This window comes from Barbus barbus (genome assembly GCF_936440315.1).
Source record: "Barbus barbus genome assembly, chromosome: 6".
Lineage (NCBI taxonomy): Eukaryota > Metazoa > Chordata > Actinopteri > Cypriniformes > Cyprinidae > Barbus > Barbus barbus.
This window is the reverse complement of record NC_136734.1, coordinates 32,477,075-32,549,163: the sequence shown is the minus strand read 5'-3', so window position 1 is coordinate 32,549,163 and position 72,089 is coordinate 32,477,075. Positions and strand designations below refer to the sequence as shown.

Here is a 72,089-nt window from a genome sequence, read left to right as displayed (position 1 = left end):
ACTAGCGGGATTCCAGCGAGCCGCTCCCCCTGTAAAAACCGAAGAACTAGTCATTTAACATTGTGAAGGGAAAGAAGTTATTCGCAGCAGATTTCAGTTTTGGACTTTTGTAAAAACTAGAGAGCCATGCAAACGCAGCTATTAAGTTGTATGCACGGCAGATTTCTCCATGTTATTTTAGAACACCTGGGTCCCCTGAGAGCCCATGGAGATTTGTGGAGCTTTGCTGCTGGAATTTTTTCAAGCTGTAATTGCACTTGCTTTATCCTTGGGGAGAACTTAAACACAAAGATGTGATTGGCACCTGAAGGTGACCTGAGATGCTTTTCTGTTCAAAGAAGCTAAAGAAAATTATAAAAAAATATAGTCTTTACCACAAAATTATGTGGACAGCTGAAGGAACAATATATGTGAGACATCTGGACTTAGCCAAGCAAACCTTTTATATTTCCTTGTGGCAGCAAATATGGTTTTGATGACAGTCCACAAAATTTGACAGTTTTAAAATATTTTCAGTTGCATTGTAACATCTGGGAGAAATGATTCTGTTGTACTCACTGACTTTTTGCTTTTAATTGCACATAAGTGTTTTCTCAGTTCTGGGCACAAAAATGTTTAAAGGGATTGTTCACTCAAAAATTAAATATTATCATAATTTACTCCCCTTGAGGTTGGTTCTAAATATATGACTTTCTTTTGTGGAACACAAAAAGTGAAAATTTGAATATTAAGCTGGTTGCTCTTTTCTACACATTTGATGAATGGTACTTAAAGCTTTACAAGCATAAAAAAGGAAAAAAAAAAATGTTTCATAAAAATGTTATAAAAGTGGTCAAATAAGACATTTGCTACATTCCAGATCTTCTGTAGCCATATGATAGATACAATGTATTAGTAATTATAGTATGTTAACCAGTGCGATCAGATTTGTGTAAGTGCTTAAAAACTGGATCACTCTGATTTTTAAAAACAAAAATTGTTTATTGAATAATTTGTTAATCTATCAAACATAACAAATTTTTTGATGGACCCGCCAAAGAGAGCTAGGATGTTTGTAGATGTTGTATTTTAGTGAATAACAATCAAAGTGTATTGTATGGCTTCAGAAAACTAGAGCACACAAGTTACAGTATATTGACCACTTTCGTGATACACGAGTAGTGCTTTTTTTAAGACATTTTTTTAAGCTTTTTGGGGTGAACTATTCCTTTTAAGCATTATATGTAAATCTTAGATCCATGGAAGAACAAGGCGATTTCTTAGAAGCATCAGCCTTGGCATTTGGTTTAAAATGTCATGTACATTTATATTTAAAGTCCGACTTCAAGTACATTTAAAATGTCATGTACTTTGAAAATCACATTACCCTAGACCTCTTCTGGCATTGATCTAATGGCACAGGCTTTTCATGGAAGCTGTCTCAATCCGCAATCACAGCATTATCTGTTACCCTCAGATCTCGACAAGGAAAACTGAAGTTGTTTGTTCAAAGCCTCAAAGCAATGAGCTTCACTCTTGATCCCCGATTTATTATGGCTTGAGGACAGTGTTCAATAACAAGCATAGCTCTGCCCTCAGTGTAGCTCTGAGTGTCCTTATGTTTGCTGCTGTGAGTGTCAAAAAGAGCTCCGTTGGGTGAGGTGTCGAAGGTCCAACTCAGGGTGAGAGGCCACATGCCGGGTCTCCTATCATGCTCACCCCACCAGCCCAATGACCTGTGAACACACAGCTGTCTGCTGAGACTGCTCATACGGAGTTATTTTTGTTATTAAACCACTGAAGCAGAACAAATAGGGAAAAAGACACAGATGTCCAGATATGATATGCAAAAAATAAATCTAGTTAGACACATTTAATACTTATGCATTTTATAACTACTGTATTGTGGTGTTCCATAGTTACATGTTTGAAAAATAACTTCATTCATAAGAGAATGAGAGAAAGAATATGGCTGATTCAAATAATCGAATCATAGTTTGAAGGACACTTTATATAGGAAGGTCATCTGTGTTCACATATTCCTCTCTGAATAGTTGAAGTTGTGGCAGTTAATTTTCTTTCTGTTTCAAAGCTAAAGATTCAAAGGTCCATAAAGCAATCTAACTCATGTAATATTATAGTTTGTACTTTAGCAGAATGTATCTGTCTGAGACAAACCTAGTTTGGTACGGTTGGTTTCTGATATACACAATGTTCAAGGCATCTTCAAAGTACAGACTTTGTTCTTTAAAGGGATATTTCACCCAGGACATGAAAATTCTTGCAACGACTACATTCTTGCATGACTTTCTTATGTTGAACACAAAAGGAGATATTTTGAAAAATAGTTTTAAATTAAACAAGTCAATGGAGTCCAGTGCTGTTTTGGACCCCACTGATTTTCATTGTATGTACCAAAGCCAAAGAAACATTCTTTAAAATATCTTCTTTTGTATTTCACAGAAGAAAGAAAGTCATAAAGGTTTGAAACGACATGAGGGTAAATTATGACAAAATTTTCATTTCCTTAAGGTTGATCCTTATAAACGATAAATCCCAATTAATTACTTATCGCCTAATTGAATAACTAAATGTCTGAACAGTCCTTCTGTCCACCATTAGAGTAAATCATTGTTTCACATTTTGGAATGAGGAAACATAGTCAAACATTAAAGCAGGTTTCAAGAAGAACATGCATAACATTTGTAGTATGCTATGCTATGTGATGCATATGCACTAATGTAAGTGCATGGATGTGTGAAAGCATATGGATGTGTCTCTGTGAGTGAGAGGGGGAGAGTTTGTTCCGAGGAGTTGACAGAACCGACTGACGTGCTGAGGCGTGACTTGTCCTCTATTTAGCACCCTGCAGGATTCCTCACACAAGGGATGTGGATATGCAGATGACAAAAAGAAGTGACAAGAAGCAGAGCGAAATAGAGAGCAGGAGAGAGAGAGAGAAGGACAGGATCTTGTAGAAGACGGACATCGTTTGGAGGTGGGATAAAGTAGAGGCTTTGCCAGGGATTGATATTTCAGAGGTCTTATGAGAAAGAACACGTTGGAAAAGCAGATACATAAAAGGCACGCTATCACAGTAAGAAAAAGTCAGTCTAGATAAAACAGAGGTGCATATACCTTACTGAGAAGAACATATTTGTAGATATCATTAGGTTTCTGCAGTATTTCATACTTAATTAAACATCTGGCTCCGTTCCAAAACTTAGTAAAGTGAACTGCCTCCTAAACTTCATAAAATCTTTTAAAAAGAGTAGTTCACCCATCACATAAATAAACTCGCAATTGATTTCAATGAAGTTTGCCATTAACAATGGTGCACAGTACTATAAAACTATAAAGTATGTAACATAGACTTGTATTTAGTAATATAATATATTTTATGAATTTATTTGATAAACAATAATAATCTGTTTTGAATCACAATGACATTTTAATCAGTACATTTAAGTATGCAATGAAATATGATATCATATTTTTCATTTGCGTTCATAATTTAGAGTATTTGTATTTAACATCCCGATACCCTATAGAAGAAAAGTGATTTGGAAGATGGATGGATGTATTGAACGTTTCTCATTTGATCTTGGAATTTTAAATTTTTTTTTCACGCTGAGCTTGTCTCAATGCATTCTGGAATTGCATACATGTGATGCTGTATTAGAGTTTGGTTAAAAAGTATTTTAGAAGATGGCATTATTAAATAATGTATTTTTTAGAACTTCTTTGCATCAGAGAACTCATCTATGATTACTTAAAATCATGTATACAGCTTTTTTAAAATGTATTTTATTTATTTAGTTATATATGTAATTATATATATTTAAGTCATAGCATAAAACAGCCTAATCAGCATTAAGGGAGCAGGCGTTTGGCTGAGACAGGTGCAGAAAGACAGATACAAATGAGGTGTGTGTACAGGCTACACACACACTTTGCAGAGGCGGACACTGTATGTAATACAGAGTTAACTGTGCAGTGCTGACAGAAGACTCTTCCAGACTGATCTGGGATCTGCTCCTCTGTCTCTCTCATAGTGGGTATTGTATACATTTTAGAAGAATGGAGCTGGTCTAAGATCAGCATAAGAAAGACATCCATCAGGAGCATTCCCAGCAGCTCTCCATAGAGATAGCTGCCATAACCTCAACTCAGCTCATCTGCCCAGTAAAATACCCCTTATCCTGCTCTTTGTTCCTTCCCCGCCCTCTCATTCATCTAAGCAGAGATGCCTGGCAGAAAAGAGACAAAGAGCCAGTGAGAGTGAAGACGATCCACAGTTCAGACTGATCACAAAGCCCGAATCTTAAAAGAGACTATCCAGGAAATCTCTTGTCATGCTTGCAGTGCAAAAAGCTCCACATCGCTTTTTCAATCCATTCAGCGGCTAGCTATTCTCATTGCGGCAAAAACACATTTTCAGAAATATATAAAAAAGAGACTCTTAATAGAGTATTAGACTGTTAGTTTAGGGTAGAGTTAGTGGAATAAGTTGACATGTTCTTAAAAAGCTACTTAGTGTTAGCAGATTTTAAGCAGATTTCAATCAGAATAAAGTGTTACCTTAGATCTTAACCATAGGCGGAGCATGTGTAAGGCTTCATTTTCATAAAATGAAAATTAAGTGTTAATTGCACCATTAAATTTAGATCTGCTCATGTTGCATAATCATTCTTTTTACGCATTTTTACAGAGTTGCACATTATAACCAATGACACATGAGTCTGTTGAGCTTATGAATGCAATGGCCAATCAGAGGCATTCAGATGAGTCATCGGTTCTCCCTCTGCCAATAATTTTACATGTATTTACATAAATTTATTTTTCGTAAGTTTTCATTGATTTGATGTTTAATTTAGTTAACATTTACTTGTATATTATACTCAAATATTATTTATTCTACATTTATTTTTTATATTATATATTTCTATATTATTTATTTTCAAAATATATATAAAAATGCGTTTTGTATTTGCCCAAAATGTATTTAAGAGATGTAAATGTTTTATTTGTTCCACTTGATGTGCATTTTGTAATGTATTTTGGCATTTGGTGGTGTGAAAAAAATAGTTTTTCATATTTTCAAATTTGAAAAATATAATTTCTTAACCCTCGTGGCCAACATATACACACATGTATACATGCATATGCCATATAAGATGAATAAAAAAAAAAACACTACGCTTACAAAATGTCAATTATAGACTCCTTTTTAGACAGTTATCAACTACAGATGAAATAGTTTCCTAAACTACAGGATTTGAAGTTCTTTGCTTGTGAAAAGACAACTTCGTAAAGCTTTGCTGAGTGTACCAAAGCTTAGTCTTGTCTGTGGCATGCAGTCAACATGTGTTATTGCGCTCCTAGCTTGTCGAACCGGAGACATAAACCTCTAGGACACCTTAATCGCTGCAGAAATACACCCTGACACACAGTTTTGCGGCTCTACCTGCTTCATATGAATAAATCATCTGTCCAAACTGGCGGTCTGTCTCTGTGCTCAGCACTGGCAGCGGTGCTTCATTCCCAGCACTGCCGGAGATATGGCTTTATACTCTGCGGGCCTCGATAGGCGCTCATATTGAGCTCAATATTTCTTCAGTCGATAGGGTGAAGAGAAAGACTGCACATTTGTGATAAAAGTGCCACAACATGCCTTAACTGATGTATTACCCCATTTATTTGGTGAAGGGAAGGAGAGGCAGGGGACACTGGATAAGAGTGTTGTCTTTTGTCACAACTGGTGAAAGTCAGAGGACGTACACACTTTTTCCTCAGAGTTGTACGTGATGATGGGTTTGGGATTGCGTGGTATCTGTGGGACGTTGTACAATGTCATCAGAGCTGTTTGCGGAAAGGCAGATGGAGGGGGACAGAGGGAGGGATGGGGTGTCTTGAAGAAAAGAAGGGGGGATGAAGAGAGGAGTGAAATATCAGACATTCAGGGAGAGTTGGACATCAATCACCAAAGCCTGTCAGAGAATAGGTCTGAATCAGATTCATTAAAGTCTTAACGTGTCTCTCCCCTCTGCATCTTGAAAATTTGTGTTGCATGAGGCGTTTAAAGAGGAACATATTAATGAAGTACCGAATACTAGAGCAAGAGTTTCTCAGTAGGGGAGTAGAAGAGACACATTATAAACCTTATCAGCCTAGCTCATGAATATTAATTAGATGACATGATGCTCACCCAGTAGTTCTAACTGATTTTCTGAAAGACAGGTAAGTGGGCACTAATTTTAGGTTTACTCTTCGAGTGTGACAATTATTTCCTAAAAGGAGAACAGGGAGACAAATATTGAAATTTGACATGTTACTACAGCCCTGATTATTGCATACTCTTAAAATATGTATGATATGACATAATTGGTTAATCTGTTGCTCTGACATTCCAGTAATATTCAGTTTGAGCTCATGCACTCATTAAAATTAATGTTTGACATATCTCATATTTGACCCCTGTCCGCTGTAAACATGTATTTCAGCTCTGGACAGTTTTAGAATGATTTGAAATAAAAGAATTATTAAAATAACACTGTCCCTTAACATTTTCTGTATTAAATCTGCTTGTATACCAATCCATCTCTGTGGTCCTCTTATCTATTGATACTATAGTTTCTCAAAAATAAGAGCTACACATGGCCGGTGTGCAGTGTCATTAGATTTTTAAAGCAATGGTTAATACCAGTTGGTGGGAATAAAATATTTTAGATTTTAAGTTTTTCACAAAATTGGAATGACTGTCATTCAAAAGTTTCATGCATCTTGTATTATTTATTTTTTTTTTTTAAATGAAATAGTTTTCAGCGACAAATAAGAGTGTACAATCTAGTATTAGCTTCTGTTTAACATATTTTTCCATCAGTTTTCTATAAAATCAGAGCAGAAAATATACAACATTCTGTAGATTCTGTATGGGTCTGCAGTAAATAAGTATATTCTCGAAAATATTGTGTCTTATATGAATTCTTTCGAGACAGTCATAGTTAATTATTTGTGAGTATGTATGTATGTATGTATAAGCATTAAACCTGCATTATGCAGAACATGAATATTCATTAGCAAGCCTGGTATTTGCATAAATGTTAATGATGTATGAATGTTTGTGCTGCTTGTGTCTCAGGAGCTATGGGAACTGAGAATTCGTCCATCTCTTATTCACTCTATAGAATCCTCTTTGAGCACTGATGTCTCTGTCAACCCCCAACCCACTGCTTTCACTGGACTCACAATGTCGTGAGCTGCTCTGAAGGATACGGCTTATTTGTTTTTCTATAATATGGTCAGTGCCGTTGGTGTTAAAGGAATGTGTAAGCATTTCCATTTCCCTGCTGAATAAAAAAAAAAAAACACCATGTCTTTGTAAAAACATACAGAACCAAAGAAGAATGAAAGATGCAGATTCTGCTCTCTAAATTACCCTAAACGATAGTAAATGTTCTTTGAGGCTTTGCCTCATTCTTTTCCATCTTCTCATCAAAACAGATGAAAGAACTTCAGTATGTGTGGTAAAAACAATAGATTACACAGTGTAGTGTGATCTTACATGGTATTTGTAGTGCGGTCTCTCAGAGAGCATGTTAATCTTTCATTTTTATGGATCTTCACATACCTCGCTGCCAGAAAGATGTTCACCACTGGCTAACAAAAGCAGCAGCAAAGTCTGACACAATTTCCATGGCTCCTGAGCTCTGAACCCTCAGAGGTTGTCGGGTCACCAGGGTCACCACAAAGCCTAATCTGCTGTGTTTGTCCTGACAAATTTACAGGCTTTTTATGTACGTGCACAGCGATGGTGACCTGTGTGTGGTCCAAAACATCACTCTCTCTCACTATATCACCAAATCACATGTGTCTGCAACAATTCTTTCATCCCCTCTCTTGTTTTGGTCTCTTTTTGTAAAAAGCTACCCTTGAGGGCCGTAATGGCTGTTTTTCATTTCCCAAACCCTAATGACCATAATTCACTGCATCACCTATGCTGGATTAATGCATAAATGTGGAGGGTATAAAATAGCCTTTCACCTCTTCCTGTGCCGTTCTTTATTCATGCCAATCCCTCTCTTTGCTTTATAAATTATGAATCAAGCCCAATTATGACCGCAGGCCCATTTCACTGATGGCCATTTCACTGGTTCTCCTTCCACTTAATCTATGCTTTTTACACTCACACAGGCCATTAGTGTTTTAATTTCCCAGACCTGGTGACTAAGTCTGGGTTGCAGCGCTCCAAGAGTAACTTCTACGAGCTGTCCAAATGACCTTCCCTCAGTTAACCTGTCCCGCACGGGCTCCCTCCTGCATAATAGATAAAGCTAAGACTTGGGAGGAGAGGGAGGGCATGGGACACGAGCCAGTATTACCTGTGAATTCATTTTTAATGAGGTAAACAGGTCTGTCCGGGTCATGAGGGTGACTGTGAGTTGTGAGTCCCGTCTCATCATTGCTACCTTCTCCTCTGACACTTTACCCAGCCACAGGCAGGGCTTCTCCACTCCTAATTAGATCCCACTTGTGCTGATAGAGAGTGCCCTGCTAGCCGTCAAGCCCTCGCTTCTTCTGCGAATGGACTGCCACCAATTACGTGGGTAAACGAACTGAATGCGAGCTGTGCTCTCAGCAACCTTTTCTTTAATTTGTAGAGCCCGTACCTCTGGGTAGATTCGGTTATTGCCAGCAAATGTGGAGTAATGTGGAAAAATATGTATAGAGACACTTGTAAGAAAAACTATATGTTTAGAATTATATGAAAGTATAGAGCAACTCCCTGTTGCTTTGTGTTTAAGAAATGGTTGAAAAATCTCTTTTGAAAGCTGTAAGCAGCAGACCAGCATTGGGAGCTACATTTTTCTGATGTTTGGCAGTAGTTTAAAAAAAAAAAAAAGTCGTGATGTATTGTCAAGTATGGTGACCCATACTCGAAATTGGTGCTCTGCGTTTAACCCATCCAAGTGCACACACACAGCAGTGAGTAGTGAACAAATACACACACACACACACACACCGTGAACACACACCCGGAGCAGTGGGCAGCCATGCTGCAGCGCCCGGGGAGCAATTGGGGGTTCGGTGCCTTGCTCAAGGGCACCTCAGTCGTGGTATTGAGGGTGGAGAGAGCGCTGTACATTCACACCCCCACCTACAATCCCTGCCGGCCGGGGACTCGAACCCGCAACCTTTCGATTACGAGTCCGGCTCTCTAACCATTAGGCCACGACTTTCACTGTTTTTAAACCAATAACGTTTCATTCCAGTCACAAGTTTCTCTTTCCAACAAGTAGCAAAGTAACAAGGCCAAATTGTTTTTCATGGCATATTGTATGCGTATACAGGTTCACTGCCAAGTGAGCTGAGATAACCAAAAATGCTTCTTCCTGTTTAGTGTGGGAAAGTCAAAAATTAATAATTGTTAATCAGTTAGGTTAGTTATGTCAGTACATTTTAAGTGAAGTGATAAAATCAAGGTTTCAATTATTTGAGTCCCTCATTTTGGATCCCAAAATATTTTGTTAAATGCTGCCATTCATTTAAGTGTCAATTAATTTGCTGAAGTTTGATGCGGATTTATTCATTCAAACACTTTTTTTGTGTTTTAGATTTTAGATATGAATCAGATTTTAATATATTTACACTCCAATAACTGACATCTTAAAGCTAGTGTTGAAACATTTTTGTTTTGCTGGTTGAAGTTTCATTCCATCCTGATAGCAATCAATAATTAAAGGGGTTTAAGTATAAAATATATAGATCTTCTGTGAAAGGCTCGTAAAATGTTTGTCCGATTATTGCATCCAATGTAGAATGTCTTGCCTGTCTGTTAACCTGTGTTTTTGCATACCTCTGCGCAGCCAATAGCGAGAGTTTGGGGTGTGGCTACTGTAGCTGAGCTAGAGAGTGTTTTGAAGGTTTGAAGACTTGCCAAAATACAAAAAGAGACATAACGGGGTAAAACAAGAAGACTTGCCAAAATACAAAAAGAGACATAACGGGGTAAAACAAGTGTAAACATCAGCATTGTTTTTACAAGATGGAAGAATGTGATGGATTGTTTGGATTTTAATCAATACGACAAACTTGCAGAGTTTGTTCTCGACAAGTGAGCTAAACTTCAAATATGTTGGACCTTTTATTAAAAGCAGTTTACATTTACCTGTTGACTCATGCCTTGACTTAGACCTGTAAGAGCTATGTTTGTGCTGTTTGAGGTGAGTAAGGCGCGACAAGAAAGGGGCGTTTGCAAAAGTTGTCAATTTCCACTAGGTGACACTGGGAACACAGAAACTTCATTCTCCAGCTTTAAAGTGTTTTAATCATTCTCACTTGTTTTCACACTAAAATATCTAAAAATCCTTAAAACATAATTAAATTGACAAAGAACACTTTTTTTTAGCTTAAAGAAATATAAGCCCTTTATAGCTTCAATGTACTTTTGTTAGTTGCTTGTAGTATAACTAACAAGTGTTGTGTTTGGGCATATATCTTACATTATTGTATATAGACAATGAAAAAATATAATAGTTCATTATATATATGCTTGATGTGGAGGTCTATGCCTATGCAGTATGTATGTTCACGCTGTTGCTGCTGTTTCAGAGAGCTTCATGCAGGTAACTTGACTGTAGTCTGAGTTATGAGTAGCTACTTCAGTTTCAAAGCAGATTCCCCAACAACCAGACACTGGTATTTGCCTGTTTTTCCCCTCTGACTCAGAGGATCTAAATGTGCCTCTTTTTAAACACTACAATGAGTCTAAACATCTTCTCACAAGCTGGGTTCCTGTAGCTTGTGTCTGGTTGCGGCTGGAAGAAATTGGCTGTTGGGGAACAATGTGCACACCATTGTCTTCTGGGAAATCAGTTGGTGGATGCATTTTCCCGTGGATGTCAACAACACAGGGACGCCTGACGAACCTGGAGTGCTCCCGCTCCCACTGCTATTCCCTGCGAAGCGCTGTGATTCGATGAAGGAAAGAGTGTGAGAGAAAGGTGCGAGTACGAACAGATGGAGAGGGGTGATGGTGTTCTCAGGAAGATAGAGACCCTGAGAAAAAAGATGTGTACACATACACACACTCACTCACTGATGTTCATGCACTTGAGTTATGTTATGTTCGGTGCATATCGGCAGACATAAATAGATAGACATACTGACTGGATATATGACATTATGGCGTTATATTAATGCACTTCCATAAAGTCTCTTATAAAGGATTGGGAGTTGACATCTCATTTTGGCTGCTTTTCCCTTCACCACCCACCACATATATATACTGTACATTTGCAGAAAAACACAAACATGCACACCATTACCAAGAGCATCTCTCTGTGGAGTTCACCTTGGGAAATATCCTATGCCTGTTCATCTCTGTTCCTCGCATTGTACTTTTCCATTCAAGGCTAACCTGAAGTTGATTTCATTTTTGCCTCGTGAGAGAAAAAAAAAAATAGCTTTTGAATTTGATCAGTGGCTGGGCCTGATTTGAAATGTAGTGATTCTCTCTCTGAAATGAGACCTAGATTAAAATCCCATGTCGACCGGGCATATCATCACTGATTCATGACTTATTGAGCACAGGCTGATCGGGGTTGATTTTCTCTCACCAGAAAAAAAACGTTCTTGATTCCTCTCTGGGGGTTCGAGCGCCCTGTCTCCACGGGTGCCTCCGTGTTGCCCCCCAAGAGGACTAAAGGTCAGTTTTTGACACGACGAGAGGCATCATCTCATCTCTAATGAAATATGTTTCTCGTTTGAAACGAGGAAGCCCAGAGTGAAAAATCCAATCTGCTGGCTCTTTGTTCCATGCTTATTTCAAGAAAAGCTCCTGTTTGCACAAAATGCCGGATGCCTTATAGTCCGGTAATTGCAGCTGGCTTGGTTGGATGTTCTTCTACCTGCAGTGCACGTGGGGGGAGGTGTTTGTTGGTAGTGCAGATGGAAAGGTGAATAATCTGACACTCTGAAAGGGAAGAGTATTTACAGAAGCGCAGGGGAGCACGAAAAGCCGAAGGTTGCGGCACAGAGATGGTTCCACTTAGGAGAGGTTTTTAAGGTTTAAAAAAAGGAGAACCAACCTTGACTAAAACGATTCTTTTTAGTTTTTTAGTTTTTTTTTCCATGGCGAGGTTGGATTTGGGGGATTAAAGGTTGATTATGCTGATCACCGTACATAATCCCATCATCCGCCGTGTCATGCTCGTCATCAAACACACAAGGTCCTTCCTCCTTTATCCTCCCTGTTAATTCTAATCTGAAATGTATGTTAATGCAGCTTGGGATATATCCCTTTCATCCAATCATTGGCTGCTCCAGTTTATAGTAAATGGTCTCTCTCTTTTTCTTTTTCTCCTCCTCTCTTCTCGGTGTGTGTATGAGTTTGCGACTCAGCCTTGAGGCATCCCGTTTCAGCTCCTCAGCTTTCAGTCAGAGGGAGAAAGGGGAGGGGGGTGTATATAAGAGAGTGGGGTCTGACCGCAAAGTGTCTACTGTTTAAAAGAAAGGGACTTCTCCCTCCCTCTCTCTCTCTCTCTCTCGCTCTCTCTCTCTTTCACTCATTCCCTCTCAGCATCAGCAGACATACACTGGCTGGATGGAACACTCTCACTGAGAGCAGAGAGACGGGAGGAAATGACAGGACTGTCATCTATCTAAAGAAAATTAAAAAGCACTTCAAGAGTTCCTGATGTTTTTAACCTTCCGTTTGGCAACACATCGCAGTTCCCTAGACAGAGGCACGTCTCTGAGCCTGTAGAGCAGGATTGATCTCACTAAGGTAAGCTGTGATGCTTCAAGTCACTTCCATCTACCTGTTAGTGTGACAGATTTGCATGTTAATTGACTCTGTGCTCTTTATGAGTGTTATTAAATGCTAAATCTGAATCATGGTTTAAAGGATGTTGTGGCACTTTGTAATACTGTTGTATAACAAGAGTCATGTTTTACACTGTGCAAAAATTTTACCTTTAGGTATACAACAGCTTGTCGCTGAGGCAGTTCCCTTAAAAGGACAACTTTGCACCTTATCTACCCCTAAAAGGTGCATATTTGTTCCTTAGAGTAGCAATATGCATCCTTAAGGTACTACCATGCACCTTTTAGGGGTAAATGTAGTACAAAGATGTACCTTTAAAGGTACTACCCCATTGACAAGCTATTGTACTCCTAAAGGTAGACTTTTTGCACATGTTTTCTGACAGTGTAATTGTTAGCAAGGGACTTCTAAGGCTGATGCATTGGCTTGCTTTAGGCTGCTCATTATTGTTTATAGGGGAAGTGGTCCACATTTGTTTTAAGCTCAGCAATTATTCCAGCTCCACTTGAGGGGGGAATACAGTAGCGTGTGCTCTGAGTGCTGATAGTTTGGCGTAACTTTACACGTGGTGGGCTTGTCTGCAGCTGTGAGTCAGCCGTGTCCGTTACCTGGCAGACAGTGTTATCCCTTTCCGGGATCTCTGTCCTCTCTCCAGCCAGGGAGAGCAGCAGCTGGTTTGTGTTAGTGCTTCTCCCTTTAGTCTGCTGCTCCTCGTGTAGCTCCGCTGTCAGCTGCCAGCTCTTTTCTCTCGCCTCATCCGCAGTGGGGGGGTTGAATGGTTCTCGGATCAGTGCGCTGTGCTTATTGATGGGTTGTATCCGTTTAGGAGAATGGAGAAACTGAGGTGATGAGAAGATGTGCGTGTGTGTGGCAGTAGGGGGAGGGGTCTAGGCTGGGAAACGCAGAGGCTGAGAGACGCCTTATGAGTGCGTATATTGAACGAGGTGGGGGTCAATGACAGAGACCCCTGGATCCAAGGGTCCTAAATGGGAGGGAGGTTCTTCTGTGAATGAGGGAAACTTAGTCGTTAGCATTGAGGGGCAAAACTCGTGACTGCATAAAGAATACTTGGTTATGTTTGCTTCTCTTCAAGTTTTTTTTTTGAGTGTTCTCAGAATACGACTGAACACATTAAACATTTCTATTTCATAATAGCCCTAATATTTGATCTTTTTTGTTGTGTGATGTCAGTGCCTCCTGGGTAGATAAAATCTCCTCAGCTCTCTATGCCATCATTATCTTGAAGACATTAGAAGTGCCAACCACACATGGTTGTTGCCTAGACGGCGTGTTTAAATGTTTTATGATGCTATGTGCAGTGTATTCATTGACAGTGCCACTCAGAACAAAGCTGAGTGGGAAACTAGCCTTTGTTTGAACAGCTGTCAGCTCTGCTCCTGGCCTGGCAATGCACTTGGAGCAGCTATTGGACCCTCTGTGTTCTCCTGTGGTTGTCTGTCTGTCAGTCTGTCTGTCTGTCTATCTCTGTATCAATTTGTTTGTCTATTATAGGTCTGTCAGTCAATTAAATATTTTAATTTAATTAATTGCATGAAATGCTGATTAATTAGTCACAAATAAAGTAATCACAATTAATCACATATATCAATATTTTGCTAAGGAAAACAACCAAATGAAGATAATTAAAATTAATCAAGTTATTTTGGCAGACAAATAAAGATAAATAAAATGAACAAAGTTTCTAAATATTTTTATGATGCTTTGTCAATTTAACTTTCAAAAAGTCTTTTTTCGTTCTTTTTTGAATTGCTTCATCTATCTATCTATCTATCTATCTATCTATCTATCTATCTATCTATCTATCTATCTATCTATCTATCTATCTATCTATCTATCTGTCTATCTGTCTATCTGTCTATCTATCTATCTATCTATCTATCTATCTATCTATCTATCTATCTATCTATCTATCTGTCTATCTGTCTATCTGTCTATATGTCTATCTGCCTCTCTGTCTCTCTGTCTGTCCGCCTGTCTGTCAGTCTCTTTGAAAAATGCTCTGTAAAGGATTCTTTTCTTCCACACTCAAAATTAGCCACAGAGGCATTCAGAATGATTTGTCGGCATCAGTGAACAAAGATTTCCTCGGTAGACTTCAGTGTGTTAAAGTGTCACAGTCCCAGATGGTTTTAATGGCTGTCTGATGCTAATGTAACATGGCTAGGAAACCATGAGCTCAAAGCACAGACAGTGTCCCTATCGGTGGCAGTCAAAAGATGAGCCCATGTGTCTTCTTCCTCAGAAGTGAGGAACTTGTGAGGGTTAGTGACCCTGCGTGCTAGAAGGCATTTGTCACTACAAACCCAGGATAATTAAAGTTTTAACTTAGCAGAAGAGTTTGGGATGCTGTAAAAGAGAACCACAGTATCTGAATTGATGACAAATCTGCCTCCAATGTGAACAGTGAAAATAGATGTCTTAATCTCCCAGTCAATATTCTTGTATTTCAGTGTGGGAAAACAGATTTTTCTTTCCAGAAGGAGGAAAAATGTTCAATAGGATCGATAAAGAGCTTGAAAGAGCTTTTTGCTCTGTCCTAGAAGATCATACTGTGATGAAGCTAATTACTATAGGTATGTAGTGTAAGTAATTGGATCTGGCAGCATGCAGTTTATAGGTCTTTTTTCAGACCGCAGCCATGCTAAATCACACTTGATCATGGCTCAATTCAGCAAGAGGAAAAACAAAATTTCTTGGTGTTGGAGAAAAAGCAATTTCCTGTTACACACAAACAAAAAAACATACTAGCTTTTATTTTTTCTATAACAGGAAAGAATGATCAATAGCTTTCCATTTTGGGAAGGGATTGCTTTGTGCCTATGAAAAAAATGACCTCCATGTTCAAATAAGTCTTTTTACTCTGTAGCAAATTGACTTCTGGGTTAAAATACAGTCTTTTATTCTTTGCAGTTCCTGCCAGACCACAATATATCCTTTAGAAAACAAAAAAAAAATTGTAAAAAGAATTTATCTTTCTAAGACCAATATGTGAGGCACTGTCTGCATGGTGCTTAAATAGTGTTTGAACTTTGTTGCGACAAACGGGAGTCAGAAATAGCAGGAGTTTGTGCTTTTAAGGTCTGAACATATGAGGCTGCTTTTCTGGCTGTAACAGGGGTTAAGCTAATAAACACGGGGTCACCAGTGCTGGAGATGTAAAATGAGACGGCAAGTAGCAAATGTTCCTCCTTCATTCCTTCCATCTGGACTTTAAGAGAAAGCACACATAGAAGCTATAAAGACAGGAATTATTCGACTTCATTCCCGGTAGACTTCTCTAGTGTCTCTGGTCTCAGATGTTGACTCGCATGTCCTAAACTTTCCATTTCTCCTTAATCAGCATGATGGAGTTCACCTTTGGCAATGTCATCCTAGCTGTATCGTGTCCGCTTTGAATGCTTCTTTGGTGAAAGTGCAGCTATGTCAGTGAACCACAGGTCCATTCAGAGCAGTGCAAACACCTCTATCTCTGGCCATACATCAGCCCGGCTTATCGCTCACTTACACACACACACACACACACACGCACACACACACCTCCTATCAGTGCAATCAGATCTCCCAGCATCATTAGAGCTCTGTAAATGGGGCTCGACTGTCATGAAACCCAGCTTTTTCATTGTGAAAACCTGCATTGCCTTTCACTTATCAGTCTGCGTGTAATCTTATGCCTCTACTATATATAGATAAAAATAGCCCACAGGAATGGAATGATCAGTAATAAAAACAGAACATTTCAGTATGCTGGTTTCAGTTTAAAATTGAATTAAAGAAGAAATACCTTTAAACTCTGGCAATGAAATCAGATGCAAGATTAATAATTACTTAATCTCATTATTATGAGAGTGGCATAGCTGGGAATATAATACACAGTGGTGTATGTTCTTAGGTTCTGGTTTCACACCTTGCTGTCAATCCACCGATGGGAGAAATGCCAAGAGAATGCGTTGGGTGAGAGATCACTTTATGTGGCATTTGAGAGACCTTTAAGCACACATTGTACATATAGTGGTGAGACAGCACGTATGTGTGTTTATGATTGCCAGACATATTCATTTGTTTCAATCTGGTCAGTGAACCCACTGCAAGCCATGACTGACTTCCTTTTGAAGCACAGACAAGCCAAAGAATATAGAGTAGCGAGGCATAGACAATCATCAGCTCGTTTGAGGCCAGTGGACAGTCACAATTCACATTCTGCATTCACATCACAGCTTAAAAGTAACAGGATGTCAGACAGATGAAAAATATCACTAAGAGAGAAGAAGAACTGCAGAACTATAGAAAGAAAGAACCAAATAAAATGGAAGGTCTAATGGTCAACTGAGCCACTCCTCCTAAATGAGCATTCCTCAGGAAGGCGATGACTTTACAAATCCATTTATGAAACAATAACAGTGGCTATATGCCTTGCCATCGATCTGAGAGCACACACCATTGAGCGGCGTTATGAGCTGGTCTGGAAATCCATCTCTGTGTTGGATGATTATGAGCTGCTTCGTGGTGCTGGTTTCAGCAGACCTCTGTCTGATTATGACCTTGGAAAACCATGCCATCGATAAACATCCTCTTCGCAATGACAGCATACTCATATTTATAATGTTTTTAATAATGATTTATCAGCATTTTTCAGGTCTTCACCACAGATCAGACACTCATTTCAGCAGATTTACTGCTTTGCTGACTGGATTAAGAAGTATTTACTCAATTTCATCGTATTGATTTTTAATGAAGTTTGACTTGCACCGGTGGAGGAATGATACAGTGTTTATGGCATACCTCTGGGAGAAATATTTTTTTCATCATTGACTCCTTCCCAGTATTAAACAGACTGTCAGAGCATTTTATGACATCTATTAAGGTGAATAGAGTCTAGACAATACCAATTCATTCACTACTGCGGGTGACCCATATTAAGGCTGCGTCTCAGTGAAGGCAAGTGCTTTCTGTCATGTGTGACCTACAAAGCGGAGTCTGCTTGATGATTTCATAGGAATAAACTGTGGAAGAGTTGTGCTTCCCCTGTGTTCAACAGACTGTGGATGAAAGTCATCTCTAATCACTGAATATGAAACTGAACGATGAACTGTTAAAGCAACCCCAGCAGTTTTTACCGTTCAATAACCAGCTATTTAACAGATAATTTACCACCTCATCAATCCTCTAAAGTCAGGAAAAAAAGCCTAGATTTTATTTTATTTTATTTTATTTCAAACACATTACCAGCTTCTGCCACATCAACAGTTGTCATCTCAATCAAATGTTACTAATTCCCATCCACTTTACAATAATAATGTTTTGTACTTTGTGATCTGGATTTTGGCATATTCCTTTTATGTTTTATGTCTTTGTAGTATACATCAGATCACAGCTAATTACGCCACGGTCCCAAACCGCTAACTTGCTAATTACTCAATTATGTGAGGAGCTGCAAACTTCTAATTTAACAAATAGCAAGTAAGCTAATTTGTTTGTAGCACATTGGTGTGGTCGAAGAAACGTTTCAACTGTCACTATAATTTATGGCTTACAAAAGTATTCATCTGGTCTCTGTGTGAGGTATTCTGCCTTTCAAACGCTCTAGTCAGCATTCAGCACTTAGCACAACGCAGGACCAATTTAGATCAGTGGCACTAAATATGTGTGCCAGCAGGTTCACCCCCCATTGAAATTCCTCTCACATTAGACACACGGAAGCCAACTGGCCCAGCCAGAGTCTGAGAAAGTAACAATGTATAAAAACTAGACCTGGCATGAGAAAGCAGCAGTCACATTGTGTCTGGTTTATCTGAAAGTGCCAGTAAGCAGCAGCATTAGCATACTGCTCTGAGCTCAGCACTGTATTGATGGAGCTCTAATAAAAGAGACTGGCTTTGTCTATTTCTCGCTGTTCAAAATGCGAAAAAATGAAATATTTTCTAATCTAATGTTAATAACTGCTGATTCTTTCATAGCCAAGCATATCCATCATTGCTGCCATGAAGCCAAGCTGTCCTCATTATATTTCTTATTTGATTGTTCATTCATTTACAGTCAACCTTAGCCAGGGGTTAAGGGCAAATGCTCACACAAAGACCAGCTTGGTCCTTCAAATTCATTTTCTTTCTTTGATTCTTGTGGCGACAAGCCAGGTTTCAAAGTGAAAAAGCCAGCTACCCATCCAGAACTAAAACCGCAAAGCGACTCGAAGCAATTTTCTGCCTATTTTGCTGATTTAATCCCAGGGTATAGATGTGAGGAACAAGAAGTGGAGTAGGTCCCCTTCACCCCCGAGGGTCCAGATCGGGAGTCTCCCATCATCGAACCCCCCTTAAGCGCTCCATCACAGAAGCGCTCATCCTTGTCTGTCTAATCACGGATGGGCGGCAGCAGCGTGGGATCCCTCTCGCTGGAGCTCATCTGTCAGTCCCGCTAATCACATGTCAAAGTGAGCTCTCCACTTACTAAACCGATCCTAAAAAGATATTACCTGCTGTTGACCTTGCAAGCTGTGGCTTTGGGTCATCCCCCTGCAGCCATGACAAAATTATGATCTGTGTAACCACTTTGTATTGCTCTTTTGTTACTGAAGGACTGTGGAGGGTTTACCTTAAAGGGATATTTCACCCAAAAAATTTTAATTCTGTCATCATTTAGATGCCCTCATTCCAAACCTGTATAAGAAGATACACACAAAGATATTTTGCAGTATTTTTTTATTTTTTATTAATTCATTCATTTTTTTCCAGTCGACTTTCATTTAATGCACAAAAGCATTCTTAAAAATATTTTCAAATGAAAGAATTGTAAATTTTGAGTGATCTCTTATGTCAAAATCAGTACTGTAAAATATAAAGAATCTTTTAAAAAATCTAATGAAAATAATACATTTTAAGAGGTTAAATGTGTTTGAATGGCTAGGCAAGGTGCAGGCTGAAAAATGCACACACAAATGTACTTAATTTGCTATAAATATTGGGTGTTTTATGGTATTGAAAAGTCAGTGTGTCAGCACTTTGAGAAGTTGGTTATTTCCATCTTAAATGGGTCCCATTTGGTTTTCATAACATTCAGGAAAACAGCTATACGGAAAACTAAATCTACAATCCTGTAGTTGCCAAGTATGTGACCATATGACATGCGCATCAGGACTCTTTAAACACATACATCCTCAATCTCCCTGTTACACCCCATAATATAGCACAGTAATATCCTTGAAAAATATTACAGGCATTTTATTTTAATTAAATTTGTAACAGACCATTGCACTTAGTGAGGTGACAAACCTCATGAGCTCTGCAAAAACTACACTTCTAACTTCTTTTAATGAGGAAAGTGTTGTGTTTTAATGCAGAACTCTGCTGCTGTCTGGAGAATGGTCAAAGAATGCTAACTTTTATGAGAAGCGTGAACTCTGAACACCCACGCTAGCGGAAGCGCTGCAGATGGTCTCCTCTGCACGAGTATTAATCTGTCAGCATGGGCTGTGGGCAGAGCGTCAGAGAGGAGAGTATACTCCTCAGATTCAGGTGTCGCCTGCTGCGTGTCATGGCAGCCTGTCATAGGAAACGCTGCTGGAGCCCTTGCTCCTGAGCTGAAGTTTGCCTTGCTTTCATTGGCCTGAGCTGATCTTTGTGGAAGCCAAGGCAACCATAACCTGAGTTGTACTTAATATCTGTCTATATCCTGCAGTGTTGCTGACTGGCATGTATGCGTAATTGTTGTTTTTGGGTTTTTTTTTTTTTTGCTGGACATTTTATTCTGAATATGAATAGTGTGATATAGTGTGATATGGTTTGCTTTAGTTTAGAATATAATTCATTCTGGTTGGAAAAGAAACCCGAGTCAAGGATTAAAACATTTTTGTTTTTCTTATGTCTACACTACACTACATACCTTTAATTCATATAAATGACTTATTTTCATATTATGTTATTTTCAATATTGATTTAAAATGTATATTTAAGATGGAATGATTTATTTAAATTAACATTCATTTTATATGTTTTTTTTTAAATTGTGCTTTAGAAATATGAATGTTTTTGGAAATTCATTAAATGACTTTTACATTATGTAGTGTGTATGTTTCATTTTCCATTTTGCAAGTGCAATTTAACACTGGATTCACACTGGACATGCATTAGAATGAAATGTGTAAAAGCAACCGGAGTAACTGTTCTAATTAAATTTTTGCAGGATTAAACCCACGTCTCCAGAATCTTAAAACAGTTTGAACAATCACGCCAGTAAGAAGAGTCAAGGAGCAAATCATGGGGATGCGAGGCCTGCTACTGGCCTGTCTGGCAGTAGCCATGTTAGTTCATCTCTCTAGTGCTGGCCTGGTGAAAAGAGTAATTAGACACAGAAGAGAATCACTGTCACCGACCACTGAGAACTTGACCCTCCCAAGTCCTGATCAGCCTGTGGTTTTTAACCATGTATACAACATCAACGTTCCCTCTGTATCCCTGTGCTCTGTGGACTTGGATTCACCTGGAACAACACAAGTGAAGCCAAAACCGGCCAATCTGCAGTCTGACCAACACATAGAACACACCATGGACGGAGAGAATCAGATTGTTTTTACGCATAGGATTAACATTCCCAAGCAAGCTTGCGGTTGTGATAACCACATGCCTGACCTGAAGGATCTTCTGAACAGGCTGGAAATGCTGGAGGCAGAGGTATCCAGTCTTAGAGAGCAGTGCACCAGTGGAACGGGCTGCTGTAGTTCTCAGGTTACAGGTAAGGACAAATATCACATACTGTAGATACTTTGATAGTCCATTAAGAGGCTGAGCTTTATTAAAAAAATGTATTCAAAAGAATGCTGACTAAATTCAAATTATAGTTCATCTAAAATGGAAAAACTCTCACCCCAAAATGGAAATTCTTTACTCATCCTCATGTTGTTCCAAACCTGCATACATTTCTTTCTTCTGTAATACACAAAGGAAGATATGTTTAAACGATATAGTTAACTAAATATTTGGGCCTTTGACATCCATTTTATAATGGACAAAAAATAAATAATAAAATTAAACACTGAGACATTTTTCAGAATGTCATCTTTTATGTTCTACAGAAGAAAGAAAGTCAAACCGTTTTGGAACAAAGTGAGGGTGAGTAAATGGTGACAATTTAAATTTTTGGGTGAACTATCTCTTTTTTCATTTTCATTTCATTTATTTAATCAGGGACAATGCACATTAATAATACATACAATATGTAAAATGCACCAGATTTAGCCAACACTGGCTAATTTTCATCTGTAGTCAACTTTAACTTTTGTTTTTTTATCCACTAACGCTCATAACACAGATGCATATAAATATCTATATTTTTCTTTTTCTTTTTGCAAGTAGTAGCTCAGAGATTAATCGCTACATAAATATTAGAGGCAGCTGATAGCGTAAAGGCATAAACAGACCAATCAGAATAGATATCCAAATGACACAAAGCCATTTGCTTCCATTCAAATTGTGGCAGAAAAAAAGGAGAAAGGCATCAGCTAAAGTCATTATCAGAGATACTGTAACCATTCAAGCCACCTGGTTTTTAGTATCGTCATCAAGCCTTCTTGTGGTTAGGGCAAAAGGTGTCACTTAAAATAAACTCTAATCTGCTGCAAAGTGTCGTTGGTTTGAACAATATGAATTTGCATGTTAGCCTCCCTAAAAATTCCCTCTCTGACTGTCGTTGCATTGATAGATATTTTAATTAATTTCATCCTCACAAACAACTCGGGTGATTACTTAGATTTTCATTGTGATTTCAAAACAAACCTGTCAAAATCGGTTTTGCTTATTATTTAGAAGTAGTATCATTTAAAAAAGTAGTGTATCATTGTTTATCATAAACATGCAGCACAACCAGTGTGCTCCAATTGGCTGGAATGACTGGTTCTTTTTAGTGACTCAAACATACAGCTTTCAGTTAACTGTGACACTTCAATCAGTGTAGTTTTTACAGACTGGTTATATGACAACATGTAGTTACAAACATGTTTTGTCTGTAGTGTTGTGTTGTTTTGTCTGTAAATCTAAATGAATTGCCATATTTTTGTTTGTGTAGTACTGCTAGGGATGTTAAAGTCAAATGGCAGTTATTGGATTGCATTTATTTACACAGACCTTTTCTATTGTTATTGAAATTGGTAAGAAAATATCTGCTTTTTAGTATTTATTCTTTAAAAGTACTAAAAGAAACGTTAATGGAGCCATTAAGGAATCGTTAAATTCTGTACAATTCCCATTCCTGTCTAAACCAGCATGAAAGTGTTTCTCAGCATAAGCCAAAAATGACTAAAAACCTCTTTAGCAGGTGAAGTCACAACCAAACCCTACTGCAGTGGCCGCGGAAACTACAGCGCTGAGACCTGCAGCTGTGTGTGTGAGCCCGGTTGGAAGGGAGTCAACTGCTCCGAGCCAGAATGCCCCAACTTTTGCCAGGATCAAGGCCGCTGTGAAGATGGCAAGTGCGTCTGCTTCGAGGGTTTTGGAAGTGAGGACTGCAGCATCGAGCTGTGTCCTGTGGATTGCGGTGAGAATGGAGAGTGCATTGATGGGGCTTGCATCTGCACTGAGGGCTTCATCGGTGAGGACTGCAGTTTGACCAACTGCCTAAACAACTGCCTCGGCAGGGGGCGTTGTGTGGATGACGAATGTTTATGCGACGAGCCTTGGACGGGCTTTGACTGCTCCGAGCTCATCTGTCCCAATGACTGCTATGACCGTGGCCGATGTGACAACGGAACCTGCTATTGTGAAGAGGGCTTTACTGGGGAGGACTGTGGGGAGCTTACCTGCCCAAAAAACTGCAATCACCGAGGCCGGTGTGTCAATGGGCAATGCATCTGCAACATTGGCTACAGCGGAGATGACTGCTCCAAGTTATCCTGCCTCAATGACTGCAATCAGAAAGGGCACTGCTTCAATGGGAAGTGCATATGTGATCCTGGGTTTGAGGGTGAGGACTGCAGCATTCTTTCCTGTCCTGACAACTGCAATGACAGGGGACAGTGCGTCAACGGTGAGTGTATTTGTGATGATGGATATGAAGGTGACGACTGCTCTGAGCTTTCCTGCCCCAATAACTGTCACGATCATGGCCGTTGTGTCAACGGGAAGTGCATTTGCAAAGTTGGCTTTGCTGGAGAAGACTGCAGCATCAAGACCTGTCTCCATGACTGCCATGGACGTGGGCAATGTGTGGACGGCAAATGCATTTGCCATGATGGCTTTGCTGGAGAACACTGTGGCATCAAGTCCTGTCCCCATCACTGCCATGGACGTGGGCAATGTGTGGACGGCAAGTGCATTTGCCACCATGGCTTTTCTGGAGAAGATTGCAGCATCAAAACCTGTCCCAGTCACTGCCATGGACGTGGACAATGTGTGGACGGCAAGTGCATTTGCCATGATGGTTTTGCTGGAGAAGATTGCAGTATCAAAACCTGTCCCAATCATTGCCAGGGACACGGACAGTGTGTAGATGGCAAGTGTGTTTGCAATGAAGGTTTTGCTGGAGAAGATTGCAGCATCAAAACCTGTCCCAATGACTGTCATGAGCGTGGAAAGTGTGCGGATGGCAAGTGTGTTTGCCATGATGGTTTTGCTGGAGAAGATTGCAGCATCAAAACCTGTCCCAATGACTGTCATGAGCGTGGAAAGTGTGCGGATGGCAAGTGTGTTTGCCATGATGGTTTTGCTGGAGAAGATTGCAGCATCAAAACCTGTCCCAATGACTGTCATGAGCGTGGAAAGTGTGTGGATGGCAAGTGTGTTTGCCATGATGGTTTTGCTGGAGAAGACTGCAGCATCAAAACCTGTCCCAATGACTGTCATGAGCGTGGAAAGTGTGTGGATGGCAAGTGTGTTTGCCATGATGGTTTTGCTGGAGAAGATTGCAGCATCAAAACCTGTCCCAATGACTGTCATGAGCGTGGAAAGTGTGTGGATGGCAAGTGTGTTTGCCATGATGGTTTTGCTGGAGAAGATTGCAGCATCAAAACCTGTCCCAATGACTGTCATGAGCGTGGAAAGTGTGTGTATGGCAAGTGTGTTTGCCATGATGGTTTTGCTGGAGAAGACTGCAGCATCAAAACCTGTCCCAATGACTGTCATGAGCATGGTCAGTGTGTGGATGGCAAGTGCATTTGTCATGCTGGTTTTACAGGCCAAGACTGCAGCGAGTTGACTTGCCCCAATGACTGCCATAACCGAGGACGTTGTGTAAATGGCCAATGTGTGTGTAACAGTGGGTTCACAGGGGAGGACTGTGGTACAAAGACATGTCCCAACAACTGCCAAGACCGTGGCTACTGTGAAGATGGAAAGTGTGTCTGCTCTGAGGGCTATACCGGTGAGGACTGCTCTGTTCTGACCTGCCCAGCAAACTGCAATGATCAAGGCCAATGTCTGAATGGAATGTGCATATGTGATTTAGGCTTCACTGGCGACGACTGCTCTGAAAGTAAGTCACTATATTTTACACTGGAATATGTAACACTGCATATGTATAGGTTATACTTACACACTTTTGTCTATTATACTTTCTCAAAGGAAAAGCAGGTCTGTTCTGATTTTTACAGAACCCCAATATGAGCTAATCGAGTAATAATAAGCGGATTTAGACATAAAATTTGCACTTTTTTGTGAGCACTTTAAATTGTCTTTAAAAACTCCATATATTACATTACTATTATATTATTACATTACATTATACTATATTATTATTAATATGTATTATATTATTGCGTATAAATGCACACACACATACAGTATATATGTTAAACATATTTACATGTAATTACATGTATATATTTATATTCATATAATTTGTTATATATAAACACATTTAATATACAAACATAACATATTTTTCCTAAATATATACATGCATTTCTATGTATTTATATAAATATAAATATATATAACATCAGAAATGTCATAAAATAAAACTGCATGTCAAAAAATTGCATTGAAACAACAGTTAATAGCACTATAGAGCTACATTGTTTTAGGAAATCAATCTATGAATGGTTTATGTAGTTGTCTCTGCACATTCAGCTGGCATTCAGCTTTTTTATTCAGAGGTTGTTCTAAGATTAAGTGAATACTTTGGCATGTTTCAATCCACAGTCTCCCCACCCAGAGACCTGACTGTGACTGAGGTCGATCCAGAAACAGTGGACGTTGCCTGGGTCAATGAGATGTTTGTGACGGAATATCTTATCACCTATGTGCCTACGGCTCCTGGTGGTTTGGAGATGGAAATGAAAGTTTCTGGTGAAAAGAAGACAGCCACTATTAGGGAGCTCGAGCCTGGCATAGAGTACCTAATCAGTGTCTTTGCTGTCCTGAACAGCAAGATGAGTGTCCCTGTCAGTGCCAGAATAGCCACACGTAAGTCACCCATCATCATGCTTAGGAAAATTATTTGTTATATGTTATATGTTATATTTTGTTATATGTTATTTTGTCCTGAGTATATTCTGCAAAACTGATTTATACCCTACAATTAGATCTTCCTGAACCTGAGGGTCTGAAATTCAAATCGGTTAGAGAGACCGCAGTGGAGGTTGAGTGGGACCCCTTGAACATCCCCTTTGATGGCTGGAACCTCATCTTCAGAAACACAGTGAGTGCCCTGGCATGCTCCGTAAGTCTCTAGGGTAGCTATGGTCCAAAAGAGTTTTGTTGCCCTCATATTTTCTCCTAAAAGATGTGATATAAAAGAACCGTTCTGTTTGCAAGTAATAGTTTAAAATGAGTAGCTCAAAAGGCGCCCAGTGGAAAATAGCTGAGTGGTGCCACTAAGCAAAAAGCTACTGTCGAGAAGTCTGCGGTTTTGCAAGACAAAACCCTCTAAGAAGCTCCTGGCAACAGCATGCGTGACCATGTGCCACAGAACTCTTATTGTCTCTGTAATGCTTTATTTTCTTTCTCAAGGGCTTATGCAAACTCCAAAAAACACCACCATTAGAACATGCAAACCTCCCTTACATCCCTCTTTCAAAACACAGCTTGGCAGTTTCATTCACGCGTCAAGTTTAGGGATGTCAATGCCAAAATAATTCTTGCTGTGAATTAAAACACTCATCCAAGTAGAATCAGCTAATAGACCAAAGTGTTTACTCTCAGGACACCCTCTCATTACCCCGTAGTTCATGGGAGATTGATTTTGCTTTCCTTCTTTGATGCTTTGTGGTGCTCTTTTATTAACCAGCAGAACCTTTGACCAGCGATCTGTTATTAGATTTAATATATTCATCAATTCAGTTCACCAAAAAAAATTTAAATCTGTTTTTGAATGGCAGAAAGAAGAGGATGGAGAGATTTTGAACTCTCTCACCCCTCCTGAGACCACCTTTGAGCAGTCTGGTCTTGGACCTGGACAAGAGTATGAAGTCAAGCTTGAGGTCGTAAAGAACAACACCCGTGGACCCCCAGCCAGCAAGAACGTTGTCATAAGTAAGCAGCTGTCGACAGCATTTAACTGGTGGCCATGACCAGTCTGCAAATTTTCAGGACTGTTTTTTTTTTTTTTTAAAGCGACAGGAGGTCTTACCTGAAATTAGAAAGAGCAGTCAATGTTAATTGGCAGTTATTTGCAATGCAGTTGCTGAGCATTTCAAATTATTATTTTGAGTTAGAATAACTGAATATGTAAGTGTTGGTTTCTCAAGAACTTATTTTGCAAGACTTTAACACTTGAACACTTTCCATGTGCCTTTCTACACCAGTCCAGCTAAAATACATACACTACTATTCTAAAGTTTGGGGTCACTAAGGTTTTTTTTTTTTTAAAGAAAGAAAGACTATTATTCAGCAAGAATACATTAAATTGATCAAAAGTGACAGTAAGGATTTTTACTTTGTTACAAATTATTTATTTTCAATAAAATGCTGTTCTTTTGAACTTTCTATTCATCCAAGAATCCCAAAGCAGCAAATCAGCATATTAGAATGATCTCTGACAGATCAAGTGATCAGATTGGGGAAATGGATGCTTGAAAATTCAGCTTCGCCATAACAGAGATAAATTGCATTTTAAAATACATTAAAAACAGAAAACAGTTATAATAATAACATTTCACAATATTACTTTAACACGTCTAGTTAGTCTTTATACAATTTAAGGTCTTAGTAAAGATATTGAATAACATACTGTATGTTTATTTGATAATTTGATTAAAGTGACATACTGCCAAGTATGGTGACCCATACTCGGAATTCGTGCTCTGCATTTAACCCATCCAACGAAGTTAGGGGTTCGGTGATTTGATCAAGGGCACCTCAGTCGTGGTATTGAGGGCGGAGAGAGCGCTGGACATTCACTCCCCCACCTACAATCCCTGCCGGCCCGAGACTCGAACCCGCAACCTTTGGATTACGAGGCCGACTCTAACCATTAGGCCACGACTTCCCGATTGGGATATATTGCTCATATGGGTCTGTCACCTTCCTATATCATTATGAAACAAAAGTGACATTCTAAATATTATTAACATTTTTGTATTATCCCACATATTCTGAGTAAGAGCTACAGAACAGAGAATTTCTAGCACATCATCTTTCAAATACAATTTTATACTTCAAAAATAGCTTTTGGTTTGCTGAAAAACCTTTTACCATTGTGACATTTCCCAAAATCTTTTCACTTTTATCACTACCTTCTATTAGAACACACTAAAGATTATATTGGAAAGAGATGTGCCATTATAACATTGGCCTCTTATGCTGTCAGTACAAGTAACCAGTTTTCCTTCATGACAGGCTGTTTTTGCTGTCGTACAAATGTCTAAAAAAATCTCCCAGCATGCCTCTAACGCTCCATCTACTCCATTTCTTCAACTTGGGCCACATAGGATTTGCATTAAAGGGGGACTAATTGCTCAAAGCGAGTTCTCTCCCTCACTCTCTGTGTGTGGGAGGCACCACTCAGCAACATGAGAGGCTGTCCTCCCGTGAGATAACTAGCGCATTGGAGCATCTCACATGCACAAATCTGCTCTAAGCTGCATGCAGTTCCTCTATATTATCTTACGCTCACATGAGTATGAGATCTCAGTACAGTTCCTAATCTAACAAACTGATTTAACCATGAAAATAAGTACTTAAGTACTTGTACTCTTTTTAGTCTTGGAGAAGCAGGTGTGCAGATACAATTCTTTGGTCTTATTGTCAAATGTAGTGATAGTGCTTTTTTCCCCAAAGTGGAGTCTTCAAGTGTTGCGATTCTATTTCAGGAAAAAAAATTTACTTTTACCAAATTTTCAATGTTACTTCTTGATTGAATTAGAACTATTTTATTTATGATATTTGCAATGTTTGTTTTATTTTATGCACTATTTACTAGTTTAATCATTTATTTTTTATTAAGCATAGTGACAATATGAAAAATACATAGTATAATGGGTCTTTTTAAATAAAAATGTATTGCTACCATTTAATTTTAGGAGAGCAATCATCATATTTTTAGGTTCTTGATGTCAAAAACTTTATAGCAGCTGTTTTTAACTCATCTGCTTGCATAAATATTCCCATTTTGTTGCTTTTTTCCCAGCTGTCACAAACCTCTCCTATTTTCCACAGTGATTGATGCTCCCAGCCAGCTGGATGTGCGTGATGTGACAGACACTACAGCCCTTATCACCTGGTTTCAGCCTGTTGCCCAGGTGGACGGGATCTCTGTGTCCTATGGCCCAATCACAGATATCGACAGGAACACAATCGAGCTTTCCGCCATGGATACCCAGTACCATCTGGCTGAGCTGTACCCTGACACCGAGTATGAGGTTTCTCTCATGGCCCGCAGGGGAGAGATGACCAGCTTTCCGGTATATGGGAGCTTCACAACAGGTACAAACTCTCTAGAAATCATTTCAGAACTTAAAGCGAAAATTCATTCTGCTTTAGCAGGTCTACTGATAATTGTGTTGTACTTAGACCTGCATTTTGAAGCAATTTTCTTTGTCTTGCCCTGGAGGATAACCATACGTCTACAGGAAGTATTTTCTTTTATCCACATGTTGGCATTTTTCAGACCTTGATGCCCCCAAGCACCTCAAGGCAGTTGAACAGACAGATGAGAGCATAACTTTGGAGTGGAAAAACAGCATATCCGATGTCCTCAATTACCGTGTCAAATACGGCCCACTTTCTGGAGGGGAGCATGGAGAACTGGTCTTCCCCAGCAGCCCACAAGATACCACTCAGGCTAAAATCACTGGTGAGAGGCCAATTTGAATTGCACAATAATTCCTCTCCAGAGATTACAAACCACATCAATTAAAAAACAGATCATACAGATCAGAAACTGTGTTTGAAAACTGGAATAAAATTAGGCCATGCTGCAATGCAGTCCAACCACTAGGGTAGTTTTCCGTCCATCTGCAAATCCAAGCTATTTGTACCCTCTTGAAATTAGAAATGTAGTTCTCAGGTGTTGAAGTGTGAAGTCATTTTCGGAAAACATCCTCAAAAATTATTTAAAACAATTGGAATCCCATTACAGGTCTGAACAGAAGTAGGCTAATTCAAAAAATTCCTGCATTTTTAAGCTTCAAAGTGGCTTTTTTCGTACTTAAATACGAAAATACGTACTTATTAGCACTTTATTTCTAAATGAGCACCTTTGTTTTAGTAAGGTGAAGTGTTTACATGACTAAAAGCGAATGAGATGCTATCCCTTTTGTTGGTAATGCCTTATTCATGTCTTAAATTAAGTAACACTGGTGCTTCAATGTGAAACTCCCAGTCAAAAAGGGAAAGTGAGGCTTTCTTTGTCGCAGCAGCACTCCTGTTATACACTTGTGCTTTGAGGCAATCTCCTGCGCTAATTCTTATTCTCTACAACCATGTGTTACCGCAAGCAGGGATTATCATGGCTGTGAGAAAAATATATTCAAAATGGATAATAGATTCTTTGTCTGGTTTGCTCCTTTGTCCTTGGGAGGCCTGTTCCCTGTAAATAAGGCGGACGATCTGTTTGGCTAATAACGCAGAGTCTCTCTCTCTGTCACACACATATCTCACTAGTTGTCTCTTTCACACAGTTATTATCTGTAATTGCCGTAACGCCTGTGATTTTATTGATAATGAGCTTCCTCTGCATTAGGCGTAATTTCATGCTGGAGGACTCCTGCACAGTGACCTCTGCAGGAGCCAATACAGGCATTAAGAGGGGTAAAGTGTGGGATTTGGGCTAAGGGCTCTTTTGAATGGGGGCTGTGGGGATCTGAGAATCTCTTGTATGATGGTAAATATTGTTTCTGGCCTGTGGAGAAGCTCTTTGATGCGGCCACTGAAAGGCATTAGATTGATATGGCGTGCAGATGAAATCGAAACCGCGCTGTGGCAAGAACGAAAACAATTGCCTACCACGGAGGCTCCAAAAGCAACTAATGTGAGAGATTAATGGTTTCGTTGTGTCTGATGATTTGAGAGGACTGAATTTGCTGGGCTCTTTCTTAGGCCTTAGGCCTGGGACGGAGTATGGAATGGGAGTGACGTCAATCAAGGAAGAGCGTGAGAGTTTGCCTGCGACGACCAATGCTGTGACTGGTAAGACTTAACCAAATGATCAGTAACTTACCTGTATTTTATTTTATTTTTTTACTTAATTTAATGTGCTTGTCTTCCCCATTTTCTCCTGTTATTAGCGGAGTTAAAAGTGCATGTGAGTTCAATTGTCATAATAAACCCACTTGTAGGTATTGAATGCTAATTCTGAAAGGAATAGTTAAGGAAAAACTATTAATTCACACTTATGTCAAAAGTGAATGATGACTGGGGCTGTCAAGTACCAAAATGACAAAAAAGCAGCATATTAAATTGCTCATGTTTCTTAAAAATAGTCCATATGACTCCTGTGCCATAATCCAAATCATCTAAAGCCTTTGTGTGACAAACAGACTAATAATGTAAATAATGATTTACTGAAAATAGTGACATCCACCATAGCTCTTTTTGGTTTGTTCATGTTGGATTCTTTTTAGTTGAATCATTTTAATGAATCATTTGATCCAGTTCACCAAACAGGTCTAAATGATTTGTTCAGTTTTCAAGTTCAGATCACTGACTCAGTGATTTGGTTGCAATGATTAACAGCCCTCTGGATTATCAAAAGGAGCTTGAATATAACAAATGAGTCATTTTTATGATGTCTGTAGTGCTTCTTGCGGCTTAAAAGCTCCAATTCCCATTCATTGTAATTGCATGGAAAAAAAGCATCCAGTCTCTGCTGTTTTATTGACAGAGTTATCTTTTTTTTTAATTAACTAATTCTTTAATGTAACGTCCCTGTCCTCTTAGATATTGATGCTCCCAAAGATCTTGAAGTAAGTGAGACCACGGAGACCACATTGGCACTGGTTTGGAGAAGAGCAGTCGCCAAAATCGACACCTATGTGCTAGTGTTTACATCTGCGGATGGCACAGAAACCGAATTGGAGGTACCTGGTGCTGCCAATACCTACATCCTGACTAACCTGAGTCCCGGCATGCTGTACACCATCAGCCTGACTGCCAAGAGAGGAAGAAAGATGAGTGCGCCAGCCACTCTGTCAGCATCCACAGGTTAGTATGCATCATTACATTTTCATTTATATATTAAAAATGCATCTTCATATGCCCGTTTCTCTTACCTCTGGAGTGACAAAAGCAATATTGGTTTGGATCATAAAAAAAACCTTTCAAAAAATATGATTTGAATATTTTTTTCACCCCATAATCATATTTATTCAGCAGGCCACTGAGGATCTGAAAGCAACTCTGGAATTTATTATCTTGACTATTTTCCTCCCTTAAGTGCAAATATTTATTTTGGAGTTTGAAGATACTGCAGTCCTTGTTCTATGAATTTGAATTAAACATTTTGTAGCTCCTTATCAGGAGAAAACTTCCATAAAGATCTCAAAATGCTACCATGTACTGGAAACTGGAGCTTAATATCCCTATTCTCTGCCCTCATTAATGGCATGTGGGTTTATTTTTCTTTTTAAAGAAAAGCCAATGAAAGCCCAAATCTCTGCGGACAGGATGCCACTTAACATCCAGAATTCTTTTACCAAAATGTTTTTGCTTTTATAACAGAATAGTCATTAACTAATACCAAGGAGCGACAGAATATAACATCAGTTGTTTTCTTTGGTCGCCAAGGCAAGACAACAGATATTGTGTTTCTCAAGATCCCAAACACACACTCACACATGCACAGAAAGCTCATTCATGTGATAATCGTCAGAGTGAGCCCACTCCCCTTTTGGATTTGCGTGATTTGACCACAATGAACTGTGGGGCGGACTGATAAATAGGACACATGCTGAGCCGCCTGTTAAAATGTTGTCTCTGAAATCACCAGCACTATAATCCCAATGCATTTATTTCAGCAGCCATTATCGGCCTTAGACACGGCACACAAACATGGGCATACACTTCCCTCAGACCTGATGGAAATGGGAAGGTGGGGGGAAGGGAGACCTTTAGGTCTGGGCTTTCTTCTGCTCACTGAATGCTTCTCTGCCATAATTATGAGAGTTTCAGCTTGTAACATGGAGACCGGATGACCATCTCAAAGGAAACATATGAGGACACAATTAGGCCAAAAAGGAGAGAGCAAACAGTCACACATGCATGCACAAAGTTATGCTATGTTGTGTTAAGGTATGGTTACATGCGTGAATTTTCAGCTAAATTTTGTGTACAAAAAAGCTCTATTGTCAATAGTATAGCTATTTATGAAGCAAAGCCTACACAGAAGTCACTTTCAAACCAAGAAGCTTTCTGTTGGGCCAATTGTGACCAACTTGAACCAGTTTCGAAATTGCTGTGGGGAAATCATTCAGCCTTACACAAAATTCCCACATGGATACCTATTAAAATGACTAAAATTTGCCTGCAAAAATTCACGAGAAATGATAAATGTGACCACATCTTTATTGCTCGTGCAAGCACACGACAAAGGCTTTATCCAAACACCCTCAAGGTGTGTGTTGCCTGAGGATCTCACAACGATAAAGCCATTCTTTTATTCTATTCCCATCTGCATGCAGTGAAGGCCATTCCTCAGACATACACGGGCCGCTTTCAGTGCCGGGTACTCTATTGGATAAGTGTGCAAAATTAATGAATTTTACCAAATTTCAGTTCCCATGAATGGCACGAGATGATCAATGAGTTGTTTTGCTGTTTGACAGCTTCGTATTGTTTCATCTCCAGGTTTCAAAAGCGACAACCGGCCCTTATGCCTGGGAAGGTCATTCACTTCATCCCCATTGTCTCTCACCCTATTTGCACGCCACATTTCTGCCCTCTTGAATGTGACAGGATAATGGTTAGCCCACCGTGCATCTCTTAGCTATCTGCCCCCTCTTTGCCTGTGAATGCTGACAATGCACAATGATGTTCAATTATAGGTTGCAATGCACCACGCTGCATGGCTGCCTCCCATATTTGAAGTGTTCAGCGTACCTCTGCTCAGGCAGGCTTGGCAGAACCTTCAAAAATTAATGGCTTTTATCAAGGCCATTAATACTAAAGCTGTCTCAGCAAGCTGGTGCTTGGATGTTAATAGGTTTCAAGAGAAAAGATTGCAAATTAGTTTGTCACTACAACTTTTTGAAAGTTATTATTCAGTTATTACTGTTGTTGTTTTTTTCACTGCATGGGCAGATGTTCCTGTTCTGTTTGGAACAGATGGAGATGAATTTGTTAGGAGTAAAACATTAAAAGGTTTATTGTTGCTCATAACTTGGATTTTCCGTCTAATATTTAAAATGCTTTGCATTGTTTTGAATAAAGTGAAACTTGTTTGTTTTTTGGTTTTTTTGTTTGTACTTCAATTCATTCGACTCCAAGCAATAAAAAAACCCACCATCATCTCAAAGAGAGAAAGCCTTGAGAAATCAGCCAAACCTGTTCAGTCACCGTTACCTATGATGTTCTTCTCCTGTATGCACCTTTTCTTGCCAAATTAATTATCTTCTGATTTGTTTGTCATCCAGATGAAGAGAAGCCTCAGGTGAGCAACATCACCATCTCTGATGTGTCCTGGGACAGCTTCAGTGTGTACTGGGAGCTGGAGAGAGGAGAGGTTGAAGGCTTTCTGGTTGAAGTATCTGACCCAGATGGCTTATCTGATGGCCAGAACCATACTCTATCCAGCCAGGAGTTCAGCCTGGCTGTCACTGACCTCTCTCCTAGTACTTTCTACAGGGTTACACTGTATGGGCTGTACAAGGGAGAGCTCTTAGATCCTGTCTTTGCTGAAGTCATCACAGGTATCGATTTTTGCCCAATCTTGGACCAGCTTGGTCTTCTTTCCCAGTTTTCTTTGGATCAAATGCTGCATCTCTAGCAGCAAAACCGACTAACCTCTTTTCTCTTCTGATGTGTAGTTCATCACATCACATGGTGAAATAAAACTAACACATTTTTATTATTATTTTAACCAGTTTTTGTAGTCCTCATAGTGTATTAATTTCTTCATCTACTATCATCTAGTACTGAAACTAGTTTCCATCTAATATTTTTTGTATTTTCCACTATTGATATAGAAGGTAAAGTACATATTTGGGTTTTTTCAACAAAATAATGAATATAATGCAGCCACATCCAATATGACTGATTTCAGGAGAATTCTCAAATAATTTATACTTTTATTCAGCATGGATGCATTAATCAAATGTGCTTTGATGCACTGATCAATATTACTGTTTTTACGGTAATTAAGACAGCCATGGTGTTAAGAGAGTTCAAAAATATTTGTATAAATCCATCATCCATCCATCCAGTCAGAATAAACAGTTTTCATAATCAAATTTATACTAAAACATGCATACTTCTAGAACAAAGAGAACTTCATTAATCCCTGACAAGTGAGTTCATAATCAAATGCAGTAATACTCTGACAGTACATGATTTCAGACGCAGATAAACTCTCAAACGTGCAAAGAACTAACAAACCAAGCCCCTTTCAAGTCAGCGACAGATTCTGTCGTCTGCTGAATTGTATGTTGAAGTAACACTGACATTCAGAGCACACCTGCACTGCATTATAATGCCTCCCCACACATTCACGTCTGCATAATCACCAGCACAGCCTCCAGCTGCAGTAAATGACCTCTGCCTGTCATCGCTGGTACATTTGTGTTTACAGGCAAAACAAAGTTAGACTAATGATGCCTTTTTCATTCTAATTGACTGCGGCATTCAACTCACATTGTTGGTGAGTCAATTTAAATCATTTAGTTTGTGGCATTTATAGTCTACCAGCAAACCAGACAAGTTGTATTGTAGCAAACATACATTTATTAGGCGCATACCAATGTTTTGCCCCTCCTCAGAGAGTCAGCGAATAGAGCGGGTGACTGGGCTGGGGTGTACTGCCATGGAAGTGATCCTGAGGAGTTTTTGTCGCTTCTTGTGAAGGATCTTTTCAGTATGCACGCCCATCTTTCTGACCCTGCGCTACATCTCATTCTTATGCCTCACTTTCACACATTTTCTTGCCGTTTATCAGCCAGTGGCTGCAGGGGCCACAGTTGTAGCAGTCTCTCAAGACTGCATGCAAATAGGAGAGGAGAAGGGGAACTGATTGGATTTCTGTTAACCTCCTCTCTATTCATGTCACATGACCCATGAACTCTTGCCTCTCTCTGGCCTGAGTAATACAAGCTTTTAAAACCAGAATTTGTACAATGTTTACAGAAACCTCGGCAGTTTTCTTGCTCTGGTTGGTTTGTGTATCCCTGCTGCAACATTTAGCTGTGTCAACACAGATATCCCCCTCAGAGATTTTAGCTGCCTGCTGTAGAATTACTGCTTCCAGACCTAGTTTCTGTAGGTTAGCTGGCGCCTTTTCCACCTCCACAAACAGATGCCTCTTTGTCAAACCAGAGAGACTTAGAAGCCAGTCAGATGAAAGTGATCCTTGGAGAGCACATGTTAGTACTCTTGAAATGCCTCAAACACTGCTGACACTCTTAAACAAGTGAACAGTGCTAATGAAGAAGGACAGCTCCACAGGATTTGTCCTCGCTGGTTTTCATTTCCAACACTTTTCCACATTCAACAAATGTCTTTTCTGTTTCACATCATCCAGAGCTTTAGAGGATGAAGAGGTTCAGTCTGGTCAAGGGCCTTTTTTTCCCTTTTCTTTTAAAAGTTTAGTTTAGGACAACAAGGCTCTATTTAGGCATTGTCAGTTTGGAACAATACTACATTGTTTTTTGAATATTTCACAAATTTGTTGATAGCCTTCTGTGTATATCCAGTATCCAAATATTCTTATTTTATTCTTAATTAACAAGATGAATCCCAAATTTAAATTCTAAATATAAACTATATATTTTTTATATATAAAATGGTATTTTTTTAATTTGCATTTAGAATTAATTCATACATTTAGAATCTGGCTGCTGGATTGTTAAACATCTCTGGTTTTGAATTTTCTGACAAGCCTTTAGAAATTAGACTGAGCAGAAATAAAAATGTACAAGATCCGATTAAGTCACTTTATTATAATTCAACATGATCTTAATACTTCATATACCTCCAAAGTAAAGGAAAGTAAAACTAATGTAAAATGTGTGTAAGGCAGGAACTGGTTCTTGGTACATGAAGATGAACAGCAAACCACAGCATATTGAGACTGGACCACATTCTGGCACATACAAGGCTATTATTAAAAATACAATGCATTGCTCATGTGGTGAAGACATCCCTGAGGCATTAGGTTTTCAGTTTTACATATCCTTACCACAACGATTGCTACTCGAGAGACAACCTTCTCAGAATTCATATATTTCATTGTCATTGGCCTTCTTGCAAGATCAGCTAAAACGAGACATAAATGCATTTCCAGGATGAGCCCAACTGTCATTATGATTATTATGGATATGTCATTGTCCTAGAACAGCTCTGTCTTGAACCCTGCACAACTGCTATTATATGACGATATAATTATGATGGTGGAACCTAATATAATGGTGGAAAATTCATCAATGTCATTTTTTTTTTTCTACTAACCAACAGATCTCATTCCATATTCTAATCCAAATATGTAAATTAAATTTACTGGCTCACTGATTTCAGCATCACCTGCCACTGATATAGGAACAACTGATAGATGACTGAACAATTGATTTTAAAAAAGCCTATTTTCATGAATGAGTAACATAATCGCTGAACTGTCTCTCATACAGCAGCGTCTTCCTCTTCTCAAATTTATATAACTTTAACAAACACCACAAATAGGGGAAAAATGGCTTCGGGAACCACATTCGCTATTCTTGGCCATTTAACCTCTTCTAAGTACATTCCACAGAGTTTTCAGAGGAAGAACAACTTTATCATTTTGTCAACCAGAAACTGAACCTGAAGTGGAGGATCTTTCGGTCACGGACATCACCCCGCACAGCTTTAAACTGACATGGACCGCACCAGAGGGCATCTTTGATACATTCACTCTCAAAGTGGTCGATTCTAACGGCCTGGGCCAACCTCTCCAGATCAGTGTGTCAGGAGACAAGCGAACAGAAGCGGTGACAGGTCTCGATGAAGATAAGGAGTATGAAATCGAGCTCTTTGGGATCATTTTGGGACGGAAATTCCAGCCCGTTTTGGCTGTAGCTCGAACAGGTATTTTGATTTTTAAGAGAAGCCTGTGGAGGAACTACTAACACTTTTTAAGTTTTAATGTTTCTGTCAGCTAGGAGGTTTGGTCAAAACTCATACCCATGAAAAATTAAGTCTTTTTCATTAATCCATTAACTCCTTTCCCATTGTTTTAAACAGTATTACAACATCACTCATTGTATTCTTTTTCCTTATTGTGTCTGCAGAGTAACTCAAGAGTCTCTCATTAACAACAATGGTTGCATCCATGTCTTCTCTCACCAGTTTTACTTTCTCCGTCTCTATCTGCTGTGTGATTGAAGGTTTTATTTACAAAGCAGGACCAACTATTTTGTGTATTTATCCTGATTGCGTGCTTGTCTCTAGCAATCTTCCTTTATATTAGTGAGCTTCACTTTCCACTTGTGTCTGATGTTGGCATGTCACACTATTGTGCCTCTGTACTGGGGGGGCAAGTTAATCTTCTTGCATCTGTCACGCGAGATTCTGAGGTCCAGCACTGAGAAATAGCTTTAAGGCCAGGGCCTTTGTCTGCGTGTCCTTTCTCTGTAGTCGCACAGTTGGTCATCCTCATGTCCTGAATGTTTCCTTTGATGCATCTATTTGTTGCAGCACAATAAATGGGGTATTTCAAGAAGTTTCTTTACACCAACTGTATTTTGTTTCTCTTACAGTCTGAAATTACTTGTTTCTGGGAAAGGGTTTTTAGCTCCTATTTGTCAAATGTTAGAACATAGAATGTTAGATTTTTAACAGTATATTTCCTTTCTGTGTGTCATTCTTACCAAGGTCTGGGAACACCCAAGGGGATACGCTTTTCTGATGTAACAGATACATCGGCTACTGTTCACTGGACTTTGCCCCATACCCATGTAGACAGCTACAGGATCACCTTTGTGCCCATTCAGGGTGGTAAGTGACGCGGTCAAGGTTTTAGCAGTTACTTTTTAAATACATTACAATTCAAAAGTTTGTATTTTATTATATATTAAGACAAATTAAAATTACTTGATTTTTTTTTATATTTTAAAATGTAATTTACTCTTAGCATCCTTTACTCTTAGCAACTCCAGTCTTCAGTTTCATATGATTCTTCAGAAATCAGACTAATATGATGAACAGGAGCTCAAGAATTTATTTATTTATTGGATGAATAGAAAGCTCAAACAACAGCATTTATATGAAATAGAACCATACTAAATGTCTTTACTACTTGATCAATTTAATGTGTCCTTTCTGAATAATAGTATTCATTTCTTACCCCAAATGTTTGAACGGAAGTGTACACATATATTAGTACTATTTATAGCACATTTGGATCTTTTGTTCTGGAAATGAAAGCAAAGCCTTCTTCCCTCCAAGTTGGCACACAGTCCATCTTAAGAAAGTGAGACTTTACCGTGTGGCTTTCTACGCATTTGGATGGTTGCCTGTTGGAAAATCATAGTATTATTTGTACTTCCTCGGTTTATGATTTGTCATAAATTATATCTTATGTAATATATTACATAAGTTGCGGAGGAAATTCTAGACTGCCGTCTTGGTATAATAAGTTGATTGAAATCAAGAGATGTCCCCCTAAAGTCTCATAGTGTCCTTTTGGCCTCTCTGTGATCAGTGCAGGTTTTTAGATCAGGCCTATCTTCAGTTATGTGAATCTATCAGTGCATATCATAAATCAAACCACACTGTTTTATCCATCAGCACAGCATTTTTGCATATCATCATCCCAATTAATCACAGAGAGTGCTACCCTCTAGTGATAAACACTAGTTCTAGTTTATCTCAGTGTTCTGTCTACCCCTGCAGGCAGCCCTATGACACTGACAGTAGATGGACGAGAGTCTCAAGCCATGCTGCCTAATCTGACCCCTGGAGTGACCTACCAGGTTACTGTCATTGCTGTGAAGGGCTTGGAAGAGAGCGAACCAGGATCTGATAGAGTCACGACAGGTAAGACTAGAGTATTATTCTAGAAAATAATCAGTGCTGGGTGTAATGTAAGTACAAGGTAATTAGCTAATGTAAAACAATTACTTTTCAGTCAAAAATTTGTGTAATTTGATGACATTTTAGATTTTGTATACTCATTACTATTTAATGACCTTAAGTTACTTGAGTTACATTTTAGTTACTTTTTAGCATTTTAAATAAATTTAATTAAGGTACTTTTAAAGCATGAATTATACACCCGTTATGAGCGAGATCTATAATATAATGTATAATCTGAGAGAGAAATAAGAGGTGCTGAATGCATGATTTATACACCATAATGAACCAGCAGGACACAGAAACACTCATTTCAGTTTTAAAAAAGCAACATAAAAATCAATTAGTAATGCAATTGCTTTTTCAATTGTGTAATTAATAAATTAATGTAATTAAAACATTTTAAAAAGTAATAAGTCATTTGTAGTGCATTACTATTTTTGAGTAAGTTACACAACGTTGATTATAATCTCACAAATCTCAGTTTATGAAATAGGAAAGTTCTAACCAAAATCAACCAGAGTGAATAGTTATTATTAAATAATTAAACAATAATATAAAAATATGTATTATTATTATTATTATGTATTAATAAAGTTTAATGAATATTATATTATAAAATAATAAATAACTTTTTTTTTTCGCACCTCATATTCTAGATTCTGTATTATTCAGTACAGTATGACTTTTTTGCTTTCCTGTCTCGCAGAAGCCTAGTAATCGACTCCAAGCTGTCTCTCAGTGATTTTGCTTCTCTTTTGTCTCTCTGTTTGTATCTGTTGGCCCTCAGCCCTGGATAAGCCACGAGGTCTGACAGCAGTCAACATCACTGACACTGAAGCTCTGCTGCTGTGGCAGCCGTCCATTGCTACTGTGGATGGATATGTCATCACTTACAGCGCAGACAGTGGTAACAACACAGATTGTCCTTAATTATTCTTGAAGGAAGGCTGTTTCAGGTGCTACAGACTAAAACAATAAAGCAGTGAGTCTCAGTTGTGTGTTTTGTTCTTTTGTTAGTGGCTCCAGTGATGGAACGAGTGTCTGGGAACACTGTGGAGTTTGAGATGAGCTCCCTTACACCTGCCACCCTATACACTGTTAAAGTCTATGCTGTCAGAGAGGCAGCCAAGAGCGCTGCAACCACCACAGAGTTCACCACAGGTAAGGTGAACACTCATCACCCTTACACACAAACAACACAAGACATCTGGACGCTCATTCAAGAGAAATATTTATTGGTGTAGAGAAAAATAGTAGCCTTCTGACATCTTTTTCTACTGGGCAAAAATACATGGGTGCCTTTGACCTAAAAATAAAATGTTTTCACACTTTCACACTAGGTTAGTTTGTCCACTACTAAATTGTCAGTGGTCCTTCATGCATCACAGATAAAATTGGGCTTTTTGGGGGGAAATCATGAAGAATGTTTTAATAATCATTCAATGAAATATTTTTCACACTTTTTGCAGAATAAACTAATAGGAATACACAACCTCTTTATATGAATATTTCCCATTTCTCATATTTCAAACTTGGACATTTTTGACTCAATAACTACTGATTTTTGTTTCTTATCAATCATATTTTTAAATGTAATAATTCATATTTCTATGATTTGTTTTTTATAGTTTAGTTATGAAATTATGGGTCTGAGAAAAGGATAAAACAACAAAATAACTAATGCATAATGTGACCTGCAACAAAATAATAATAATAAAAAAATCTGTTCCTGTTAATAATCAGCTCCTGGGACAAAAAAAGTGCACATAAAAGTTAAAGAAACACCCACACACTTTTCACAGCATCAAGATCATGCTGTATAATCTTGAAATGAAACTTGAGGATACTTTCTTGCAATTTGAGCAGTGACAATTATAAGTGCATAAAAAATTAACTTGAGAACAAAAATCTGAACATTAGATAAAGCCAGGTTGAAAATTCTGGTTTCATTTCATTTACATATTAGACTCAAAAGGTTTTTACAGAGGGAATTTTGGATATCTCTTTTTATCACTTTGTAAATCAGAAAATACTATCAACAGCCAGAACCAAAAAAAATCCCCTCAGTAAAAACCTTCAGAATACAGATAGAAATAAAACTTTAAAGATTGAGATATATATATAGTATGTATGTATTACTGAAGATATTTGACTCCGTGCAGGAGAAAAATCTAATTTTGAGAAAATGGCCTTTAAAGATATGTATTATGATTTAAAATCTATAGATGCAAAAAGATAAAGTGCTAAGAAACACTTAAAAGTGTATTTTGGGTGTTTTCCTTCCACTAGTTTAAAAAAATACTTTATGAAAAGCCCCAAAAAACAGTGCATAAAGAAACATAAAGAGTGTTTTTGCCTGTAATGTCTCATCTTAAGAATTCTGAATGCAAAGTTTATAACAGAATACCCTATGCTGCAGATGTTGATGCCCCTCAGAATCTGGCTGCCAGTAATATTCAAACAGAAAGTGCCATGTTGACATGGAAGCCACCAAGAGCAGACATCAGTGGGTATATCCTCAGCTTTGAGTCCGCTGATGGCATTGTCAAGGTGAGTGGACCACCAGAACGAACAACCCAACTTTAAACATGATTTACAGCCTTAAAACTGAAGCATGGTCATTTTTCTGGTCTGCAGTGATTATTAAGTGCATGGTGCAATGCCGATTCTGTGCTGTACTGAAATGTTCCTGGTTTTCTTCTCTTGGCTCAGGAGGTTATCCTTAGCCCCACTGCAACATTTTACAGCATGTCTCAGCTGACTTCCTCCACAGAGTACACAGTCAGACTGCAGGCCATCGCTGGGCCAAAGAGAACCAGAATCATCTCCACAGTCTTCACCACCAGTGAGTCAATAACCTGAAAGCATAACTTCATCACATGATCACAAACTCTGAACAAAATAAACTAGCCTCTGGTCAAACTCTTTTCTCTTTCTTTATCACAGTTGGAGTGTTGTACAAGCATCCCAAAGACTGCTCTCAGACTCTGTTAAATGGAGAAACAACCTCAGGCCTGTACACTATTTACCTGCGTGGAGATGAGACTCAGCCTCTGCAGGTCTACTGTGATATGACCACCGATGGAGGCGGCTGGATTGTGAGTAATTCTTCCTCAAATAACAGGCAGGATAGAAAGATTGACTGTTCTGATCCTACAGGAGGTATTTAAAGTGATAGTTCACACAAAAATTAAAACCTGTATCTGTAAATGCTGTAAAGTGTCAGGCTTTACAGGGTTACATGAAAGTCGCATAATACACAGAGCAAACACACAGGCCATTGTAATAATGTGGTACCTCCATACAGGTGTTTGTGAGACGCCAGAGTGGTAAAGTGGAGTTTTTCAGAAACTGGAAGAACTACACTGCAGGCTTCGGTGACCTTAATGATGAATTCTGGTTGGGTATGTTTACATCGGTGCACACATATCAAATTACTAATATTGCCCTAGGAACCCCTAAGGTATTATGATATGGAGCAATTTTGAGCATGTTGTTCTACAAATCTCATTCTGTGTGTCTGCAGGTCTTTCTAACCTCCATAAGATCACCTCCTCTGGGCAGTATGAGCTGCGTGTGGACCTCAGAGATAAGGGCGAGTCTGCATATGCGCAGTATGACAAGTTTTCAGTCTCAGAACCACGCAGTCGCTACAAAGTACATGTTGGAGGATTCAGCGGCACAGCAGGTCTGCAAGATCTCTCTAATTCCTCAACATATAGTTGTCATATTGTTTATATATATATATATGTGTGTGTGTGTGTGTGTGTGTGTGTATATATATATATATATGTGTGTGTGTATATACACATACACACATTTTATTATATTGTTGTTTTATGTATAGTTTAATATTAATATTTTATAAGTATATTTTATTTAATTTTTATTTATATATATATTTTTTTTTCAGATTTCCTTGATAAATAGGAGGTTCAAAGGAATAGTATTTGTTTGAGATAGATAATTTTTTTTGCTGAATAAAAGTATTAATTTCTTTGAAAAAAATCGTACTGAGCCCAAACTTTTGAAAAGTAGTGTATATGACTTTGTAATAATTTTGTAATGCTCTTTTAAAGGTGACTCAATGACGTATCACCACGGCCGTCCATTCTCGACCTACGACAATGACCACGATATAGCTGTCACCAACTGTGCTCTGTCTTACAAGGGAGCTTTCTGGTACAAAAACTGCCATCGAGTGAATATAATGGGAAGATATGGAGACAACAGTCATAGCAAGGTACAAATTTCATATGTGCTTTCTCACCTGTCTAATAATAAGCAGTAGAGACAGATTTAGATTGTTTTAAACTGTTTTATCTCCAGGGTGTAAACTGGTTCCACTGGAAGGGTCATGAGCACTCCATCGAGTTTGCAGAGATGAAGATGAGGCCCACCAACTTCAGGAATTTTGAGGGGAGAAGAAAGCGATCGTAAACCAGTGCGCTCCAGCTCGAACCAAGCAACCCTCCACTGCTGACCATTCACCCCTTGTTTCCCTTGCATCATCTCATCCCCTTCATCTACCAAAGTCACTGCCAAGAGCCCAGCCTGCTCTTCACACTCTCCTATTCATGGAGATCAAGCACAACTAAAGTTTTCACCCCCCCCATTCAAAGCTACAGTCCATACACAGTTGTGTGTGTACCACTTCTGTGCATGTCAATCTGACAGTAAATCAATAGACTCATAGTGAAGTGTTTAACATTACACACTGTGCCTGTACATCATAAGCACACCAAAGACAGACACTCCAGTAACATCTATATGATACAATGCCTATGGAGAGGAGATTTTGAGTTTGGCTTGGTGCTTTCCAGTTTAAAAAACATTGATATTATTCTTTCTGTATATCCCATACAGTTACGGTGGGAAGAGTTGAATGTTTGTGTGTGATATTTTTGCTTCAGAGCCTCTTCCCTAGGCTGTGAATTAACCTCAATAATTATCTCTCCTCAAACTTCTCAATTAGGGCGAGAAGGTTAATGGCACACGATAAAAACTCAGCATTTAATATGCAGGACTGCATAACAAATATCTAGTGGGGAGGCTCAGAGATTTTTTCATCTCTTTCGTCTGTCTGTGACATCTAAGTACCCATGTTCTCTGTTTTCTCTCTCCCACAACTCATGCATTCATCAGTTCTGAAGTGGCACATTTCTGGAAGCGGTACATACACAGTACTGCTAAGTGTTCATTTATATGCACCTTTCGTCGTGTTTCCTGTACCCTATAACTATATTGGCATTCAGTCACAGAGCATAAGAATCTTGATTTGTTGATAGTTATCCTCTAAAAAATGTTTAAATGAAACAAAAGTTAAGGCAAGACCTATGTTCAGTCTTTTAAGTGATACTGTGTTCGCCAGTTATGAGCTTGTATAATGTTCAGGATTCAGGAAAAGTAATGGCCAGGTGATTGGAATTATTGTAAACATAGCCTCATATGAAAGTTCTGTTTGCAAAAAAAGGAATTAATATACAGAATAAGTCTTCGTGTTCGCCCGTACCCTGCTATCGACTAAACCACTGACCCTATACAATACCTGTGTAAATTATGTTTTGTTTTGGTATTTGAATATTTTTGTTTGTTTGTTTATTAAATGGGTGTACAACAGGTGTTTCTTTGTAACCCCTCTTACAATAAAACAGATTTTGTTTAATAAATCACGTTTGCAGAGTGCGCTTATTTAGACACTCAAAACGGGCCTAATGCAACACAACTTTCACATGTTATTCAAATCCGGAATGTACTGCAAAATGTGCTTAAGTCTTTACTTCCTAAACGGATGTGATCATCTGAGGGTTTACAACCAAAACGCAACAGATATGTTTTCCTAGTAACATCATGTGTTGCCAGTTTGCGCGATGAAAATACGCATAAATGGTGACTATTCGGACATTTGTGTTGATTTATGTGGGTTTCTTTACCATTTTAAATGAATAAATTCAATTATTTAATCATGAAGCTCAAATCTGGCTAATATTTCTCCTCACTCAATCATTAAATCACTCATTCAAGTTTTGTAACTTTAGGCTACCTACGTTTGTGATGCAGTTTTTAAATATTCTAAAAAGATCACGATATAAACTTTTGAAATACTTTGCTGTAGCTGGATTAATAACACTTGCAGTTATCCTCGTTTTTAGCAGCACAATGCGGCCTTCTCCACCGAAGAAGACTCCAGCACCTAAAGAGCTCTATGAAGTGATCTCACCATCAACATACAAATTCCTTCTGAACCAACCAGAACTGTGCGAGAAGAAGAGTCCTTTCCTGGTTCTTATGATCCCAGTGACTCTCAAAGACACAGAGGCGAGGACTGCTATTAGAAGGACATGGGGTCAAGATGGCTTGATTCCTAGTGTGACCGTTTTGCATTTGTATGTCGTTGGTCAGCCAGCACAAAGTGACCCAGTACTGCTGGAGCACCTTGAGAGGGAGAGCAAGGAATATGGGGGCATCATTCAAATGGACTTTGTGGACAGCTACCATAATCTCACCATCAAGACGATGATGATTATGAACTGGATAGCCACTTACTGCCAGGGTGCCTGGTATGCCATGAAGATCGATGCAGATATTTTTCTTAATGTGTGTTACCTGGTGGACTACTTGCATGACCAGGGGAAGTCCTCAAGGAAAGACTACATTACTGGATCAGTCATCTCGGATGCTGTTCCTCACAGGGACAGCTTCAACAAATGATTCATCTCAGAGGATCTTTACCCAGACTCATGGTATCCTCCATACGTGTGTGGAGCTGCATATGTCTTTTCTACTGACTTGGCCAGAAAAATATCCTGGGCCTCTAGATTTGTGCGACCGATTCCACTCGAAGATGTCTATGTGGGGTTGTGCCTACACGTCCTGGGTGTAAAACCAGTTTATGCAACAATTTAGGAATCTTTTTGAAGTGCGCAGAATGAAGTATGAAAGGTGCACTTTTGCCAAGCGCATTATAATGAATGGCTTTAACCCACAGAATATTCTCCGCATTTGGCATGACTTTCCGAAGTCTCATTTTACATGTTGATACAATTGAAATAACTAAAATTGTATTTGAAGTACCTTGAAGCTGCTAAGCTTATGTGTAGTATTCGCTAGTACTATTCCTTTAACAAAGTTCACATCATTGAGATCCAGCACTGTAACATATGCGAGGGAGAACAAAATATTGTTTTACTGAAAGGCCAAGAACACTTACAAAAAAGGGGGAATAGACATCGGTTGAGGTGTGGTATGTAGAAAATAATAAATATAAGAGAAAAAATCTATATAGAGGGGGAGGAAGGTAAATAAATAAATAAATAGGACATGTGGAAGTGGAAGAGGTTATGTAAAACATTTTCTTAGATAAACTATTTCAAAGACTATTTCTTAATGCTGACTTTGGGCTACAGACCTCAGGTATTAAGTGATCCTTCACCTATTTCATAGTGTTTTTATTCTTCTGCCTTCTGGATTTTTCTTTATAGTGTGAGTAGGTAGCTTATTGGCTCTTTTATTTGTCCTTTTGTAATTACTTGTTCAATTTAGAAATCATAGCTGCCCATATCTGCAATTTATTTTATTAAGCAGAATGCACTATTTGAACAAAGCATTTCATTCTGTACTGAAGTTGCACATATCATTATAAAAGAGTTATTTACCACCCACGTATGAACTTTAAACAATAAAAATATTTATTTTTGATGGCGAAAAATACTCGTTTCTTCTATTACATTTTGAGATGCTGGTGCGTGATTTAAACAGAAGGGGGCGCAGTTTCCCTAAAAATAACGAGTGGATATTTAGGTTATGGTCTGGTAAGAAAATATTTATTTAAAGATGAAGTGGCTAATATTTATGAATTTACAATTCAACTATACTTGCTATATGATCATGCCCAATAAATTTACTGCTCAGAGCACAGAACTATTTGTGAGTTTGTTTGTATAATGAAGCCGAAATGATTAGCGCTGTCATCACTTTCTTTTGCCTTTACTGCCTGTTTGTGCAGTTTGTGCCTGGAAATCAGCTGCTCAAACATAATAATAAACAAAGCATTTAACGCATAACTGGATGATAATTAAGCCCTGGATTGTGTTTGTAGCTGTTATGATATTGTGTAACAGTAGATTGGCAGAGTTACAAAGTTGCAGTGTGCTTCCTAGCCTCTGAGAGGTGTTTCGTTCGTTTTGAACGAATCATTTGAGTGAACAAATTCAACTGATTCATATTTGTATTATTTGAACGAATCTCTGAGCAAATCGGAGCGGCACTGAACGATGTTGAGCGGTGACCAATTTAAATGAGCATAAAGACTTTTAAAATTTTAAATGTATGCTATTTTATGAGTTGGCATTTTGTTGCTTAAACTTTCAGTACATTTGCATACACGCAAATGGCCACTAAATGACTCGATTTGATCAAAGATTCAAAAGAATCGAATCACTGAATCAAAATCCCAATCACTAGTTCTGAGTAAGCAGCTCACTGCTTTTGAAGCCCAGCCGTGGACCCACAGGTGGGTGGGGCTAAACTTAACTATTGTGACGTCATGGCAACTGGCTCCCACTACACACAGCCCATTAAACATGCATTTGTCATCTAGGCTAGACCGCTTGCTTTAATCCCTACCGAGAAGCTGTCAGTCTGAAGAGGGCGGTTTCGTTATGCGCGAGGACTGTCGGCTCGAGTGAGTGACGGTAAATGAAGCGCAGTAGAAGCGATGCCACCGGTTTGTCTCCGACTAGAACTTATTTGGGGGTTTGTAGTCGATTTTATTTGATCGGTGAGCAAGCAATCAATCAGCAGCAGCGGAGGTGAAGACGCCGGAGTGCTTTCTGCTGTGAGTTATTGATTTATTTTGTTTATCGGTTGCTAGGTTGTTATGCATCTTGATGATTTTCTTATACTTTTTGTGTTTGTTTGAAGTCGTTGTAAACTACACGTGCAAATGTAATGTTTAAAACATTTCTGCTTACTAACAGCATCTCGCTCCATCCACCCACTCACTCATCCGTCTGTCATTTTCATCTTCTCATTTACATTTTTGTCAGATAATATGCTGTGCTACAGATATCAACTATTTCAGACCTCTCTCTCTCTCAGTGTGTAGTGTAATTTTTAATAATTTCTACATTATTATTACATTAATAATTGAATGTAATAGTTTGTTGTATTATAAAATTGGATGTCGGTTCAGTTTGTTGTTTTTAAGTGTTTGTTACAGTCCTGTGTTTGTGTCTCTGTTCATGGTTGCTTCTATGTGTGTCCTTTTTCCTCATAGCTTCTGTCATATAGGCTCTTCCCAGCTTGTCTGTGTTGTGAGCTCTGGCGGACCGCCCCTCTACCCACCTCAAGATGCACATGAATAGTTTATTAAACCAGTGCAGTAAGTAACAATGCCTAGGAATTAATCAATGTTTTTGTGATTACATGAAACAGCTAGCTTTCCATAAAGACACGCTGCTATACACCTGCATGTGCATCAGTTTGCTCTGCTTAATGCATCGAATGCTTGAATTGACTGAGATGTCTAACTCATTAGAGGGGTTTTATAATCTGCACTTGACATTTCTCATCTCAGTATGGCTGGGAATAAGTTAGTGGATTCACATTGAGGATGTCATGAAGAGAAGTAGATGTTCAGATTTGCTCTAACACTCTTGATCTTGTGGCCATGGTCAGGGTCTCATCATTAGTCAGTGTTTTGATGTTGTCTCAGACAAGGCTGTTGTGTATTTCCATGTATAAAATATAGATTAAGTTTTTAGTCCGTCCTATATGCTGTTTTTCCATAGAGTCCATCGTTAAAATATGATTATCGTTTCTGGTATTGTGTTGTCTTTGCTTTTGATGGATATTAGGCCACTGTTTTTCGTTCATGAGGGTGTATATCGTTCAGTCTATGCCCTTGTGTTGACGTAGCTGAAATCCTCCCTGCCCTATGCTGTGAGACAGGAAAACAGTTTTCCTCTTCCATCTACTTCCAGAAGTACACTGCCCAGTCCTGTCTCTCTCATATAAAACAGCACAGGACTTAGGGAAGTTCTAAAAAATAATAGTCTCAAAAGTACTTCTTCATTCCACATATACTGTCTTGTTTGTCTTTCTAAATATTTTTGATGCATGTTGAGAACAGACTTGTGAAACACAAAAATGTAATAAGTCTAAATTGAGGGTAGATTAAAAAAGAAGCATACCTTAGAAGATCAGATGATTTGAGGAAGTGCCAAAGTGATCAAACCTTGAGATGTGCTTGGAGTCCAGTTGCATGCATGACAGTGACTGATATCTTCTGATAACATAAAAGTAGCACTTGCAAACATCGTAAAAAAAAATATATATATATATTTATTTATTTATTAGTGTTGTCAAATGATTAATCGCATCCAAAATAAGTTTTTGTTTACATAATATATGTATTTGTACTGCGCATATTTATTATGTATATATAAATACACACACGTATATATTTATATATAATATATATATATATATAATATTTACATGTATATGCATTTATATAGTTATATTCTTATATTTTATATTATAATTAAATATATACATGCATGTGTTTTTATTTATATATACATAATAAATATACACAGTATACCCATATATACTATGTAAACAATAACCTTTACTTTGGATGCAAAAACTGCAATATATATATATTTATATACATACATATATTGGAGCGTCACACACACATTGGAGCTTCATTAATATTATAGTGCTGGACGATATTCTTAATGTAATTATCAGAATTCAGAATATCTGATATCTAGTTAGTTAGTTTTAGTATATTTTAGTGTCTGTTTTGAAAAATTGTTCTTCCCACATGATGCTTATTTTTACTCACACAGAAGCTGAGTCTTTCCGTGCTTTAGCTTTGCAAAAATACATTTCACTGGATCACAGTTATATTGTCACTGTTTGCAATTGCAGCCTATTAGGCAGCACATCGTTGTGACAAAGCAGTCTTTATTCAGAGTCATTGTTAGGAAACTAGATTTCTCCTGCTGTTCCTTTGATCGATTTTTCCCAGACAGGTGGGCTTCAAACTTAACAAACTTAAACTTACAACTAGCCATCACACCTAAATTGCTTAAAAAATTGAGTTTGTGCATGCACGCATGTGAGTTTGACCAGTTCAATATGCTGCGTTTGGACGTGCAGAAACCAGTGCTCCCAAAACTCTAAGAAAAGACAGATAAGAGACGGAAAAGAGAAAGACATCAGCAAGACTTCTGACATTTTTGATGTTTGGTATGCCACTGTGCTGAATGTTGTTTTGTGTAGAGAAAGAGAGTGGGAGAGAATGTGAGGGGGAGACTTCTGGAACGATGCCAAAGCTCTCTGTTCTCCAACAGATCCAGTCTGGAACAGAATACAGCTTCTGCCCCTGCAGTTCACACCAATCCAGGGGCGTAGATTACGCGGGGACGCGGGGGACGTGTCCCCCCCACATTTTATAAAAAGTCAATTCGTCCCCCACACTTTTTCATTGGACAGTTGTGTTCTCGACATGTTGAGGTTTTAATGGAGCAATGTATATAAATGCAGAATGATTTGAAATTCAAAGAGACAGGATAATTTATACATGACGTTTACGTTTCCATGGCAATCAGTCGCTCAGTTTGTGAAGTCACGACATGCCCAGGCTCGCGCCCGCGGTCCCGCGCTGTATCCATCATTCATTAGAGGTCTAGATGAGTTCAAAGCGGCAAGAAACTCTTCACTCCTTTTTTACGAAAAAGTCAAGCAGCGTAAGTTGGCATGTGGGATCCGAATAGTGTTGCACAATGTTGAGTGACTCTGCCTATTGCTCTTGTTGAATAATTAGCAAGTTTTGATGTTCATTATATGGAGAAATAAAAAGCTGCCTGGACAAACATGCACTTATTTTCAGTGTATTTTTCCGTAACTCTTTTGTAACGTCTTTTATTTTAACACGTATGTATGTTATCAGAACCCTTCAAATAAGAATAAAGATAATGTTGAACTGAGATTTTACAGCGTTTGCAGTATTGTGACATTTTTAACTGCCAATTCTACATGATGTATTTCAATCAAGTATGCAAGCTCTGACGATCTGATATAGGACCGATCTTCATTTAGGGGTGCTCTGTCATTATTGCACTAATTTGACGTTTTTATGTGTTGTCAAGAATGAACAAGAAACAGTCAGCCTGGGTTTGTTAGGACAGAATTAGGACGACACACAGTGACAGGTGAGAAGAGTGGCTTTTAACACCTGGCTGTTTTTACATTGTATAACGTCTATAATACACAAGCATTTGTAGGATTATATATGGACCAATCATAAAAAACACATAATTAGTCAAATATAGAAAAATAAAAAATAACATTAGTATGATGAACAACAACTCAGCTATCATTTTTAACTACAGTAGGTAATTATTAGCTTGCATATTGGTTATTAGTACTTAAGCACATATTAATTCTGTATTCTTCATGACCATATTCTGCATCCCATAATCCTAAACTTAACAACTACAACGACTACCTTACAAGCTATTAATAAGCAGTAAATGAAGAGTTTATTGAGGCAAAAGTCATAGTTAATAGTGAATGTGTGTTTATCATTCTAAAGTGTTAAAAATTAATTTAGGATACAAATGATTGGTTATTGTCCAGCAGTGTATTTAATGTGTTATTTTCTTCTGTATGCCACTATTCCCTGTATGTACATGTTTCAAACACTACTTTATTTGCTATAGACAGAGGTGAAGTGAATGAGGCAGAAAGTTTCAGTGAGGCTTCAGAGGTAAAGATTTAGAGCATTGTCTATGATAAGATATGTCTTATACCTTTTAACATAGACTAATCAGACTAATGTATAATAGAACAGAACAGAATAAAGAAGTATGTGAATGTGCAAGTATCCATTACTGTGTGCCATGTACTGTACATACAACACACACAAAATACAATCTGAAATATGTAAACAATAGTACCCTTATAAGGACATCCCCGTAACTTATACTCAAAAAGGTGCATATTAGTACATTAGAGTACTAATATGTACAACTATGAAACTTTTTGGGGTAAATAAGGTACAAAGATGTGCTTTTAAGGGTACTGTCCCAGTGACAAGCTGTTGTATTTCTTTCTATAATCATAAAGCATATTAAGCAAAAAGGTATGATTAAAAATAAAACCTGTCAATTAGACAAGGGTTAACTGAAAAAAAAAACAACAACAAAAAAACAGGTATAACACTAGACATTCCGCCTCCCCCACTTTTGAAATGATGGCTACGCCCCTGAACCAATCCCAGCAGCCACATGAGAAACCGTGTGCAGAGAGAGAGAACTTGTCATGATGTGGATAAAAAGAATGCAAAAAAAACAAATGCATGGCATGTTGTGTGCGTAGATGCTTATTATAATGCAAGTGGTGTGAATTTTATGACTTGAACATGTGATCTATGTTCTTTCTGTTCTGGCCTGGACTTGAGCAAGTTCAGGACTTTGTGTCATGCTGCTTCTCTTGCTACTGTCTCCTTAGGAAGAATAGCTTCTGCTGTTATATTCTTCCTCAATTGTTTACTGTAAATGTAATATGGTACATTCATACTGACATGCAGTCATACTGTAAATGTAATATTACAGGGCTCTGGTAGATCTTAACCTTTATACAAAAATGTTTTTCTCTTATCAGTTTGTAAAAGAAGCCATATAGGGTAGCAAAGTGTTCTGACCTTTACAACATATTCTATCTTCGAATAAAAAATGAGGTCAGTGTTGTTATTGTTCGTTGAAAAAAATAAAGTAAAATACAAATATCAGATGAATCTTAAATGAAAATGAGAAATTTTGTCTTGGCAACTAACAAAAATAAAATCCATTTAAGTATTAAAAGTAGTAAAAACTAATATATAAACTGAAGTTAAAATGAAATAATAATAATGAAATAACACTCGATAAGTCACAAATCTAAATTCGTCATTTAAATTAATATCTAAATTTGGACATGTTTTTCACATTTCTGCCCTTTGAAGGTTGTAAACATGCCACATGCTTCCTGTTCTGGTGTTAATCAGTGAGTCACATCAACTATGGAGTGTTTATGTGATGCAAAGAGCAGACCTGTGACCCCTGCGGACGGGAGTCTTTAGACTAATAAACAATGAACTCCATGTTGCTGCATTATCCAACATTTCAAATAAAAAAATAATTATTATACAAGACCTGAAGCTGTGGTTTTGTAGTTTGTTAACTAGGCTAAAACATGTGTATTTTTTGGTTGTTTAATGTTTAATAAGAGTTATAAATGATCTTTTTTATTAAAAATAATCTGTAGTATTTCGGAGTTTTAATGTAATTTATAGTTTCTACTTAACTTATTAGTTCTGTGAGCTATAGCATCAGTCTTCCTGTAAAAGTTGAGGTTTGATATCCTCTGGTGTGCATGTGAAGTCGGGTTGCAGCCTTGTGATGGCATCCTCTGACGTGCTGTGCACTGTGTAAACTTTTTCTCCCTTTGACCAGCATGTTTCACAAACCCTGACTCTCTCCTCTTCCGTGCCAGACGTCAGCTGCCACTTAGATGTTTCCTCTGAGAGTCAGGAGGTTGGGAGGTTGAGTCCACTTTCATTGGTGAATTTTATCACTGCAGTGTTAACTTGTGGTTTTATCTAAATCAGCTTGCATGCTTGATCTATAGCGTGTTTTTCTTCTCGCAAATCAGCATGTTGTAGGATGGTGCCTCTTTCACCTTGGTGCAATAACTGGAACATGACAAAGACATGTTTTCGTTAGTGCTGTCACATGACTAAATCGCAATTTATCGCATCCAAAATAAAACATTGTTTACATAAAAATACACATCACACGCACATATTATATAATATAAATACTGTGTGTGTGTATTTATATATACATAAAACAGTACACAATGTGTACTACACATACATATAGTAAACAAAAGCGTTTTATTTTGAATGTGATTAATCACGATTAATCATTTTTACAGCACTATTTTTTATTTTTTATTATCGTTTTCAGAATGTATCATATACTCAAGCTTCACCGGAGGTCAAATGTTGTTTTGAAAGCTATTATTCATGCAAGCATGCACAAAAATGTTCAGTGAGGAGTCTCCAAAAGTCAGAATTCACTCATAAAATCTTTTATTTATCATTCTGGAAATAAACAGAAAACACCAGATGAAAAAGACTTTGAGTGAAACAGACAGAGACCCGTCAGTATTGCACTAAGCGTTTTGCTTTTTAGTGAGGTTGTAAAACTGAAAAGGCTGTGATTGTGCATCTGAAACACAAAGACCACATGCGTGCGCTCTACCCATGATGAATACTGCTAGATGATTCCTGTGGGTTGTGTAAGCGTGCCACTCTGTGCTGTTCCCCGGCAGCATCATTGGCCTGTGAAGACAGTCCCCATTGACTTCAACGCCCTACTTTATTCTCAGTGTCTCCCCAACAAGGAAATACTGATGCATTAAGTTGTAAACACAGGTCTGCAAATCCTACAAAAGTATAAACTCACAATAGATTCTGTGTTATCAGATATTACACAGTGATGACACTCAACACAAAGTTAAAGATTACAGTTTGGGTTTTTTTTTTTTCTCCAGAGTTGCAGTAGTTTCTTAACTAACTGCCCAGCCTCACAAGAAAAACCACAGTGATGTGTGACAATGTTGATTCCATGTTGCAAATATCCTGTGTGGGTTTAGATTTCAGACGCCCACCGTATACACAAGCACACTACTGTTCAAAAGTTTGTGGTTGGTAAGATTTTTAAAAGAAGTCTCATGCTCATCAAGGTTCCATTTTATTTGCTTAAAAATATAAATGCTTATATGCTTAAAAACACAGTAAAAAACTATTATTATTAATTTGTAGTGTCACAAGACACTTCAGAATTCATTCTAACACTGTATGCTGTTTTGGTGCTCAGGAAATGATGAAGTGAGATCCAGGCAGCAGAGTAAATTACCATGTCAGAAATCAATTTTAGAAGGAATAACAAATTTAAGTTACAATACAATAAAATAGTTAAACTCTAAACAAGATTAAGATTTATTTTATAGTGGTGTGTAATAGGCTTATGTGTCTTTAGGTTCGGTACGCATGCACACTTTAACCACTGCACAAATGGAGCTTCATTGGAAACCTCCATTTCGAATATTGTTACTTTTGATAAGAAACAAAATCTCATCTTTCAAATTATGTCAGTTTTTTATTTTTTCATGAAATTCAAACAATAAATGCTCTTTGGTGAGGCGTGACCGATCGCTAAACACCTCAGTTCAAACGGCAGCGCGGAGCACCAGTGAGCGTGATCATCCCTTTCTCTTTACTTCTAGTTTTAATGTGAAATAAACATCTCATGCAATCACGCAATCCGTGTTTCAACTGCGTCAAAGATTGCAAAACAAAATGTCACGTAGCATTTCATTTACCTCAGGCAAGTCATCAGTGTCCACAGCTCATTAGTTCGCTACAGAAATTAAGTCTAGAGAAGAGCTTTTTGTGAAATATTAGACTATATACTCATATTTTACTTTACCTGCTAGTGATGTCTTAATTATTTGATGTATGTTTAAATAAATCTGTTATGAAACCAGTTATGACAACCACTGTGAAAATGAATGTATTTCAACAACATATTTAAAATTAAATAGCAATTAAATTTAAATTTGGGCTCAGTTGTTAATTGTAACCATATGGTAATGTAAAAGGGCTCACTATAGTTTAGAGCATAGAGGTAGGCTGATTTTTATCCCTTGTTAATTTTTAATTATAATTTTATTTATTTAAAGAAAAAGCTATTTGTTCAGTAAACCACTGTTTATTTAAAAAAAAAAAAAAAGCAGCAATTTATTTTGTTTCCCCCTGCTGTACTGAAATCATACCGAACTTTTACGTCAAAACCAAGGTACGTACTGAACCGTCATGTCTGTGAACAGTTACATCCATACTATCCTATTCATTAAATAAAATTATACAAATTATTATTATATTTAAGAGATAAAGTAATAAAGTCGTTCATCAGACGAAAAGGCCAAAAGTAGTAAGATATACCTGTAAGTAGAACGCAAGGAGAGGGAAACAGCAAAAGAAGCATGCATATGCACATATATATATATATATATATATACACACACACACATACACACACAGTGGGGCAAATAAGTATTTGATACACTGCCGATTTTAAGTTTTCCACTTACAAAGAATGGAGAGATCTGTAATTTTCATCATAGGTACACCTCAACTGTGAGAGAATATTAAAAAAAAATCCAGAAAATCACATTGTATGATTTTTGAATAATTAGTTTCCATTTTATTGCATGAAATAAGTATTTGATCACCTACCAACCAGCAAGAATTCTGGCTCTCACAGACCTGTTAGTTTGTCTTTAAGAAGCCCTCTTATCCTCCACTCATTACCTGTATTAACTGCACCTGTTTGAACTTGTTACCTGTATAAAAGACACCTGTTCACACACTCAATCAGACTCCAACCTCTCCACTATGGCCAAGACCAAAGAGCTGTCTAAGGACACTAGGGACAAAATTGTAGACCTGCACAAGGCTGGGATGGGCTACAGGACAATAGGCAAACAGCTTGGTGAGAAGGCAACAATTGTTGGTGCAATTATTAGAAAATGGAAGAAATTCAAGATGACTGTCAATCTCCCTCGGACTGGGGCTCCATGCAAGATCTCGCCTCGTGGAGTATCAATGATCCTGAGAAAGGTGAGGGATCAGCCTACAACTACACGGGAGGACCTGGTCAATGACCTGAAGAGAGCTGGGACCACAGTCTCAATGGTTACCATTAGTAATGCACTACACAGTCATGGATTAAAATCCTGCAGCGCGCTCAAGACAGCACATTTCCAGGCTCGTCTGAAGTTTGCCAAAGACCATCTGGATGATCCAGAGGAGGCATGGGAGAAGGTCATGTGGTCAGATGAGACCAAAATAGAACTTTTAGGTATAAACTCCACTCGCCGTGTTTGGAGGAAGGAGGATGAGTACAATCCCAAGAACACCATCCCAACCGTGAAGCATGGGGGTGGAAACATCATGCTTTGGGGGTGCTTTTCTGTAAAGGGGACAGGACGATTGCACCGTATCGAGGGGAGGATGGATGGGGCCATGTATCGTGAGATTTTGGGCAACAACCTCCTTCCCTCAGTAAGAGCATTGAAGATGGGTCGTGGTTGGGTCTTCCAGCATGACAATGACCCCAAACACACAGCAAGGGCAACTAAGGAGTGGCTCCGTAAGAAGCATTTCAAGGTCCTGGAGTGGCCTAGCCAGTCTCCAGACCTGAACACAATAGAAAATCTATGGAGGGAGCTGAAACTCCGTGTTGCCCAGCGACAGCCCCAAAACCTGAAAGATCTGGAGAAGACCTGTATGGAGGAGTGGGCCAAAATCCCTGCTGCAGTGTGTGCAAACCTGGTCAAGAACTACAGGAAACGTCTGACCTCTGTAATTGTAAACAAAGGTTTCTGTACCAAATATTAAGTTCTATTTTTCTATTGTATCAAATACTTATTTCATGCAATAAAATGGAGATTAATTATTCAAAAATCGTACAATGTGACTTTCTGGATTTCTTTTTTTATATTCTGTCTCTCACAGTTGAGGTGTACCTATGATGAAAATTACAGATCTCTCCATTCTTTGTAAGTGGGAAAACTTGAAAAATCGGCAGTGTATCAAATACTTATTTGCCCCACTGTATCTATCTATCGATCTATCTATAATGTGGATGTGGTTTCTTTGTCAAATAGACTTATCCATTATGTCATATTTTGTTGTTGTAAAGACTAGGGCAGATCAGGTCATTGTGACCAGTCAAATATTGCAGTTTTCACTCCTTTAGAACAAATACAGCAAAACAAGCACTTTGAAATATCTCATCTTAAATTACAAAAACACATTTTCTGGAAAAGAACAATTAGTAGTGTTACTAATTCTGAGAAACATTAGTACTCGGGCAGTATTTGAAATATGTCCAATATCTAACAAAACACCAGTAAGTAGGATATATTTTCATTCCACATATGAACTGTGAGTAGAACATACATATTCTTGGAGAATACTACAAATATTACATCTTGGATCAAAAGATAAACAAATATTTACATAGAGTAGTAAATATTTAAATATGAATATATAAACGAGGAATGTATATTTGTGGAAATAGTTGATTCTTTGAAGAATAGAAAATTCAAAGCATTTAATTTGAAAAATACGTATTTTTTAATATTATAAATGTTAACTTGATCAATTTATTACATTCTTGATGAATTTAACAGTAACAATATCCTTTTATATCAAATGTCCATGAGCTATTAAACTAAACTAAAAAAAAAATAAATATATCCCTTTTGTCTGTGGTACACTTTCACTCTATGGAAAAGATCAGACTGAGCATTCTTCAAAATGTTTCCTTTCCTGTCCCACTGATAAAAGAAAGTCATATGTTTGGAATGACATGAAGGTAAATGACAGAGTTGGACTTTTTCCACAAACTACCTTTTTAAATGCATCTGTACAGTGTGTCTTAATAAACCCAACAGTAAATTGCAGTCTTCATCTTGGTCTTAATTGTTTCTAAGTTGTTGATGTCTCATTTGTATTTCGATCAAGAACAGTTGAATCTGTCCTCCTCTGCATGCTGTCCACGACTATTTTAAGACATCTTTAAGACGAGTGCCTTCCTACTCATTGAGCTAATCGAGTACTTGTGAGCTTCAAACCAGAGCGTCACATTCATCTATAAACGCGGCTTCTTTCAGAAACCAGCTACTAAATTTTAGAGCTTTGTGCTTGATAATTTCTGAGGGTTTTTACAAAGAATTCTTTGATTTAAAAGATTATGAAAGTGTTTTTCTGTAATTGTAAAATTTAACGTCACATTCTGACTCTGACACTTTTTGTGTGTTGGGTTCTCAGCGGAGATCTCCAGGATGTGTGAGGTGGACGTTTCGTCTGAGCCCACCAGCCCGACGCTGTATAGAGAGTCTTCGGATACATACTGCCATGTGGACCGCTGGCAGAAGCTACGCACAGCCGTCCGCAAGCTAGAATTCTGGGAGAACTTCACACATGAGCTGATTGGCAGTGGCTTCTTCTCAAAGGTTTACAAGGTAACAGTTAAAATATCTTGAGTCTAATGACATGAATCTGTAAGCGATAATATCTAAATATGCAGTAAATAATATGTACAGTAAGTGCTAACAAATTTGACATTTTTCTCCTTGGTGATTTAACACATTGACATTGCTTTATTTGCTGTGAGAACATTTTTCAAGTGTAAAATGTTGATGTCATATGTGCATTTATTTTGTTATATACAATAAATATTTTATCAAATAATATTTTGCATAATTAAATCATAATAGTTTATAGTGAAATCCATCATATAGCAAAATATGAAGCAGAGTGATAAATTCAGTCTAAATGGAAATGGCTTTTCATCCTATTGTACTGTAGAAAGTCTCTCAGTGTGTGCTGTATGTGTATGTATCTTAATGGCTCTCATAAAGTGCAGTATTGTAGTCCTACTAATTAGGACATATTTTACAGCTAAACCCAGTTTGAGTTGGCCCCCCGGTCTGGAATACACTATATCCATTAATGGGTTCCTGATGAGTCCCTGCTGTGTAAATTACACAACCGAAGATTGCACAGCTCAACCGTCCCAGCAGTTCTGTCCCTTCCTGTATATTAACATGGAAGTGTTTCTCTGTGATTGTACTTTAGAGAGAGAAAGGAATGTTTGGCACCACTTTAGAATAGGGGCCAATTCTCACTATTAACTAGTTGGTTATTAGTATGCCCGTTATTAACATATTGGCTGTTTATTAGTACTTACAAAGCACATATTTAACATGGCAATATTCTACATCCCTAATCCTACCTAATACCTAAACTTAAACCGCTACCTCATTAACCATTAATAAGCAGCAGCAAATTGGGAGTTTGAGGGAAAGGCCATAGTTAATGGTTTGTTAATAGCAAACACTGGACCTTAAAATAAAGTGTGACCAAGTGTTTTAATACCCCTTTAGGATTCGTTCCCTGTTCTATTTTTCATTTTATTTTGTTTCTTTTCAGGTAATCCACAATACCACACGGAAGGTGATGGTAGTAAAGATCTATAAGAATGATGTTGATCAAGACAGCATTGTACGAGAAATCAGCCTTCTGCAGAAACTCTCACACCCCAACATAGTGAGGTAAGCCACTTATTAATGCCAATTAAAAACTTGTAACTTTTACTTATCATATGTTTATTATTTAATACGTTTCTCATGTAACTCCATTATCTACATGCCTAATAGATGTTCAGACCTATTATTTACACTTTCCATTCTTATGAAGGATTATATGTATGCTGTGTAGTTACACCAGTCAAACATTTGGACACACCAGACTGATTCTGTTATCTTCAAAACCTTTTAATCTGAGAAGTTAAAATATAAGAGAGTTTTAATTGTTTTTTGGTCATTTCCAAACTTCCATTTGTATTATTTCAGAGGTTTCTGCCCTTGTTCTAAAACAGTTAAACAGTAATAATGAAGAACGAGTAGTAGGTGTTTCCAAATGCCTGTAGAGATGTACATACTAGATACATACAAGAATGTTACAGGTTACAAGTCACACTAAGCTTTGTCCAGCACAGCGCTCTTAAACTGCTGTTAATCTGTGTTTGTCTACGCAATCTCAGAATCTCCAGTGCGTTCTGGAAGGACAAAGCCATATTCAAAACTGCCTGTGCAGTGTTAATTTATCACAACTTTCCAGTTAGTGCCAGCTGTCATCACCTCAGTACAGATGACAGTCATGCTAACCCATGAACAGAACTGTTGTATGTGACAGAAACCACATGAGGTCACCATGACACAGACACATATTACATTTACTGCTTAACTAATTCATGGTTCTCTAATATGTTACTAAAAACAAGTGAAAACCTGAACATCGTTTTAAGATAAAATTTACCTAATTATCAATTTCTGCTCAATTGTTGGGCATTTGACACATGGCAGGGGCTTTAGACTTTATTTAGGCTGAACCTACTTGACAAGGCAGATTTAGGGAACGGCTCATAACCTCCCATCTCTTTTTCCAGGTATCTGGGTATTTGTGTCAAAGAGGACAAGTTGTACCCAATTCTGGAGGTGAGATCTCTATTTTCTCAGCCTCAAAATCAAAAAGTTTGTTCTGCAGTTTGAGTTTATTTTATGCAATAGATTGTACTATTTGACAATTAGATTTTTGAAATATCATATAGATGTGATGCTTTGAAACCGTACAATTGATGGGCTCAACAATAAGATTTTCAGCTTTTCTTTTAAAATGTTTTATAGGTGTCAGAAAATATATTTTATATTTAGCAAAAGATAAACAATTTACTACCAATAATTAATTACATGTGCACATTTTATATACAGTGCCCTCCAAAAGTATTGGAACAGTAAAGACAAAATTGCTCTGTTGGCTGTGGAGTCAAGACATTTACAAATATGATTAAAAGATGAATATGAGACAAAACTACAGAATATCACATTTTATTATTGGGTGATTCGACACATAGATGTTTTACCAGCTAAGAAGTTCAGCACTTTTATAGTTTCATCCCCCTATCTGATGTGAGCATAAGTATTGGAGCAGTTGCCTCACAGGTATTTCTAAGTGATCAGCTGTGTCCTGTTGCATTAATTCTTCAGATGTTAAAAGCAGGAAATGTCGTATCAGTTATATCCATTACTTCATCGAATGCAAGATTCAGAATACAGATGGCTCACACAAATCAGGATGAAGATAATGGAGCTGACTTTTAGAGAAAAGTAAGCAATTTGGATGCTAAAAGAAAAGAGGAAGTCAATTAGAGCTCTAGCAAAAACAAAGGGCATGCAGAAATCAAGAGTTTGGAAACCACCAGCGACACCAGCAACCAACAACTACCTGATCGGCTGAGAAAACAACAGTAGTTGATGACAGACAAATCATAAAAGCTGTGAAAATGAACCCTAAAAGACGTGTCTGTAAAATCACCAACAACTTCCAGGAAGCTGGGGTGATGCTCTGACAATCTACTGTCCTCAGGAGACTTTGACACAGAATTACAGATGCTACACAGCAAGATACAAACCTCTGACCAGCAACAAAAATAGAAAGGCAAGATTAGAGTTTGGAAAAAAAGCACAAAGGTGAGCCAGAAGAGTTTTGGAACGGTGTTTATGGACCAATGAGACAAAGATGAACCTTTAGCTAAGTGATGGGAAAGCAAAAATGTGAAAAAAAAAAAAAAAAGTAACTGCAAATGATCCCAAGCATACAGCCTCATCTGTAAAGCATGGTGGAGGTGGTGTCATGGCATGGGCATGCATGGCTGCCTCTGGAACAGGCCCTCTCAACTTTACTGATGACTTAATGTATGATGACAGTAGCAGAATTAATTTGGAAGGGTACAAAACCATCTTGCCTACCAATATTCAAGAAAATGCCACCAGATTCATTGGGAAGTGCTTCATATTGCATCAGTACAATGACCCAAAACACCCTGCCAGTTCAGTCAAGGAATTTATAAGGGCAAAGAAATGGAAAATCTTAGATTGCCCAAATCAATCTCCAGATTCAAATCCGATTGAACATGAATTTCACCAGCTGGAGAGGAGAGTAAAGGCAGAAACTCCCCAAAACAAGCAACAATTGGGATTGGCTGCATTAAAGGCTGGGAAAAGTATTTCAAAGATGAGACCAAGAGTCTGGTGATGTCTATGGGTCACAGACTCACTGCTGTGATTGTGTGCAAGGGATCTGTAACTAAATAATAGCTTTTAATCTTTTATATCTGCCTTATGTTCAACTGTCCCAATACTTATGCTCACATCAATGAGTGGGATGAACTCAACATATAGATGTTTTACCAAATGAAAAGAACAGCACTTTTAGAATCACCCAATAATAAAATGTGATATTCTGTAGTTTTGTCTCATATTCATCTTTTAAACATATTTGCAAATGTCTTGACTCCACAGCCAACAGAGCAATTGTGTCTTTACGGTTCCAATACTTATGGAGGGCACTGTAGATATACACAATTAAATGAAATTGAAACATACTGTATGTGCATGTGTATTAGTTCCATAATACAACATTATATAAGAAATCAACTCCCCAAAATCAGTAGCAGAAATGAGTAATACGTTTAAAAATGTGGCCAACAACAGCTCTGCGTTTCATCTGCCAAGGAGTGAAAAATTATGAGCCTATACCAGTATTTATTTTATAGTAAGGTTTCATTTGTTAACATGAACTAACAATACATAATACTTCTACAGAATGTATTAATATTAGCCAAAATCAAAAGTTTTAGTAAACATTAGTTAATACACTGTGAACTAACCTGAACAAGCACTTTAGTAACTAACAAAGATGAATAAATTATTTAATATATATTACTACATTTACTAATGTTAACAAATGGGACCTTATTGTAAAGTGTTTTTTAAATGTTATTTTATTTGCCCAAGAGAGATCTTTATTATGGAGCCCTACACATAACAACAATAAAAGTGAAAGTGTGTGTTTGTTTCATTCCCTTACGGACTGTTTGTCTGTACAGTATGTTAGTGGAGGATGTTTAGAGGAGCTGTTGGCCAGGAAAGATGTGCCTCTATGCTGGAGAGAGAAAGTAGACCTGGCCTCTGATATCACCAGAGGGATGATTTACCTCCACTACAAGAACATCTACCACAGAGATCTGAACTCTAAGGTACAGCAGGACTCTCAATAACACTCGTCTTGCTTTGAGAAGTGCAGTGTAATATGGTTTATACAATTCCTCTGAGCAATTATCAGATATTAGAGAATGGCTGTCTAGTCTTTCATGGCATTCTCCCCTGAGAAATACAGCCATAGATGTTTGCGTGAGGGTGTCATTGGTTGCCAGGATTCACACAAGTGCTCACCAAACCTGGGGTGAGGGGCGAAGCAACAAGGCCAGTCCATTGTGATGGTAATAAACTCTCCCACTCTGTCTTTCTCTCACTGTCACACACACACACTCTCCCTAACCCTTCCCATCTCATTTGAAAAATGCAAAATGCACAGTGTATAGGCTCGCAGATCCCATACCCCACACACACACACACACCCCCACACACACCCCTTTTCGTTTTTAGCCGGGCCCCGACTGTCTATTTATCAGCCATTCAGATATGAACAATGAGCAAACAAAAATGCCAGCCACACAATTTACACAATCGTGATGTCTAGCACATTGGTTAGTTGGACCATCGATTGGTTTCCGCTACACTGCAAGTTGGCAGAAGTTGGTATGACTATGGGAAGTTGTGTAAGAAAATAAAAACACCAGTTTCAGGGAAGCAGTACTTGCATTCCTACACTGAATAGCATAAAGTGTCACAGAACTACAAGATCTAAATATGATCTTCTACAATCCAATTAAAACATTTAATGTATGTTTATCTATATGAAATAATGTTTATTTACAGTTAGTACAATGGTACCTTGGCATTTAGCTGAAGTAAAAATAAAATATACAACTTTCATTTTAAAGTAATGAAAATGCTGTTTATTGTTTTAATTACATTGTTTTAGTTTTATTTAACTATAATAACCCTGGACAACAGCAGCTGATTATAGCAAAATTATAAACGCATACGAGTATTGTATTTGTCTAAGAATTTTATTTTATTATTTTGAATTTTAGAACATTTCCTTATAATATTATAATAATTATATAGAATTAAATTATAATAATGATTATAATAATTTTTTTCTGTCGATTTGTTTTTCATTTATTTTTTATTAGTGGTTAGTGCTTTTCTTTCAAACCCAGCCATTAGCTGCATAGCCAGAGGGTGTTGCAACACTTGGCATATGCATGAGTTACTGTTCTAAATTTGGAGACTTCTAGACTCGGGGATGTGCTTGGAGTTTTTTTAGCCCTATAATCATAGGTCAGTTTTTGGGATGGAGGCTTAGCTGAGGTTTCTAATTCAGTCCAGATGCAGAACTCACTGTTGTACCCATCAGCACTTTCTGCTCCAAGAGTCCCAATGGTCTTATGTAACGTCTCGGTTGTACCTGGATTCCCCCTGCTCTGGTCAGCCTCAATGTTTCCTCATTTGCCTTTCTTCCAAAATAACAGGCGATTTTTATTACACCCTCAATCATTTTGCTTTAAACTGAGTTTTCAGACTACATGGTAATGTTTCTAGCCATGACATCATCACTAGAGACCATTCAAACTGAAAGCGAGGTATAACATTGCATATTGGTACCCCTGGAGTGATAGAGATAAAGGAGAGGAATTGTAGGCGGTCCAGACCCTTTGGCGAGGTACAGGGTCAGCTGAATAATTCATTAAACGGAGAAGGTGATGATGAGGAACGTCTTTCATTTGAGCCTGGGAGTTCTGCTTCAGCCGTCAGGCACATTGTCTCAGAAGAACATTACAGACATGCTACAGATACTAAACCTCAAAATTGCAGTCATGCATCTCTTTTATGCTTGTATTGCATTTAGATATTTATTAATTCCACAGTTTACATTCACACAAAAAGTCCACAAACAAGTCAGTCAGCACAGCTTCAAATTTAATATCTGGTTTGTGTTCATTTGGAAAATATAATATAAATGTCTGCCATATAGAGGGGTTACTTGGTACTAGACAAGTTCAGATTTCGGAAATGCTATGTATATTATAATGACTTTAGAAACTTTCTGCTGGTTTTTGGCGCCGCCTTTTGGCAGAGAAGAACACCACATTCATGTCAAATAATTTTGTAACCCAAGGCACTTGTTTAAAAATTTAAAAAATTGTTGTTTTGCTTGTCTATATCTGGTATATTTTAATGAGTATGACATTTAAAAAGAAAGTTTAATTCATAACATGCAATTATTTATTAGTGAAAATAAAGCTGTATATGCAGTATTGTTTAAAAGTTTGATTTCAAGTAGATTTTTTTAAAGAAATTAATACTTTTATTGATCAAGGATGCATTAAATTAAGACATGGATTTAAAAAAAAAAATGCTTTTAACTATCTATTCATTAAAGAATCCAAAAAAAAAAAAATCACGGTTCTCTCAAAAACATTAATTAATAATAAGAAATGTTTTTTGAGCTGCACATCAGCATATTGGAATGATTTCTGAAAGATCATGTGACACTGAAGACTGGAGTAATGGCTGTAATATTACTGTTTTTACTTGATTATATTCTACTCTACAGTCCTAAGAGTGAGAATAAACTAATAGTGATAGTACAAAGAGACTAAAAATACTTATTTTGCATCAAAACATCTTTGTGTGTTTGTGTCTCCTGAAGAATTGTCTAATAAGGGTGTCAGCGAGAGGCAGAGAAGCTCTGGTTACTGATTTTGGTTTGGCTCGAGAGGTGGTTGAACTTCCTGCAAAGGACAGAAAGCTTTCACTTGTGGGCTCTGCTTTCTGGATGGCCCCTGAGATGCTGCGTGGGGAGCCCTACGACCGCAAGGTAATGACTTAAAATTGCCAGAGCAAGATGTGAAATGGTGGTCTTATGTACGTGATGTTCTAAAGCATTTTCTAGTTCTCACCTACTGATTTTGCTTTATGTAACGTTAGGTGGATGTGTTCTCTTTTGGAATTGTTTTGTGTGAAATTCTGGCTAGGATCCCGGCAGACCCAGAAATCCTTCCAAGAACACAGGTGATTATAAATAGAATTATTGACGCTTTGGAAATGCCAGAAACATTTACATTCAATATCAATTTTCTGCAAAAAAAAAAAAAAAAAAAAAAAACCTACTGTCCCCATATGCATTTATAATTGTGTGTGTTGCAGGACTATGGCCTGGACGTATCAGCATTTGGGAAAATGGTCAGTGAGTGTCCTCAGCGTATTTTAGAGCTGGCAGCCAGCTGCTGTCTGGTAAGTGACCTTGTTACCTTTCGTGTATATCAAATTGACACATTTCCTTTGTCAGTTATGCCTAAAAACTAACAAACCCTTTGAAAAAGGAAGTAAAGTGTTACCATTGACTCTTGTTGTTTCTCATGCAGATAGAGGCTTTCCGAAGACCCTCTTTCACAGAGCTTCAAGACGAGTTGGGTGAAATTGCTGAGACTTTGGAGGCTCCTCAATGATCTCACCACAGGCTGATCTGCGGTATATCCTCTGGTCTCCCATCAGCCCTGCGAACGGACACAAGCAGCTGGAGTTTTGTACATAGACTAAAACACAATGACAAATACAGCAGAGCCGCAGTTCTCTCTCTGGGCTGTTTGGATTGAAAGAGCAAATCAAGGAAAAGGTCGCTATTTATTATGAACCTTCTACAAGTAATTAGATGGCCTACAGTTCCACTCTGCACAGCTGTACATAATATATACTGTGCAATATATAGTAATATTATACCAAGAGAAATATTGTATCAGGTTCCAGCTAAAGTGTTTAGCTGTTTGCATTGTCATCATTTACAAAGCTACAGATTTTCAAACCTATTGCCATTTCGGTTTTGTATATGAATCATTTTATATTGAAAAAAACCCTAAAATAGGTTTTGAAGCTTAAGATAACCATTGATAAAAGGACTAACTTGAGGGTCTCAAGTTTTAAATAACCAAATAATATTTTCATAGGCTTCAGTATATTGATACTTGATTATACAAGAGAAAGTAATTTATTTTGGTACCAATTGCCCAGATAGGAAAATAGTGCATTTGTATTGCTGGCTTTTTTGAAAAGCGACATTTGAAAAATGTACTTTTCGTTATTTGAAAAGCAATTTATACAGGAGCAAGCACTCAGCTCATCACTTGTGGTTTTGCCTCCACTGAGCTGAGCTGCTGATCTTTGGAAATACTGCATAAGACTCGGCAGCCACTGCAGGATGAGGCCCATTTCCTGCCTGCAAGGGCCTCGGTGTTGCTGCTGCAGTGTTCTCGTTGTGCCGAGTGGGTTGTGTTTTTTTTTTTTTGTCCATTTTAGTTTACTTGTTTGTCATGTGTTGTGAATTTCAGTACTCACACATACAGCATGTATCAGAAGCGCGAGATGGCACCAGTCCGACTCCAATAAACAGTGACAAACAGTTTCTCTGGTCATATTATTGGCTGTAACGGAATAAGAATTGTGAGATTAAATCATTTCAAGACCAACCTGCTGTAGTATTCTGAAAACTTGTCAGTCCAATTCAATATTCCTCTCTAATTTCAAATGCGTAACTTGGAACTATGATTTGTATTGGTTTTTAATATTTATATACAAGTTCTGCTTAGATGTCATTTCAGTTTTTAATCATTATGCTCTAGTGAATTGCCTGTTGAACGTTGTTCAAGTTAATTTTAACAAAATCTACATTCTGTGCCTCAGAGGAAGCTTGAATTCTCGCTAATCTTGTGTTGAGAAACAAGCCTGATGTCTGTATAGTCTGAATCCTCCTGTGGTTTGTAGTGTTTTTGTAATACAGTACATGATATAAAAAGAGAAAAAGGAAGCAAAGTGAATGGTGTGTATTTTTCAAATAAATTCTTCAAAAATCTATCGGTTTTGTCTTATGATAAATACAGCATGTGAACTGCACTATTAGCGTCAGGATTTTATAAACTGTCTCTGCTTAATAGAACTTGACTAAGATACATTTGTGTAACTATCATATCAATATGCGCTTACTTTCATGTCTGGTTACTTGGCAACTTTGTCTACGGTGTGGACTCTTAAGATTCCCACTAATCAGGCTTCTTTGTGGCTTCTGCCATCAAACCACTCAATGCAAATGATTTGAATAATCATGAATGACAATCAGTATCTCATGGGATTATTCTCTTTATGTGATCCTGGGCTATTGAATTAATAGCTCAGGCGACAAGTTTAAAACTGCCCTGGACTTTCTCTACATCAGATTAAACAAACCTTAAGAGTTTGAACAGACTTTATAATAGAAATGGCTCTGCACATTCTTAAGTTCTTTAGAAATCACTGTTTGAATGTCTTATTGCTCGTTTTCCCTCAGGGATCAATTTTATACACCCCTTGTTTTGTCCTTGCTTGACCTGAAAACAAAATGGAACAATTTAACTGGTGCTCTTCGTGTTTATACAACGGCCTGCTTGTTTCCAGATGAATAGATGTGAATGAATAATTAAACACTGGCTTTTCTTCTGGTTTCTGGCGGTGAGCTTTAAAGCAAAGCAAGTCTGTTGCTGTACAGATCAAAGGCACTTGTTGAGCAGCGGATGTATTCTTATTAGCTTCATGCTTTATAGCAGTAAGAGAGCAAAAGTCCACCATTTAATGTTTTTAACATAGCTTATGGTCATAGTTAACTGGAATATTAACAATATAAGATTAGATTTGGATGAAGTTTATATATATATATATATATATATATATATATATATATATATATATATAAACTAACTGTGCCTGTTTTTCTGCCAAGCATTTTTCTGCACTATTTGTGCAGCACACAATTTTGCTACCATTGTAGAGTGTTCCAAATAAGACACTTATGAGGCTCCATTAAAAAAAAAAAAAAAAAAAAATCCTAAATTTGTTAAACTGCAGACATTTATAAATCAGGCTCTGCAACCATTTTTCCAAAAACCGTATTGAGGCAATCTGTCCATTAGATGGCAGTGTCTTGTATGATTCACACTTACCTGCACTGAATTACAGGTTACTATTGTATTGCAGTGTTAAAATTAGTTTTAATTTTAATTAGTGGCACAGAATATATTTTTTTCTTTCATTGAAATAAATGCGGCTCCTTTTAACTATTAAATCAAAGAATCCTGAAAAAATTATGCTTTCTGCAAAAATATAAATATTGAAATAGCAAAAAAAAACTAATTTTTTGGAACACCATTTCAGTATATTCAAATGATTTCTGAAGGATCATGTGACACTGAAGAATGGCTACTGAAAAATCTTTGCCATCACAGGAATAACTTACATTTATTAAAACAGAAAGTTATTTTAAATTGTAATGACATTTTACAATTGCACTGTTTCTACTGTATTTTTATCAAATAAAAGCAGTCTTGATGAACATAAGAATTATTATTTTTTTTTAAAGTCTCTTATCAACCCCAAACTTTGACAGGTAGTGTAAATGGATCAGTGTATTATAGCCTTGCTCCATTTGCTCTTTATTTTAGACTATACTATTTTCTTACTGTAAAATAGAACCATCTTGTCCCCAGGAGCCCGGTTTGAAAACACCTGGTCTAGCAGAGCCTTTTCATCCAGAGCTACAGTGCATTCATTTCCGGTAGAGTCTCTGTGGGGCTGAATATGCTGGAAGTATGATCAGTGTAACGCTTTGGTTACTGGGTCACCTTCACCTGAGACAGAAAACTGTGTTAACAGCAAAGATCTCGCACCAATTCAACTATTATTATTAACAATAACAGTTTGTGCATAAGAGCTTACAAGATTTCAAGATCCCTGGTAACCTTTTGGGCAGGCATTCTTCAGAGTTTGTTCAACCAAAATGAATTAAGCTAGCCCGATTAAAAAAAAAAAAAAAAAAAAAAAAAAAAAAAAAAGTTATCGGCTCAACTTCACAGCGAACAAATCAGCATGACTGATAACCTCAGTGGTTGTATTAAGTCCAG

General features: G+C 37.8%; 2 protein-coding genes and 1 pseudogene across 4 annotated transcripts; all 3 read left to right on the top strand.

Annotated features, from left to right (window-relative positions):
• Positions 1-12,478: 12,478 nt before the first annotated feature.
• LOC306871189 (tenascin-like) lies at positions 12,479-46,103 on the top strand. The gene is made up of 23 exons (XM_079418961.1): positions 12,479-12,766; positions 21,002-21,550; positions 23,126-25,279; positions 25,948-26,211; positions 26,331-26,446; positions 27,126-27,279; positions 29,404-29,670; positions 29,855-30,040; positions 31,285-31,374; positions 32,125-32,388; positions 34,815-35,090; positions 38,179-38,451; positions 39,238-39,360; positions 40,258-40,401; positions 41,228-41,347; positions 41,458-41,601; positions 42,860-42,990; positions 43,153-43,285; positions 43,387-43,538; positions 43,748-43,844; positions 43,967-44,128; positions 44,520-44,683; positions 44,770-46,103. Exons 2-23 carry the CDS (start codon positions 21,076-21,078, stop codon positions 44,878-44,880), a joined length of 6,000 nt encoding a protein of 1,999 aa, XP_079275087.1. The 5' UTR covers positions 12,479-12,766; positions 21,002-21,075; the 3' UTR covers positions 44,881-46,103.
• A 496-nt stretch (positions 46,104-46,599) lies between these two features.
• LOC306870768 (beta-1,3-galactosyltransferase 1-like) lies at positions 46,600-47,479 on the top strand (annotated as a pseudogene). Its single transcript has one exon. The product of its transcript is annotated as a beta-1,3-galactosyltransferase 1-like (transcript).
• Positions 47,480-49,001: 1,522 nt separating this feature from the next.
• On the top strand, positions 49,002-70,013 carry LOC306870813 (dual specificity testis-specific protein kinase 2-like). Of its 2 annotated transcripts, XM_079418240.1 has the most exons (10): positions 49,002-49,276; positions 49,718-49,822; positions 60,404-60,597; positions 61,568-61,689; positions 62,586-62,634; positions 65,085-65,234; positions 67,817-67,984; positions 68,095-68,178; positions 68,314-68,400; positions 68,532-70,013. In XM_079418240.1, exons 2-10 carry the CDS (start codon positions 49,792-49,794, stop codon positions 68,613-68,615), a joined length of 969 nt encoding a protein of 322 aa, XP_079274366.1. In that variant the 5' UTR covers positions 49,002-49,276; positions 49,718-49,791; the 3' UTR covers positions 68,616-70,013. The 2 variants fall into 2 exon arrangements, with proteins under 2 accessions (XP_079274366.1, XP_079274367.1); XM_079418241.1 differs by lacking the exon at positions 49,718-49,822.
• Positions 70,014-72,089: the final 2,076 nt, after the last annotated feature.

Bases quoted from the DNA above. Each gene is read 5' to 3' on its own strand.
- LOC306871189 (XM_079418961.1), top strand. From the start codon at position 21,076: ATGGGGATGCGAGGCCTGCTACTGGCCTGTCTGGCAGTAGCCATGTTA. The intron at 40,402-41,227 runs GTAAGACTAGAG...GTTGGCCCTCAG, and splicing joins ATCTGATAGAGTCACGACAG to CCCTGGATAAGCCACGAGGT. The intron at 41,348-41,457 runs GTAACAACACAG...TTCTTTTGTTAG, and splicing joins CACTTACAGCGCAGACAGTG to TGGCTCCAGTGATGGAACGA.
- LOC306870813 (XM_079418240.1), top strand. From the start codon at position 49,792: ATGCACATGAATAGTTTATTAAACCAGTGCA. The intron at 49,823-60,403 runs GTAAGTAACAAT...TTGGGTTCTCAG, and splicing joins TAGTTTATTAAACCAGTGCA to CGGAGATCTCCAGGATGTGT. The intron at 61,690-62,585 runs GTAAGCCACTTA...CTCTTTTTCCAG, and splicing joins TCACACCCCAACATAGTGAG to GTATCTGGGTATTTGTGTCA.